Raw genomic sequence first — 72,089 nt, forward strand, 5'->3', positions numbered from 1 at the left:
AAAAGAGATTTTATTTAGGCATATTTCAGCTAGGGTTTGTGTTTATTTTTATGTCTGCTTAGGGAGGAGTGTTATTTATACATTTTTTGAATCTATTATTTATGTATTAGCTCTCTGTGACATGAATAGCATTTCAGGGAAGGGCTGATCCTGGTCTAAAGAAGATATGCAAAGCTAAATATCCATGTGTGCAGAAATCTGATTGTTGGGATTTATAGTCAAAGCATCTTTCCTTACCAAATGTTTTCTGAGAGGCTGTAATTCCATGTTATTGCACAGGACAGCAAGAGAAACCCTTTGAAGTACAGAAATCAACATAGAGCAACCGTGAAAAGCAGCAGCAATTACACCAAAATTGGTGGTTGGATAAAGCCAGACCATTTTTCTATGCCTTCACATTTAATCCAAGACTGAAATTCAGATCAATTATTTCTAGGTTTACAGAAACAAAGCAGAGAGTATGTTTTTTTTTTTTAAAAAAGAAAGACTACAATTTGCTTTCTATTGAATTATTTTATTTTTCTCCAGAGATGTACACTGACTACCCATGAGGCTACAGTATACATTGGAGAGGCTATTCCCTGATGTTACAGCTTACATAAAAGGAAAATGTTCTCGCCTTCCATTCTCCTTTTAGCTATCCAGGGCAGCCACATTTTGTATGGTACCAAGCAAGAATACTGAAAACATGATAAAAGCAGTGGCTTCTGACTTTCAAGAGAAAATTATTCCAGTCAGAAAAACCAGCTCCCAGCACCACTCTAAAAGATCGTAGTAAGAAAGTGCAACTCAACATGATCTTAAGACACAATATGTTCCTTTCAGTGGGAAAATGAAAAGCTATCGTTTTACATTGAATTCCCTAAATAACCTTGCTGATGGTATTTTTTCAGGTTTTTTTTTTTTTTTAAGTATTTCAGTTCTACATGCCAAAGGAGATGGGCTGCTGATTAAAGTTGTTTGATCATACACCAGCAGACTAGAGGCCTCCTACTGCTTACTTAAACTGCTCCCTCACTTTCTCAAATGCATGTCTTCATTATTTTGACTTCATCTGTAGCTTTGTGTAATCAAAAACAAAGTCATTTGTCTGGTATGTATTTATATCACTCTGATACCAGTCCTCTGTTTTCACAAATGGGTTTTCAGTGTGTCATTTCCGTGTATGTTACCATACTGCACATACCCAAGTTACTCCAAAATAATTATGATGACATGCTCATCCTAATATAGAGCTGGAACTGCATTCCTAATGTGGAGCTGCTTTTCAATATATTTTCTGTGGAACAACCTTCTTTGAAAACATTAATACAACAAATTATTTGGCTGGTACTTTATTAATGCTACTTACAATGTCTGTCCACCAGAAAAATTCATGTCAGAATAATTAACAATATGTGTCGCGACTCATTAGAATCAGCACATGAAACTATTGCTACTGGCAACACAAGTGACACACACAAGTCAGCCAGTGGCAAAGACATGCCACTTCTTCTAATCACAGGAGGGAGGGACATGATATCTCTTCTGATCAAAAAGTGCTTTCTCCATTTAAATTTAGTACTCATGTTGATTAAATGGTTTTCCACTTTAATCTGTTTTAATCAGATAAAAAGACTTTGTACCATGTACCATGTACATGAGGCAGTACCTATAACTGATGCTTAAGAGAATGCAGAATACAAGAAGAAATTATGTTTGAAAACCAGAAAGCTTTGTAATAAACAGCATAATGAAATAGTATATACATTTATCATAAATAATAAAAGCAGCATGAACATATGATACATTTTATTAAATGATCAGGGTGTTACTGAAGGCAGAGAAATACTACCCCTTTCTTGAGGAGGAAAAGTAAGATAGAAATAAGAAGGTAAATGTAGCTTCCTCCAAAAATGTCATAATATTATGTGCAAGAAAGCATGATTATACCTTTTCTAAGTTGATTATGGTTTCTGTACATACACAGTTCTTGGGATTGTAGGAACAGTCAGATCACATCTAACTGGTTATTTAGTCTCACATGCCTCCTGTACGGTTGCAGGAGAGGTTTTTGCATGCATAGTTCTGTTGCACAAATATTAGCCTGTGTTTCTTGCTGTAAAGGACTGAGGTCATGTCTACAACAGAAAGTTCTGGCAGAACTCTGAGCTGATTACAACTTGTACACATTGCACTGGAAGGAGAGAGGCATACTTGCTGAACTGCCTTTGCCAGTGCCAAATATCCTCTATTTAAAGGTCCATTTTGGAAAAAAACATGAGGTTTACACACTTTCTATTGACCCTAACCACTGTGCCAAGCCCAATTCCTCAGGGACATCCTGAAGCAGGTTCTGAGATATCAACAAGGAGTTCAGGTTCAAATTCTCATTAATTCCCTTTTTTCTAGCCCGCCATGGTTTTCCCATTCTTTGACATTCACATTTCTGTTGTAGATTTCCATGATACCTTTTCATGTTTCTGTTCAGTTGCTCAGCCAGAAATAGGGCCACAGAAATATAAATTGCATAGCAGAGCCTGCTTACATACAAAACCTTCCACAGGCTCTACTCCCAAGGCAGCCAGTGGAGCTGTGCTGGACACAGGGTGCAGCAGCTGATGATGGCACTGCATGGAAAGGGCACAATGTCCTAAACATCTGATGCTCAGCACGGCACAACAGAGCAGCAGGAAGCTAGTGTTAAAGAATGTGCCACGTTATTATACTGCACTACAAACCCAGGAAAATCACCAGTGATCCCAAATTTCACAAAGGTTGAAATGTCCTCTGGCACAGAGACACTGGTGACAGCAGATGGAGCTTGTTCATTTTGCAGCCCTCAGTCCAGATGTTGATTCACTTGGGGCAAGAAAGGCCAGGAAGTGAATATAATCCTCCCACAGCATTGCTACACAGGCTCAATCTGCTCTGGCACAGCACAGTATCCTCACAGACATATGGAGGCACAGCCTCCCCCTTCTTTCATACCCAAACTTTGGCTCTGTCTGTCCAAGACAGTTACCAAAGGCTGAGATGGGGTGGATAAGCCCAGCATGGGAACAGATTGTCAGTCAGGTGTGCCAGGACTGTCGCAGGAGGAACAACAGGGAGATTTGAAATCATTTTGGAAGAGGCAAAAGTGTGTGGCACAATCCAGCCCAGCTCACCACATTGTGCCTCTGAGCACATAGGGACAGAAGAACAGTTATGCTGGCCCAGATAAAAGCTCTAACAAGACTCATACTTTTCCGACAGTGATCAGCAACAGATGCTGAGAGAAGAGTAAAAAAGGAGAGGAGGCAAGTGTTGGCACTTCTTCTGAACATCCTCCCAGCCTCAGGACTTCCTAAGTCAAAGGTTTCCACATTGTATTTCATTGTCTTTGATTAATTGCTTTTCCAGTAATTTGTTTTTGCTGTTGTTTTTGAAACCCTGTAAAATTTTACTGTCCACAACAAGTTGTGGTAAGAAGTTCTACAAATTTTTGGGAAGTTTTCAAGGAACTAAATTAATGAGTTTTCTTTGAAGAGTTAAATAATTCAATCTGATGCTCATTATATTTCATACTGAAGGCAACAGCAAGAAATTGCTCAGTACTTCTTGTTTTGTAACCACATGGGACCTCATTGTCTTACAATCATAAAATCATAGAATTGTTAAGGTTGTACAAGACCTCTAAGATCATCAAGGCCAACCATTAATCCAGGACCACCATATTTACTTGTCCCCACGTGCCCCATCCACAGGACTTTCGAACACTTCCAGACGATTCCATCACTTCCTTGCGCAGTTGTTTCCATAACTGACTTGGCTTTGGATTTTTCATAACTCTGTTACGAACAGAGTAGAGAGGATGGTAAGAGCCTGTAAATATGTACAAACAGGAATGTCATACTCATTAGCTTGTTCATTATTTGAAAGTAAAGTTAAATTGGGACAAACAATGTGCAAGCAGCAATACTTTCAGACCTCATGAACTTGAATATTAATACTTCAGCTTATCGCTAACACGTGTGTGTTTTCCGACACAGCCTCTATTTTGTCCCATAGGCCAATGTATCTTACTTCTAGTTACTTGTCTTATTCATGAAAGGCCTGTTACACACCTCCTACAGCTTTCATCATTCTTCTAATATTTGTCTTGTACTTTCTGCTTCTTTTCAGCCCGTTGTGCATTAACCCTTTGTGCTTTTTCTTGGACTCAAGAACTCTCAGACATCATTTCACGCAGCCCCACTTCCTACTAATTGCACTTGAGAAGCATGGGGTAGTGTAAGCTACCCTGCTTCTTCTGATTTTCTAATCAAGGTCTATTAGTAGGGGACTCTGACTTTGAAAAATGCAAATATGCATATTGAATAAAATATCAAGGGAGGAAAAATAAAATTAACTTGGTGAAAATTTGAAAAGGGTTATATTTGCTTTGGGGCTGTTCCATAATTTGAGACATCACAAACATGAAGGCACTTGTGAGAGTCTCTGGAGAGGTGTTTGTGAGAAGAGAAAGGACTGTCAGAGTGGCACCAAACTACTGAAAGGAAGTAGGTGGAGATGAGCACTGGCTGCTAAATGTTGTTAGCCTGCCCGTGACTTGAATGTGGGTTCTTGCCATGGATTCTATGCACCAGCCCAGATATCTCTGATTTGAAGTCCTCCTGGTTATCTGAAGGGTCCTTTTCCCTCTCCTGAATAAATTCATCATTACTGGGTGCTGCCAGCATCCTTCTTTTCAGTCTGAAATGGTGTCCTCTCTTACTTTTGGCAGTGGCAATCCAAACAAGGCTGGAACTTTTTTGGTAGCCAGGACAGATATGTTTTGGAGAGAAGCACTAGATTACCCTTCGTTTTACTTCATTTAACGTCTTTAGCTGAAAGTGTTGTTGTTTCTTGTCATTGTTGAATTAAGAATTTTGTCATTTGCAGGGGCAGTTTTGCTTTGGAGACAGAAAGCTGGTTTAATCAACAAGAACTTTGGACAAAAACTTTACAATGCAAGCTAAGTTTGAGAAATTGCTATAAAAATTACTGAAAAAAAATCAATGTCCAAAAGTAAAAGCAGAAAAAGGAATTGTTTACTGTGCTGCAGATCATGACTGATCCTCTAATGCTGTGTTTTGTATTAAAAAGACATTTTTGTTATGAAGATACGAATAATACAAATGTTTATTTTTTTAGAAAACTAGAAATAATAGAAAAACAATCACATCACAATGGTCTTCCCTGCTTTAGAAACTGTGCCATAAATACTCCAAAAAATTAGGAAATCAACATTTTATTTGTTTTACATGATACTGCCCACAACAAAATGTGCCAGTTTGGGAATGTAGTTCAGAAAGTCACTTGAGGTAGGAATCCCGCCAATGATTGCTGTATCAACAAACAGAAACAATAATACATATGCTTGCACATAATTAGAATAATTAGCTTTATTTCTTAAAACACTGTTTCATTCTTATGGATTAATTGATGGGGCAAACATCCATTACATATAATTATTACTCGACCCTTATTAATCTGAATGTATCTCCTCATTCTTCACCAAATATATACATGTCTATCACAACCTCACTGAAGGAGCTGCTAAATTGAGCCTTTGATAACCTCAAAATAATGCTATTTTTAACTTCCCTTCTATAGCTCCTCCCTTCAGTTTTCTGGTGTACTCCACCACCATCTTCCCTCTTTGTAAAGCAAGTGTCCTCTGCTTGACCTTCTGCTTCTATTTTGCTTCCTGCTTGCTGGTGCAGTGATTCACCACCCAGTCTAATCTCGGATTTACAAATGGGTTGATAGCCCACAGTCAAGGAGATGAGGCAGTAAAAAGGACTGCCAGGGGAAATTAAATAAACTTGGAAATTATCCATCTTTAGAAAGTGGTGCAAAGCCCCTTAATCTCTATCACCCCAAAAGAGTTTTTATGGCAATAAAAACTCTATGTGCCTTCTATCTGCCCTCCTACCTTTCTTTAAAAAAAAAAACTAAAAATGAATACAAACAAAATAATGATGTCAATAAACTTACCAGAAGAAGAAGGACAGCCCCTGACATCAAGTAGAAATGGACACTCGAAGAAATAAGGGAAACTCATTAAACCCATTAAGGACTTTTGCAATTAAGAAGTGGTATGACACAGGAGGTACCCCCAGAATGTGATATTATGAGAAGCAAAGAAAGGAGAGGTAGAGAGAGGGAGATGCATGTACATGAGATTTTAAAACAAACCCAAGGCAACTAGTAGGAGAAAAATTATCAAACATTTCTATTAATATTCTAGGCCTGCTAAAGGTATTAGTGCAAATCAGTCATATACCCTTGAATTTAATTAATGGCATATTATTGACAACAGCTTATTGTGAGTCCATCTGCCCCTTCTGCTGTAATTGGATGGCCAAGAAAATAAGGAATTGTTTACCAATAAAATTGAACAAGACCCATATTTTCTAGAAAAAATTTATGGGAAATGCATGTGTCATTTCTGTAAGCCCTGTGTCCAATCTTTCTTTGGCCAGCAAGTGGTATCTCAGCCTTTGCTTCTGCCAATGCTTGATGATGTCATGATATTTTACCACAGGAAAAAGAAAGGCAAATTAGTGCCCTTTGGGAATTTCTGGTATGCACATACGTACAAGCCACTTTTGACAAAATGCTGTACAATCTGCTTTTGGAACATATCTAGCATCTTTGCTAATAAGGCTTTGACTTCAAAGGTACCTACACAGAATTTTCTTTCCTACCATACACTCATGCTGTACATTTCCCTCCTTGCTAAGATGTGGCAAGAAGGTATAGCATCTACAAGAACTTTGTTTTTTCCTCCTCCTTCTGAAATTCGTATTTGGAACTTTATTAAAAAGAGGGACTTGGTTTTACTTGTTAGCTTTCTAATTTTGACTGACTGGAGTGACTTAATGACCCTGGGCACCTGTGTGCATTTCCTGTTATGCTTCAGTGCACTTCAGTGATAGAAGTGCACATTAAAACTCAGTTATTTTGAATTCCTGCGTCTTCCCTGAACAACAAATATTACCTGTATTTATGCTCTCCCTCCCTCCCACAGAGAGATAAAGAGGCTTAATCTTCTCCTGGGCTCTGCATGACCTTCTTTTATCTCCTTAGCTGTGTTCCATATAATGAAAGTGACATCACAGGGTGGCTTTTTGCCTCTTCTCAAATTACTTTCAAATTAATTAATGCCCTAAGTTTAGAATGTTTAGAAGGATTTCAATTTTTACTTTTACTTTTACAATTTTAGATTGCATGCACACTTTTTTATCTTTTTCTTGGGATGTGTATTTTTAGATCCCTGACCTTTTGGATGTATGATTCATGCTGATTTAATTTTTTCCAGCTGGTCCATTTTCACTTAAATTGATACAGATGTTCTGAATCAGATACTTTTGCCATTAAACCAGTCATTGCACACCTGGGATCTCAATTTTTTATTGAAAATAAATTTATTTTCTTCTCTATTCTCTATATTTATTTCCCAAAATGTCTGTAGAAACCTCTCAGGACCAAAACCCAGTATAAAAAAAAAAAGCCCAAGCACCTGCACACTAACGCCACCTGTCACAGATCAAGAAGTAATTCCAAATCAGATGCTATTTAATTTAGCATGCAACTTTTAAGAATCACGCACATAGTCTATTTATTAATGCAAGTAACTAAGATTTAGTATTTTGTGCATACATCAGAGTACAATGAGCTTTGCCAAAAATGATTCTATGTTTCCTTGGGTTGTATTCTACACATATAGCTCTTAGATACACTCTCAAAAATATTAACAAGCACATCCATCAGTAGCTGAGCATTCAAAAATTAAATATCCCAGCATGCGATTTGTCCATTGAGGTGCTGATCTGAGCTTTCATTAGGTTTCTTTCATATGTAGAGCTTGGAAGCAAAGAGCATTTCCATGCTTTTACTACTGAGCATGTATCCTCTCGGTACTCTTATTCTGTCATGAGAAAAAAAGACCATCTCCAGCCCTGGTCCCCTCCCTGAATTTCTCCTCTTCCCCTCCAAAACCTACAAAAGCACATAGGCTCACTCACAGTTCATGAATTTGACTTACCCTTAACCTTGGGAGGAGCGATTCCATATTACTTCTGTACTCAGAGAGTCACCTGTTTACTCTTGTATTTTCTCCATTAAAAAGAGACTCATAAATAGTTCTTGTCCCTTCCCATAGAGGAGAGATTATATTTAATATTAGTCCCCAAATATTAACACTAAAAAAACCCCAAAGTTTGACTGCTGAATGTGTTCAAGAGGGCTGCAGTATGGACAAGGCCAAGCAGCTTAACAAAAGCATTGACTGATACAAGACAAGGCTTAAAAGCTTTGTGCAAACACAAGGGCAATGTCTAGGACTTTTAGCACTGAGCTTTCAGGCTCCATTTTTTGAAAAATCCTAGAGACTTGCCAGAACTTCAGCAGTAAAATGAAACTGAAATCTGGGAGTAGGATGAAAATAAAAAAAATGGAGATATTCCCTGTGCAAATGTAGCATCACAATAGTAATAGCAGCTGATACTGGTGTCAACTGGAGCTGTATTTCATGTATAGTTCATAAAAAAGATGGAATTCTAGAAAATAGGGAATTACAGTAAAACACATCAGCTAATAAAGAAGTGGTGATGGCATTAGCATAAATGACCCAGGATGATTGCTGGTGAAACAGCTAACATGAAAAACTTTCTAATACAGCATTTTAAAGATGATAATACAGAAACCACTTCATATTTGCAGTGATATCCTCAGTTTACATGTATTTTATTAACTGAGAGACTTGATGCTTTGTGAATCGTAAGAAAGATTATTCTGATTTCATCCATCAGAATCTTTGCCATAAAATCTTAGCTGGAGACTGAATTCTGCTGTGCCAGATCACTCCCAATTTATTAATCAGTAGCCCTACAATTAAGGATTCTAATTAACAGATTAGGCCACAAAGGGATTCCTGCCTTATCAGCCATTTATGCAATTGTTTGCTGCACATCGAGGAAAAGGGCTCTGCAGGTTTGCTGCAGGTCCCCAGCACAGGTGGACAGGAGGAGATGACACAGTTTGACACTGAGAGCATTTTCCTCCCCGCAGTCCCTCGAGGTAGAGTGATAACTCCTGGGAATTCCAGTGCAGCAGGTGGGCTTTCCTGAAGCAGCTGGGAGGCAGCAATAGTCTTTCCTAGCTGCTCTCAGGCTGGGACAGCAACACTCTCCTGATTTCCATTGCTTAACTGCAAATTGATGAAAAGCAGCCTGGGTGGCTGGTGTTAGTAAGTAATAGCATTTAGCTCTTAGAAGAGGACTTAGGGTAGGATGACAACTTCTCCTTCACCTGAAGCTTCAAAGGTTGTTACACCAGAATGAATGAGACAGCAAAGCTGAGTCATGCATCTTTAACTCTTTAGTGTTCAGAGTAGACAAAATGTTTGCATGTTTACAATGAGCAAAAAAGCCACCAACCAAACAAAACAAAACAAAACAAACCCACAAAAAACCAAACCACCAAAAAGCAAAAACCAAAACAAACCCCACAAACTAAAAGTACAAGAGTTTCCAGTGGGTGAAAATAAAATATCAGCATTTCTCACAAGCACAGTTCAGTGATTCACATCTGGGCAGGGATCAGAAATGCTCAGTTAAGGATCTCATTGCCATTACAGCTTTGTCTCACTGCATTCCATGTGAGAAGGTTTAGATGCTATAATTCGTGGATTAAAGCAAAATGTGTAAGGATAAATCACAACAGAGGAAGATAAATATGGAATTGTCTATATTTGGAATAAGTAGAGGAATTTATGTCTGGAAAAAAATTCATTTCTGTTTTTCATGCTCATTTTTGTGTCTTCCATTTCAATTCTGTTTGAGGTCACATTGAAATAAAAACCCTTTATAGTAAAAATTTCAAAACCATTTGAAAAAGAAAGATTTCTGTGTCCTGAGTTTTCAGTCCTATTTGGGATCTCTTCCTTCTGTTTGCAATACTTTGCTATATAGCTGCTGAAATTCAACCATGTATTTTTAACATTGAAATAGTAAAATGAAATTCCAGAGGTAGCAAAGAATTAATGGGAAATGTGCTTAAATCATAGTGTGTTTAATAATAGTTTTAAGGGCTAAACTTTCCCTAGTTTTCTGTGGGTAGTCAGCATGAAGTGTTTCTGTTTTCTTAAATTTCCACAGCAACTTGCTCCCTTCCTCGTGTAAGTGGACTTGGCGGGTAGAGCAACATCCAAAAGACTGGTGAGGAGTTGCAGGCAAAGAGTCACTCCACACACAGGTCAATAGCACAAGAATCCATTGAGGGCTATTAAAAATAAATAGAAAGCTCTTATTCGTAACTCAGGAACCTTCTCAGCAACACACAGCTACAGGATGAGAACACTGTCCATAGAAACACCACTATAGGCTTGCCATGTTCTTTTGGTGCTGACATGGGATGTTGAAGTAGACAGACCTTTGATATAGAAATGGATAATCCTAAAATTTTCTTACCTCATCTGTAATAAATGACATGGACAGTGGTGAAAAGTGTTCAACTAGTGAAATATTAAAATCACAGGAGTACATGGATCCCAATTTATGTCTGTAATCCGTTGTTATCTACATAAATCCACAATAAAGATCAAAATGGAAAATCAGACCAAGATCCCATATTAAGTTTTGCAATTATAAATGGAATGGAACTAAGCAAACCTTTTATTATTAAAGAGATAGAATAAGGGAGATTTCTAAATCCAGAAAGACAGTTGTTTCGCCTCTGAAGATGTTTTTAAAGAATAATGTATTCCTTCCTTCCAATTTCTTTCTGTGTGTATTTCTAAAGAAGGCCATTCTGCAAAGAAATACAGGTTATGAGTATACTGCACAGCAATCTTGTGTGACAGGTGGACAGAAAGTCAATCACCAAAAATTCACCTTTAGGATCTGAGAAGTGTTATTGTGTATGTGTGTGTGTGTGTGTGTGTGTGTGTGTGTGTGTTTCATTAATCAAAGAGTTGTAAAGTGTGTTGAGGGACTTGATTTTTAAAACAAAATACAAGTTAAAACTTGTCATAAATTTGGAAAGGCAGCAGCATCAAATTAAATGATCTGATTAATTCTACAAAGGCATGAGTTCTTTAATCTCTCTGAAGTTCATTTCCTCGGAGAAAAGCCAAGCTTAATAAGAAAAAAAGGAAGAACATTGGTGGTTGAAAGACCTAAAACCCTGCATGGAAGAAGAGGGCAAGACTGGAAACACCTGTCTGTAATGGTAAGTGATCTGTCCTTAAGCTCACATCATCTCAGTAATATGCTCTGACATCCTGTGGTGTAGGGGCAGATACCTAAATTTGCCAAAAGGCAGTAAGACTTTGGCAGATTTGGACTTTCTGAATCTTGCTGATTAGTAGAAACAGTGTTATTATTTAATACAGGTAAAGCTCTGGTGCAACAGCTGTACCTTGTCATCTGGAGGAAAAGCAGTTCTGGTCCATCATTTCAGTTCAGAACAAAAACACTGAAGCAGTTATGACTTGCATAAATTTGGTTTCTCTGTGGACCCTAGCCAATTACCAGTAAGGCCATGACAGCAAAAATGTACTTGTCAGAATATTCCTTTAATTACAGGTTATTTGAGAAATTGATTAAATAACTCCTCCATTTTGTTTTATATGCTAACCAGCTCCAACATGTTTGGTTTTATAAGAAAGTATTTCCTAAATCTCTCAGAAAAATTACTTAAGAGGCTTTCTGTAGTAACCGGGATCTCTGCTGTCTGGGGGTAACTTGGGAGACACTGTTGCCACAGTTAACGAAGAAAGGAATGTTTGCTTAGCCTCTGGCTATGTTTTTGTAGTAATTGTGCAAACCTAAGTGGTCCCTTTCACGTGCAGGACCAAGATTTTACAATTTAGTTCCTTTCTCAATTTGATTACCATCTCTAACCGAGAAAAGTATTATATTTTTTTCTAAGACTTTATCCCATGTTCTCACACGATATTTATCTAGGCATTTACTAAAAATGTTAAGGACAGCAGGGTCCACATAATTTAGACTTGATTCTCCTCAGCCTAAGACAGCACTTATATCTGTGAAAACCTGCAGCCTCCGAACTGCATGTTTATTCCACCAGTCCTCCTTAACAGGCTGTACATTTCACCATCACCTCCTTATAACTTAGAGACCGTGAACATCACAAGAACCTTTAGCCCATCACTGTATCTTTTCCCACACCATGAAAAGACAGGAGAAAGAATCTGTATATCTGAAACTTGGTTTCTAAATACACATCTCTACCCTTCAAAAATATATTCTACCTCGACAAATCTTTCTGAGTGAGATGCTAAGTAATAAAGGGTGTAGGAGAAAAATTAAATTAAATGGGGCTTAAGTACTAAATCTGACACACTTGGATGATTCCCCAAGGAACATGTTATGTTTTTTGTCCCATGTGAAAGGAAGCCAAAGTTAATTATAGAACATAGCACTGGGCAAGCAAATAAATCAAGCTTTGCCCTGCTGAATTCTCACATCTGCAAATTAACAGCTATGGGTCTGTTAGTGTAGACTCTTCTGTTACAACAAAATGATACGTGTAATAGTTGTTTATCTTAGGATAAGAAGATATAATAAAATTTTCAAAAAGTGCATTTCACAAGAATTCATAGCCAAGGGCATAAATCACCACCCACAGAATGTATTAGAATGAGAGCATTAGCTCAATATGTAATACTTCAAATGCCCACTCACAGTATCTGTGCAAAACCAGTGCATACAGCATGATACAGCAGCATAGCAGCGCTGCAAGTGTAATTTCTATTACAGAGGCTGGTGAATGCATTGTATCCTGTATCTTATATCTGTAAATGTAATGGGCATTTGGCAACCTACAGACATAGGAATCTTACAAAAAATAATATATAACTATACACATTATTATGTCTGTGTGTGTGTGAGACAGTGAAATAAAGGCAGAGGGAAAAACATGCAAATAATCTTCCGAAGAGAAACTTCTCCAGAAGGTAACACAAAAATTTCCATGAACAGAAGCTATGACAAAAGCCTACAGACCCTGTAGCATAGAAGTGGTTCAGTCACTTCCACATGTGCAAGCCAGGCTGACTGAACATTCACTTTGAAAGATTAGTTTCAACAATCACAATGATCACTAGCTTCTATGGTTCATGCACTTGGAAAAATGGGTGGCACATCAAATTTTTTTTTTCTGCTGGCCAGCAGTAAGCATGTTCAGGCAGAAAAAAAAAAAAAAAACAAAAAAAAAAACAAAACAAAAAAAAAAAAAAAAAAACAAACCACCACTACAAGAACAAAGAAACATCCAATCTCTGCGTGTGTTTCTGAGGCTAAGTACTGTACCAGACAGTTTATATTGAAATGTTCATCACAGGACTCTGGTGCGAGTTTCATTTTCCCTTATTTAAAAAGCAGGTACTATTTACTTTCTGCTATTTCACTTGGGGGGCTCTGTAAAAATCACTCATTAATGGCAACACTTTGAACAAGTGAAATTCTCTATAGTGACACCAGCACTATTATTAGGGGAGAGAAAGGCACCACCTGAAAATAAAATCAGGACCAGTTTTTCTTTCCCCCCTTTGAAGACTGGGAGCTCACATCTAATTTGCACTCTGTTTTGTTGTTTAGCTTTTTTTCTCTCTACTTGGCTATTATCTCTCCAGATCAAGTAGGGCGGCATCTTAACTTTCAGGGAGGATTCTCATTACAAGGCATTGCAGGATTACTCCAGCTTTATTCAAACTAATGCATTTAGCCCCAGTGCAAAAAAAAGAAAACACAACCACCCTATTCTCCCACTTGCAATCGTACTCAGGAGCTTTACTCCATTGATTTGGGGCTTTCTGGTTTTTCCTTTTTCCTATGTGTTTCCTTTGACTACAGCACAGAGTAGCCTTCTCTAGCCAGCCAGCATCTCCTTTAGCAGAGGTCAGCTGTTAATACATATGTAGTGTTATCAACAGGATTTGTACAACACGCAGGGAAAGTCTCTGCAGCCCAGATTCCATCAGTGTTTTTTTACCCGTATTAGGTAAGATTAAAGCCAGCCACGATAGCACGCAGAGGAGCTGTTGAATTGTGCAAGGGCACCGCTTGACTCTTTGCGGAGGCTCACTTAGCACCTTTCTGTTTCACTCAACAACTTGGCTGGGCTAAATCCAGACCTGGCTAAAGCCATTCATTACACAGCACTCAGGCACAGATAAAAGACAGCAGCTCAATGCCAGAAGAGTGCTCTCACTGAGATAATGCAGCAGTAAAGAATTAGAAAAACCCTCAGCGTTGCTCCTTCACAAATCATTCCAGTCCTGCTGCTAATACAGTGGTGCAGAATTAGGCCACCAGTGAACATCTCCAGTGAACAGCACACTGTGAATATCCACCGAATATCCTGAGTGCATGGATTAGCACACAGGAAAGCCACTGCCTGCTTTGGCACTGACTCCAGTTTGCTTAAGCATGTATAATGGACTAATGAACACTGTATTGCTGGAGATTTTCCTCTTTTTTTCTTTTTTCTTCTCCGACGAGCTGAACACTAACTGGATTGCATCAAAATGACTAAAAAACCAGGACTTTTATATCAGGGCATTCTTTCAGTAGCAGGTCACACAAATTAGAACACGAAGAATATAGATTGTTCTTGGTATATTCCCACTGATTTCCAAGGATTTCTTTGTGATTTTAAGGAGAAAATGAGAAACATAGCTAAGAAGGTAATCCTAGAGAAAATCCCACTAGATCAATACTAGGTACTCCTATGCAGTAAGCCATCAGCATCTGTCAGTGTGATCTGTGCTTCTTATTAGCAGTGGCTGAGCTGCATGCAGAAATCATCTGTTTCCCTAGATGATCTCGATATACAGTTGATATATTTAATGTGAATTATGAGGTAAATAGCTGTCTGTTTGAAAAAAAAAAAAAAACACAGGAAAGAAAAAGAGGCAAAAATCACAACTAAGAAAAGCACTGCACAATCCATTTATCAATTTGCTGTAATGTAATTGGGTCTCACATCATTAGCAAGAAGAGTTTCTGTGAAACATTTCAACTTTGAAACACTGCATAAAAAGATCAACATGTGATCACTCTCTTATCTGGTTTCCATTATTCATCTACACATTAAAAAAATGTTTTGATACAAGACAAAATGCAGTTCCCAGCTGTATTTTGTCATGAAATGGCTTTCATAGCTCACAGCTCTATTATCAGGAAAAGATTCTCAGCAGCTGGGTAAATACATTTTGCTTTGTTGATGCTGACTGTTAATTTTGCATCTAAAGCTTGCCAATGTTATAGAACTATAAAGCTTCAGAAAATGCCATTGATGGGAAGCGCAGTTGCTGTGCTATGGATAATTCATAGGCAATAGATGAAAAGGACCATGTTGGTTCCTCTCATGAAGTATTCCTGTTTTCAATATACACAGTCAATGACCAAGAAGACAGGTAGGCCCTCAGGTGCTCAGGTAGATTTTGCAATATAAACTGCAAACATGCATGGGCTGCTGGTGAGGCTGCAAGCAATTTTTAAACACCTTGATTTAAATAGTAAGTTTTAGCTTCAGAAAAGGATTGCCTGGAGAAGTTGTGGGTGCTCCATGCCCAGAAGTGTTTAAGGCTGAGTGGGATGGGGCTTTGAGTTGTCTGGTCCCATGGAAGATTTTCTTGCCCACAGAGAGGGTGTTGGATCAAGATGATCTTTCAGGTCCCTTCCACTCTAAACCACTCTGAGATTCTGTGATTCAGCATCAGCCACTCTCCCTTTGAAGTTTTAAACCCTGGTACTAAGAAAGAAATTAAATACATGATGAAAGTTCATTTACAAATGATTTTCCAGAATTGGTTTTAAAATAAAATTTTCATGTATTAGTCTTTCTCTGCGGTGCTTCAGTGGCTGGGCTTGTACCTAGAAATGTCTGTATGTACCTCAGACATTTAGAACATATCTCAATAGCATGAGGTATTGGTGGCAAGGGATACCAGCTCTATGGCTGAGTTTAGTTCAGGAATGGAAACAGCACAGCTCTTAGTGTGATCCTACAGTCCTGAAGTGGAACAGCTCTGCTTCCCACTTCCTCAAACAGCCTGGGCGGACCTATGTAACTGAAAGCACAATTTCACACTCTGTGTGCACAAAGCGTACTTAGAGGAGGCACCATTACTGAAGAGTACACAGTCAAAAATACTCTGACAAAAGCTCAGTTATCCCTTTTCCCCCCTCTGCACTGTCTCCTCCTCACCATGTCCAGCCCAGTGCTTTCTGCATTAGGATGATGTCTCTTTCTCTCTGACTCCCTCCCGCACTACACAAGAGTACCTCTTGACACTCAGACCTTCTCCCACCCTTCACATGTTTCTGGCATGCCCATTAGCTTTTGTTTAGGATTTTCCTCTGACAAAACAGGCTGAAGAGCCCTGGCACAGAGACCAGTCTTAGGGTAGCTTTGGATAATCGCCTAAACTGGCAACTAATCAATTTGAAAAGAAATAGGAAATGGAAAGAAAGATCACATAAAGCCCAGATTTGGATTGATGACATTGCTGTTAAACTGAAGCCAAATCATCTCAGCAGCTGCAAAATTTCAAATCAGTTGCAGTGGCTATAAACTAAGTCACAAGACGGAAGGAAGGAAACATGGAGAACCAGAAAAGATGAACTGTTAAGCTTCCTTTGCAAATACAGTTTGCTTTGATGTTCCAGATTACTAACTTGGATTATTTGTTCCCAAGTGCTGGGATTAATCAACGCTTTCCATTCACAAGTCTGAATGAAATGTTCTTTCCATAGCCCTTGCAGAGATGACATAAGAGTACGCAGAAATATTAATAATGGGAAAGTCAATATAGTCTTTAATCCACAATAAAAATATCCTAATGTATCATGGTCTCCATAGGAACTGCACAAAATCTGGAGTTTGTATTTTGCATAACACAGTTCTCTGTGTAACTGGTGTTACCAGTGTGGAGCTCAATCTGCAGCCCTGGCCCTGAGCAGTGGACATGTTGGACGGCCCAGAAAGGGGAAAGGGTATGCAAGTGTGCTCCCTTTCTACCACTCTCTTTAAAGGAGCAGCTGAGTAAGTGAATCTGAAGCTGAGAAAACCAGGGCTCCAATCTATGAGATAACAGTGACCTATCCATTTATGAGCTAAAGAAAAAATAGAAAACACCCAGCTAGATGCTACACTTGTCCATATATTTGTTCAGGTGTAGGTCTGATGTTATAGCTTTTTCTGCTATGTTATCTTAGAATCTTGCCTTGTCTCTAGGGTAAGCTGAAAGGAAAATGCTCTCCAACAGTTCTTTTACTAAAAAAAGGGAACCACAAAGGGCAGCTGTTAGCAAATGCCTAAACCTTTTATCAAGCACTGAAATACCACTGATGTTCTTGAGATTCTTCTGCGTCTTCTGCATCACTGCCTCTAATGGGTACAAGTCATCATGTGATGTCTGAGTTTTCTTCACTGGTTAAGAGTATAAGTTAGTGCAAAATAGGCATGATAGAAATCCTCCACAGTTACACCACCACAGAATTTTTGCATGCCTTTGTGTCACTAGCACAGCTTCTGAGTCTTCTCTCTACATATAAAAAATGGGAATAATAAGTCTGTCTCAGCAGCCTAGCAGGGAAAGCTGACAACTCCCTTCAAGACTAGGCAGTGCTCAGATACGGAAAGTGTACTGATAGATAAATCAATACATTCAAAAGATATAAAAAGATAATATCTTGTATGGTAAATTATAAATCTAAAAAGATTAAGTGATACATTCAGTGTGTTTCCAATGGGCCTTTATTTTGCTACACTGGAGTAAGCTAATCATTCATCTTCACTTGCTGAAGCTACTTGCACTGTAAAGCTTTATCTTCATTAGGATAATGGTAGAAAAATCAGACCTGGCACCGTTATTCTCCTTTAAATCTTCTGTCATACTGCAAGTAGAATAGCACCAAAAATTAAAAGGAGACAAGGGAGGAATATAGATGTAAAGAGCAGAAGAAGCCATTTTTATTGTCAGTGAGAATTAGCTAGCCAATCTTTCTAACCACAAGCAATTTAACTTAGCCTTTTGCTGCATCCATTTTCTCTGATTAATTTTTATGATGTCAGACTTCTCGTCCCTTGGGGCTGGAAGTTTGCAGGACATTATGCAAGTCTTTAACCCAAGGCCCTGTCTCTGGCTCTCTGGTGATCTTTCAGGTGCCAGAAGCTTGGAGTCCTGACACTTCTCAAATGTGCAGGTGATAATCTGACAAGCGTGGTTCCTCTCTCTATGAAATGTGCCATAGCATTAAAGTGAGTTACTGCTCAGCATTTAACAGCTGTTGGCTTCTCCTGACAGCATTAATACAACATCAGACACAGAGATATTTTGAGAGTGAGAGATGTTTTTAAGCAATTGCAGGTCTGCGAGGTTTCTCTCAAAGGTGTTTATTTAACCGGAGCTCACAGCTGCAAAACTTAAAAAGAATGTATCCATATACAAGCAACAGCAGTAGCTTGAGTCATTTGCACACAAAATGACTCCACTTGACGTGAAAAGGTTTGCATATTCTGACTCCCCTTACAGGAAGTCTAATCTGCTGCCACCAACACAAACAAGCTTTGTCTGTTTGAAAAGTTCATTGCCTTGTTACTATGACCAAGCACAACCGAGACAGCTGTTTCATTCCTCTGTGTTCCAATGCTTTTCCTTAAAATCACATCAAGTACTATTTACAAAAAAAGACAGCTTACAAAAATAAAGCTGAAAATAACTTTAAAAAGTCAAGGATACATTTTTTTTTTCTTTTGCAATATCTACCTCCATCTGCTACTTCTAAATCTAATGCTCAGGAATAAATTAACCAGTCCAGAACACATGTATTCATAAACTGCCATGTAAGTGATGTAGTTGTGAAATTATTCATCCTAGTTTATTCTTTTTTTGCTCCATTTTTACAGTCTGTTCCTACAATGTTTTCCTATGTTTTTGTATGTATGAATTTTATCCAATTCAACTTTCCTGGCTGAATGCCTGAGAACAATCTACTAAGTCAAGGTTGCATACCTTCTTACCCTGAAAGCATCTTCTCTATCTACTTACAAATCAGGTCAAGATGCAAAAGTGAGAGGTTGAATTTGATGACAATGGGGATTTCCGTCTGATGCTCAAAGTTGATTATACTTCTGGTTTTATTTCAAGACAAGCATAAGAAGAACAGTCTATTTTGGCAGGACAGGCATAGCCCAAAACATGGCGCGTTGTAATAGACTATTTCGTATGAACTGGGAGAAAAATGTGAGAATAATAATTTGTAATGTTTGTACTTAAGAAGGTCTGTGATGGTGACCCCTAGATAGAAGAGCTCTTTGATGTTCAGAATTGAAGCTACTTGTTACTGTGCTAAGACAATCCATGTGCAAGGGCCAAGAGCCAGATGCACTTGCAGATGATTCCCACTGATGTCAAGAACAGGAACAGTCCTTTATGAGCCGACAACATAAAAATCACTTTCTACAGGAATGTACACCAATTCAGAGATTTTGTCATGGCATTACATTTCCTTTCAAGTGTAACTTTTGACTTTGGGAGGGAAAACCTAAGCAAGCAGAACAACATTTCCCTCCAGTAAGGGGGTTTTATATATTTTGTCTTGATCTATGTGTCATGTTTCAGAAGGAAAAACCTGCCTTACAAACTCTAAACATATTGATAAAATAAACCATCTAAGCAAGTTGTTTATATGCATATAAACTAGCCATCCAAAAATCTTGTCATACTTGACTGCTTTCTGAATGTAACATCATTCCTGCAGATGGTAATCACACTGCATCATGATGCTTGTTTTTAAAAGTGCTTTTTTTAAGGCTCTGGGCACGGCAGAGACTCACACATATTTGATCAGCAGAATAAAATGTTACCTCTAAGTTTATTTTAATCCAAATTAATATAATTGGTGGGATCATTTACAGCCTTATTCTCAATGCTCCATGTCTACTCAAGAGAAGAAGTTTTACAGTTTACATTTGTGATATGTTAGTCAGTTATTAATTAAAAAGCAGATGTTAATGCTCATTTTCATACCATAAAATCTTCTGGGGTTTGTCCTCAATAAACCTCCATGGTTGGGGTTTTGGTTTTTTGGTTGGTCGGGGGTTGTGTTTTGTTCATTTGTCAGTTTTTATTGTTTTTGTTGTTGTGCAGGGTTTTTTTTTTTTAAATAAGTCTCTTATACCCAGAGCACTAGATTCATATTTAGGCTTAAGGCCCATCCACCTCACTGGGTCTCAATGGGATTTTTGCCTCAGGTAAGACTAGAAGATTCAGACCTGATGTTCATGTGTTTTGACAAAAACATCTTCACACATTTTGAGTTCTTCAGTGCTGACAGTATTGATATTTTTTTCCTGCATTCAACCAACTCAGTGCCTTGAATATTTAATAATACAGGTGACACGAGGACTCATTGTCTGACTCATGTAAATAACACAGTAATTTAAACCAAATCTTCCTTCTCTACAGTGTATGCAATGCTAAATGAATATAGTCTTTCTCAAAAAAACCCATAAACATTGCCAATAATATAAAAGAAACTAGAATAAACTGGACATTTGGGAAAAAAAGATCCAATTGTTCAAATTTAGAATATTTTGCTGCCACCTTTTGGAATTTAATAAAATGTGCATCTCAGTGGTTTGTAACAGGGATAAATAATTTAGCCCTCAACAGCAATCACATTATTAGAGAAAGTATATCTGCATTTCTTCTTCCTTCCTTTTAAAATTTTAAACAAGTATGTTGAGTTTCACCTTTCACCTTCACAGAGAGATGGAAGAGCATAGATTCAAATTTAAGGCTTTCACATGTGAAGAAAATATAGCAAAAAAATGGATTCATCAAGCATAACTCTCAATAAATGCCATGATTATACAGCAGATCAAGCATTATTTGGCCATAAACAAATATAGGCAAACAAAGAAAGCAGCTGCTTACAGATGATACCTAAATATAAATTAATCACTGACAAATAATTGTTAGTTTAAATGCAAGGTTACTTGTTAGAACTCAGGACCTCTTTCCCCCCAGGTGCATTGTGGCCTTTGCATAACTGCATTGCTTTTAAAATCTAACTCTACATAAATAAACAGGAGGAAAACAAGTCCTAAGGCTCTGGGCTCTGTCCCACATACCCTCTCCCTGTTTCTGTCAGAGAGATTTTCTTCTGCACAACTTACAAAAATGCAATGCATTTTGGGGAACGTTAATATAAATAAATATAACACCAGTATAGAGAACATGTCAGAAGTTCTTTGTTATCACTAAGACAACTGGAGCACTAGTCTTATTTTAGAAAGGCAAGATCAGAAGCATTTAAACAGGAGGAAGAACAGAAATGTCTGTGTCTGTAAATGGTCCTGAAGTGGACAGCTTTCCTTTGATACACGGGATTGGGAGCCCCCTGGGATTCGGGTGCCTTCATCGTGGCCCATACAGGGGAGAGGTGACCTCTAGGAAATTAAAATTGGAGTGTCAAGAGGTGTAAGCACCAGGAAATTTACTTCTGTGCCACTGTAACTTCTCCAGACCTAAAATCTGATTTAAACTAACACACAGGGGCTATAAGATCTGTAATCCAGAAAGCACTAAAGTGAGTATGTTTCATACGGAAAGCGCTCACATCCCAAGTAGGAAGGTTTTGTACAATTACCTGACAGCAAGAGTGGGGCTGACGAACGTGTGTCAGCCCTGGTACGAGTGCCATGGATGTATGGATGCGCTCCTTGTGGGAACGGGGTTATTTGCAGGATAGGGACATCGATAATAAATCCCGGCAGAGCACGGGCATCGATAATCCATCCTGGCAGCGCGGCTTTGGCCCGGCTGAGGAAGTGGCGCTGCCGCGACGTGAGGCGATTCCCGACTAAAGAAGGCGATCGCCGGCGCGGCCGTTGCCGGGCGACCGAGCGGGACCGAGCGGGCCCGGCCCGCGGCTCCTTCCCGGGGCTCCCTCCCGGGGCTCTTTCCCAGGGCTCCTTCCCGGGGCTCTCCGCCGGGGATTTTTCCCGAGGTTCTTTGCCAGGGCTCTCGGAGGACACGGCGGCGGCCGCGGGCGCTGCGAAGCGGCAGCGAGACGCGTCCGCCATGGCGAGGGGAGGCACCGCCGACTGCGGGCTGCAGGTGAGCGGCGGCGGCCGCGGCAGGGCAGGGGCAGGAACAGGGGCAGGGGAAAGCCGACGCTGGGGAGCGGGGCCTGCGAGCAGGTTTCTGCCATTGGGAACATGTTAATTCGCTGTTACAGGCAGCACACACACAAAAATCCGCGTTGCTTTGGAAATGGAAGCGGGCAGCAGGCTTCCCGCGGTGAGGACAGCGGGTGATGCGGCCCGTGCCTGGGCAGGGAGCAGCCCCGCTGCCCAGTCTCTGACAGCCGCGCTGTAGGAGCAGCCGGAGGTCCGGAATATCGAGTTACTGGTGCATTTCTTTATGGGTTTACAATCTGTAATTAAGACCAGTGCCCTTCAGAATCATGAGAATGTATTGTGTCCGTTATGTCCTGCAGCAGAGAGTCCAAAATATGTGGAGTTCTTCCATTGGTTTGGACCTGCCGCCTGCTTCAGGCTCCTGTCTTGCGGCACCTGTTCTCATAGATCCTCGTCTTGTGTTCTTCCCGATCAAAACATACAAAAGAGGAGAAGTGTCACATGATGATATATCATAAGTGCCCAAAAATGAAAGAGGGACTTGCAAGATAGATTTCTTATGATGAAGAAATATAAATAAATACATGGAGATTCGGGTCTTTTTTTTGATTCAGCTATGCTAAGGGAATGGAGATAGAATGGATGCACTATGCTTCAGCATAACTATCAATTAAATAGGCTTATCTCACTTTGGCTTACATATGTGTGGGAGGGGAGAATTAGTGCTGAACTTGAACAAGTGAATCCTCCCTTTTTTGTAAAAGTTATTTGCGAAGCCATTTCAGGATGAGCTACAGGAGGCAATTTCTGATCATGCAACAAGCAAGGAAAAAGATGAATATCCAGACGACTTTGAAAGTGATGAAGATGGCGTGTTAAATGGTAAAACAAAATCAAATATTTTTCCTTGTGTTTTTCCTTTCTTAACTCATTACTAGTTCCTAGACAGTCTTTATGTGGTGATTTAATTTAGTGTTCCGAGATTTCATATTTTAACAACTTCCTCCTCTGCGAAGTTACCAGCAGAATTCCCAATGAAATCAGCAGATGCCAGCCTGCTAGGCCACACACAGACTGTACTGGTCCCTACCATTGTGGTCCCCAGTTCTCCTCCACAGTCATCTTGTTTACTTGACACCTGGTTCAGACAGTAGTGCACAGTACTGTAAATGAAAGTGGACATGGACAGAGAAAAAGGCAGTGTTTTTTTCTTACTGGTTTCCCAGCCTGGACAATCAGTGAATAAGGGCTGCAGGACAGAATTCCCTGGCAGACTACGTAAACCAGAAATAAGTTTGATCTGTCTGTTTTTCTTGGAGCAGGATGCATTTGATGTTTGCTAATGTTTATGCTTAGTCTAACAAGATTGGCCAAAAGACTCTTCTTCCTGCTGGTATGGCACTAAATGGTAAGGGAAGTAGGAATATTAAATATGATCATGTATTTTTAAAAGGACTTCCTCTGCAGCCTGTTTTTCATTCTCACCTGAAGCATCTTTTAGCAGTTTGTGGGATGCTTTGATTTCCCGTTGTGGATAAGAATTAGGAAAACATCTCTCCAGCAGTTAATGCATTATCCCACTATCATGACATTCTTTTGTCAACTTGTTCAAGCATTCAAGCTCCAAAATTAGATCAATTAGCAATAACATGCTAGAAGAAGATAAATAAGTTTGGTAAACATGGGAATCTTGGCATTGTAGAAGATACTTCCTTTTGAGTATCTTCTAATTAACTTTAAATGGGGCAGAAGTGAAGAGAAGGGAAGGGAGGATGGGTTCCAATACAAAATGTGCCCAGCTTTGTTGTTGATGGCTTGCTTCCACTTTCTATAGCATTGACACATTTTTTTTCAGAAGGACTTTAAATTGCATGTCAGAAAATAATAAATGAGTGAATATTTTTCTTTGATTGGGTTCATGAAAATAGATGACAGGAAAGGAAGTAGAATAAGTCTATAGTTTGGTGGCTTTGCAGAGATCAGAGGCTCAGAAAGAGAAATGCTCAGAAACTTAAGTCAGGAGGGTGTTACATGAAAAATAGTGTTAAGTTATAGAAGATACAGGTTCAGTGTTGCATTTTTTTCCACTTGTATCAAATACAAGTTGATAATGCGCTCTTTGCAGATACTGGGGAAGAACGTGCTGAAAGTAATTCAGGTTCTACAAGCACTGAGAGATCTCTTGCTGGGAGTCCTCTCTTGAATGATGATGCTTTACAAAAAGTAGTAGATTTGGAAAATGAAGCTCCCGATGACTTGAATTTATCCTTTCATGAAAAGAAACTTCAGCAAATAATGGTTTTAGAAGGTGAGCCCATACAGAATGACAGAAAAGATGGCAAAGAAGGATGTTTGGAAGGTCAAAATGAGGATAACAGAAAAAATAATGAAGAGGTACTGCGTGATAATAGTGAAAGTGATGACTTGCCTATTAACAAACTACATGAAAAAAGAAATCAAGAGGAAAACCAACCAAAAGCAAAGCCTCAGATGCGCAAAAAACGAAATGCTTCAGCACCAGGTAAAAAGAAAATATTTTAATGTTGTTGCTGCTTAACCATTTTACAGTATTTTAAAGTGTTTTGATTTGGGTTATTTTCTATGTTAATGATCATCTTCTAAAGATACATGAAATCGTTAAGCCAGGGGGTAAACTGAACCAGTGTGGGCCAAAAGCAGGAGGCTCCTGTTTGCCTTTTCCTTTCAGAAGATGAAAAACAGCTGTTTAGGTCCCTAAAGTCCAGCTCTGCATTGGTGCATGTGCATGGAAGGCGTGAGGGGGCTGCCGAGATGCCCCCTCATTGTGTGCATGGCACAGAAAGCTGCGTTCACACAGTGTCCACTGACGCAGTTTGGATGTGCACTCAAACACATAAACCCCCCCAAACTTGAATGCTTCAGTATAAGAGTAGCTAATTAATTTTTAATGTGCAATGCAGAACGTGGAATTCTGCCAATCAACTATATGTGTCAAAAGACTATCTTTTATGGAATTCCTAATATGACAGGAATTTGTCCTGCTTGATGTTGAGATAAGTTTATGGCTGGTCATTACCTTTGGTGGAAGATTGGAACTTTGAAATTGGAAGAGCACGATTAAAGGTATCAGCTTCATTTTTCCTTTCCACATGATGGCACCAAAGTGCCATCAAAGGCTTTTGAATGTGCAGACACCTCTTCTTCCTGACTGGTGTGCCAGTGTAGTTTTAGACTGGCAGAAAAGAAGTTGAACTACTCCATTTCTTCATGTGAATTAAAGTAGCGCAGTGACACACTGCAATATTGGTTAAAATTCAGGAAATTCAGAATTCTTGTCACCTTGAATGTACCTTCATCACTTAAATTTAGAATAAATTTCTTCGATTATGGGCATTGATGTTCCTTTCTTCAGGTAATTTGGAGTTAATTTGTCATCCAAAAAATCAATTCTTCTAAAGAATTCCATCAGAAATTTGTAAACTATTTTTAATTTGATTTTACTTGGGCATTTTTTGGTTTTGTCTGATTTGTTTTACAGATTTAGATCTCTGCATTACTGGAAGTTGAAATCTGATGAAAATGGTTTTTCAGTCTTACTAATAATGTGTTTTGTAAACAACGGCTTCACCATTTAGGCATTTATGCAGATTGAGGTGATGTTTTCTTTAAATCCCCACTGTGGAATTTTTCAGTTATTCCTTCATGTGTCCCACACCCCTGAAGAACACTACACAATGAAAGCAGTATTTGTTACCTAGAGAGTTAGCTGGCATACTCCATTAGAAGTCGGCCAGATGTCAGAAGAGCTCTTGCTGTGACTGCATTGACTCTTGCTTTTGGTTTCTGCACTAGAGCCACATAAGGCAGATGGAAAGTTTTCCCATTGTCTTGCTCCTACATTCTCTAACATTCAAGCTTCAGTTGCTGCTCCAGTCTTACATGAAAATACAAGTGAATGCTGCTCTTATTCGTATATAGTTCTCAGAAGGAGGCATACAGAAAATACATTGTACTATATAAAATCTAGTAACAACTTTCATAGATGGATGGCTTTTCTACGACTACATTTTGTACAGAAAAAAACAATACTCAAAAACAATGACGTTCTTTTTAATGTGTCCTCTCAATCTTTTTTCTCCCTTTAGAGAAAGATCAGAAGACTGTCAACACCAGTGACTTGAAACTGGACGACAATGGTATGAAATCCCCTTCTGTTGACAGTTCAGATGGAATGATGAAAATAACAGAAGAGCAAAAAATAGCTGATGCAATGCAGGAGGTGTCAGTGAATGATCAATCTGAGCATGGGGAGGCAAAAAACACATCCAAGAACTCTGTCAAGGTATTGCTCATACGCAGTTTACCATTGTTTGGAACAATGTCCTGGAAGCACAGTGGAGTTTTGTAATGTTGCTGTTGGTATCTTAAGTGTGTAAAGCTGACAATTTAGATCTGGTTTCTAGAGACAAGGCTCTTGTAAATTCTGTATAGCTTAATGAAAGATGTAAGGAATACCTTTTCCACAAATTATTGAAGTCAGATAAAGGTATTGAAATGTGTTTTTCAGCCTTAAGAAAGTACCCTTTTCAAAGTGAAAATGTCAGATGTCTGTTGTGAGGGTAGCTGAATAGCAGTGAGCAATGTGTGTTGGCAGAGGATAGAATCCATGTGTGACCTGAATAATGGATAGGATGCCAAGCACTCTACACTTTCTCCTAAAAAGAAAATATGTAGCTGTATGTAATTATTGAAGCTAAGTAATCAAAAGACTTAAAAGAGTGTTTATAGAATTAACCAGCTGTGTGCTTTTCACTTTTTACTATTTCTAAACTATTGACTGTATTTTTACATAATACAAATGAACATTCCTAGCTGCCATTCCAAAGTGATACAGGCATTCTGAATGGTTGGTTGGTTGGTTGGTTGGTTGGTTGGTTGGTTGGTTGGTTTGGGGACTTTCTTTGGTTTGTTTTTTGGTTTTTTTTCTCTCCTTACTTCCTTACTCTGTACTATACCCTCTCTTTATTAGGGTGTCTTTCTTGCCTGTTTTTGTAACATCATGAGACCACGGAATATCTTGACTTTGAAGAGATTCGTAAGGGCTGAGTCCAATTCTCAGTGCCCTTGTTATCTTTTAAAAACCTGTTTCATCCTGATCTGTCGTTAAAGAGACTCTATAACTTTAATTTTCCTCTGTGTTTCTTAGAAACTAAGTGAAACAAAGGAGAGAGTTGAGAACCCAAAGGCTTCTTTATCTGACAGGTAAGAGGAGAATGCCAAATGTTGTTCTGAGCCATTTAATATACCTGTAAGCACCCCGACAATGCTGCTCTCCTCTCATTTTCTGTCAGCATTATCTTTGCTGCTGACAACCTCTGACCATCTGTGGAAAACAGCTGAGTGCCTGTGACATGTTGTTATGACCCTTGCTCAGGTTTATGTCAGATCAGACTCCCAGATCTTTTGCCAGTGTCCGTGGTGAGTGTGTTACTGGAGTCTTTACAGGCTCTAAGCTATTTCTTAGATGAAAGTGTAAGTAATTTGTAAATTTACAAGAGGTAATTTTTTTCTCCTTTTCCTTTCCCCAGTCCCCAGGCCTCAGTCAAGTGCATACAAAAAAATCACAGTAACTTTTGGTATGCACTGAAATAAAAGGAACACTACTCATACCCAGCTCATAATACAGTATGAGCTACAGTAAAAGGAAAGGTCATTAATGTGTTTGTGTTCTGGTATTTTCCTAGGTTTACAGCTTCTGTGCATTTAAAGAGAAAGGGGAAAGCTGTTCCATCAACTTCCCCTGTTTCATCTCAGTATCTGGGATCATTGAAGATGCTGGAGGATAAATGCATGCAGAACACAAGTCCAGAATTCAACAAAGTAGATAATTTAAGGGCAGCTGTTTATCAGGTAGATTTGAAAAAATGAACAACAAAAAAAATTGTGCACATAAAGGTCCTGATACAGGGCTCAAGACCTCATTTTTTCTTGCAATTAATATTTTTTACTATATTCCTTTTATTGGCTCACAGTATAGTAATCCTTTTATTCTGTTGGCTATGCCTTTTCCTCATATTATGAACAAAAAGCTCAATGAAAGGGACATGATGTTGTTATGTGGTTTATACTTTATTGTTTCAGACTATTTTCAGGCACATATTTTCCTTTATTTCTACTTCATCCTTAACATAAGTAAGTGCCTACTTACAGTTGTTTGGTTATTTCCCTGATACATTCTATTCAAACAGCATTCAGGAGAAGTGATAAAAAATCTTGTACTCTTTCCAGAAGAATAATATATGTAAATTCCTTGTAGAATTTCACAATTATTTTCTGGGTTTAAACAAATTTTTGCTGATCTGTTTGAGAACAACTCTCATTACCAGGCTCTGTTTATATTGGTATGTGGTTTTAATACTTTTTATGGTCCTAAAAGAAATGTTAGACCCTCAAATCCATATTTATATTGGATCCACAGTTTTTGAGAGTAGAATAGTTTTCATTTAGGACACTATTATCTTCGAGCTGCCTGTATATACCAAATATACAGTTAATTCTTGAAAATTTAAGCCTGATTCTGCAGATGGCTCATAACCTTTTATGGCTGCCTGAAGTTTCACTTCTCCCAGCAGGATTTTATTCTCTTTTATTGTGAGTATTTTCAAGAGAGACAACAAATGTAAATAATATTCCTATATACCAAATAATAAGAACCTTTATTACATTCTTCTGTTTAATTTTGATTAGTGCTGACATTTTTGTTGGCATTTCTAGGAAGATGCTTTTTAAAAGATCTTTGAGCTTTTTTAGATTTTTTAGCTGTGATTTTAGAACCTTAAATTTTTTTGATCACAATGTTCATATGATGACATCTTAGTTTTCCACATAGAATGCTTATTTAACTTGGAAAAACTGAGAGTAATTTTGGTGGTCATTATATTGGTGCTGTTCTTTACTTATACCTTAAAAGGACTTAAAAAATATTTTAATGATTCTTTCAGAACTGGTTGGAAAGGAAAAAGCTCCTTCTACTGGAATTAAAGAGAAGTGAAAAAGAAAAAGCTGAAATTCTAAGGAGCAATACTGAAAAGGTTTGTTTACATTGTTGTTTAAAAAGAAGTTGACAAACTATGACTCTTTGAAGTGTTCTTCCTGCCTGAGTGCATCCCTCTGCTGTTGAGAGGTATCTGGTTTTCTCCAAATAGCACAAGGTGATGTGAAATAATAAATGGCATGTCCTGCTTGTAAGGGTTGTGGTAAGCAGTGTCTGTCCAATGCTTCCCTACACATTTACAGAAGGTGTGTTAGAAATGTGCTTCCCAGATTAATTTCTGAGTTAGTTTACAAAGGCCTTGGGATGCTTAACTCTTAAGGTGCCAAGTTTTGTTTTATGCATGAGAACATGCATTCACTCCCTGCCTCGAGAGATGCTTACGTAGAGAGGGCTCTGGCTTGAATAGTATCATGCACATTCTTTGATTTGCCTTTTAACTATTTAATATGTTTCACTTCTAAGCATTTAGCATGCATTTCATATCCTTCTACACATATTTTGTGGGAGCAGTTAGTCTCATTCAAGTAAATTAAAAATGGGCATAGAAGAAACGCCCATATATGCTTAAAATTTAATTGTAATACTTGCAATGTTGTCAGCAAATCAATGTCTGTTTGTTTATTGCTCCATTTAGCAATAAGTTTACAGCTTACTATTTCACTTAAAATTTCATACTGAAATTGATTTAAATCTAGACTTTTATTTCCAATCTAGAAAGAAGCACTTAAAAGAGAAGAATCAATTGCATGTTATGAAGCCTGGAAAAAAAAGAAAGAGAAAGAAGCAAGGAAGTTAAGTGAAAGAAAAAAGCGTGAGGAACTTGAGGAAAAGAAACCAGCAGAACAGAATAAGGAAAAAACAGAAGCAGCACAAGCGGTGATGTGAAATATGTACCTGAGTGTATATTTGAATGTGGTTCAGGAGCTGGTAAAAATGATTTTGATTAATCCAGAATGAGATGAAAATGAACTAGAATCTTAAAATCTAGACATGCTTAGTTTTTGAAGGAAGCTTGTACTAGGCTTTGTTCTGTAAGAAGTGTGTAACATTTACACTTGCAGACAAACAGGTTTCTATATTTGGAGTCTATTAACTGAGCATAAAATAAACTTCATACAAATACATTAGCAATTAACTATTACCTACTGGAAAAATAAGATTCTTTTTAGATATAGTGATACCCACTTCTGAGCAATTCTGCAAGCGAATATTTTAAAATTAGAATGTGTAGAAATTACAAAAAATAATAATGCAGATTAGACTAGTGGAGTATTGACAGAAATGTGAGAGGTAAGATTTTTTATAGATCTGTGGTTGTCTTTAGGCATTCAAAAAATGGAAAGAAAGAAAAGTGGAATATTTAAGAGAGCAAAACAAGAAGGAAAAACAGTCTGAAAGAATGAGGAAGAAGATAGAAGAGGACCTAGTTGCAGAGAAGAGGAGAGTCAGTGTATCGGCAGTTGAAAAATGGTACTTCTCCACTGTGTTTTATATATCATAGCTTCCAAAATCCTTGCTTATAAATGTAATAGGTCTTCTGTGAATGCTTGATGTGCTTGTAATTGGTAGACAATGGATTGCTTGGGATCAGACTCTTAATTCCCAATGGAGACAAAGTCTAACAGTGCAAACCAGCTGTGCAGCTCCCTTCGGTTTATTAATTTAGTTACTTTCCTCCCCAAGAGGATATTAACTAAGCCCAGACAGAGATACTGCAAATGATAAAATTCACTGTGTAGTAGTATTGTGTCTTACATAGTTATTTTCATGCTTCGTTACTAAGCCAGAGGAAGGAAGGTAAATCTTTAAAGTTTCATGGAATACAGTATAGGAATGCAGATGTAGGAAGAAGGAAATGAGATGTATCTGCTGGAGATATTCTTTATTAGTTTTATAAGCCAAGAGTTTTCACAAAAAATGCACAACTTAAGGTTACGTACAGAAGTTCAGAATGGTTTTTTTTTATTATTCTAAAAAAGTACAGGAAAGGTGATGCCATAACAGATAGAGCAGTAGATTCATTTATACCTTGATGACGTATAAAAATGGACATGGAAGATTTTAAATACATATTCTCAATCTTTTATTTAAAGTGTATAATACCTATTTTGACTCAATTTACTTAATTGGTCACAGATGCAGCTTTTGGTCTGTACATTATGACCTTTTGCTCTTCCCTCTCACTACGCAGGAATGAAAAGAAGAAGGAATGTATCAAAAAGAAAAAAGTAGAAAAGTTCCTGGAGAAAAAAAAGCGAGAAATGCAACAGGCAAAGAAGGAAGAAAAAAGTGAAAAGGCTATGGAGGAATATGAAAGATGGCTGGTAGGTTTGGTTGGGTTTGGGGTTTTCTTTGCCTTTTGTCAAAGCCAAAACATTTGGTGTAGTGTGAGCATTTGAGTATTGTAATACTTATGGGGTGTTCTGCTGTTATAAGAGAGGCCAGATGATGGCAACATTACATTGCTTGTCCCCCTTGAATGTGTGAGCAAAATGTTGCTAAAGTACAGTGCACTTGATATCTGGCATACTTGGAAAATACATTCTCCCTACCTACATAGAATTTTCAGTTTTCCTAAGGCTTCATTTTTTGCCATTTCATGTCAGGAGCAACCGTCTCTGAAGGGCCATTTATCCTGAGCACAAAACCTGCAAAGTCAAAAAGCACTGCCAGCTGCAACAGTCAGTGCATGTACATTCAAGGAAGCATTTAAAATGGAGACTTGGAGACCTCACAATTGATAAAAGGACTTGTAATGGAGTTCATGATGATTTCCATTTGCAAGAAAGGGTGGAACTCTGATGCTCCCAGTTATATTTTTCTCACAGCAGCATCCCTGTTGTAAAGCAGTAAATTAATCCAGTGCTCTAGTACCAACAATAAGGCAGGTTATTTTTCCTTGCTGCAGAAAGACAAACTAGAAGTGAGATCAACAATATTCTTAACATGTTGTTTTCTTAAAGATGTGTGACTTGTCAGTTAAAGAAGAACCTGTTTTAATTCCCCACCCTGTGACAGTCTTCCTTCATATTGCCTGTCAAGTTTTTTTTTACTTAGAAAGTGTTTCTTCTGTTCTACCATGTGATTTCTGGCATGCCTTGTACATATGGTCTCTGTTGCCATTTTTAAGAATAAGATCTTGCAACCCAGCTGGATTATGGTCCTTACAGGAATTCTTCTTTAGTGTCAATAGCTTAATTTTTTTTCTTTTTTTTTTTTTTTTAGGAGGGAGAGGCAGATAGATGAAAACTGAGTCAGCTGTACAGGTGTGGGACAGGTTTAGAGAGGACAATCATTCTTTACTTGGCTAACTCAGAAATACACAGTTGCATAAAACAGCAAGAGCCTGCACATTTTCCCCTTTTCTCTGTTTCCAAACTTTTTTAATCTTAGGTTTATATCTTTTAAGATGTTTGACCTGTTGAAATACCTCTCATTTCTGTGATCACTGATAAGGTTGTTTTCTGGTCCCCATTGTCAAGAGATTATCAGCTCACTTTAGCAAATGATTAATGTCTGATCTTAAATGATTTCTTGCTTGAACAACACTCCTGATTGCCAAGGTAGGGAGTGAGCAGTAACTAATCCACTGCCCTGCTATGCTCTGCTCAGTGAGACTATCCTAATCAACTTAGTTGTACCTAAGCAAGAGTGTTACTTCTCATTGTATATTTGACTTCCTTCCTGTCCTGGATTCTGTATGAAGGTAAAAAAAAAAATCTGGTTTTTTTTTGAGAGTGAAGATTGCTGCCTAGCACAGGCTCTCCCATTCAAATTGTGTGTGAACTCCTGAAGTGATCACTTCAATGGGATCATTAATAAAAATTTTAGTAGTTGGAGGAATAACCAGATCTAACTAGATATATATGTGAAATAAGCAAGTATAGGATGGGATAAGTACTGAACTGGTTGGCAGAGGTGCCTCTAAAACAATCCCATTTTCAGTGTCAGTGTGCAAGTGTTGACTGATGTGTCTCGTGCCCAGTCTTCACATTTTTTACTTTCAGAATTTGTGCTGTTCTTTTTGCAACTTACAGATCTTTATTTGAGAAAGCACATTGGGAAATGGCTCTGTCATAATTTTAGGCCAGAATATTGCCTCACTTTGTACAGTTGCAGAAAAAAATACAAGCAGTAGTGAACTGCCTGAGAGAAACACTGTAAAGTTGTCATTGCATTACCAAGGGAACTCAGGTGACATCTGCCTGCAGGTGGATATACATCAGATCTGAGGGTAGAATTTGGAAGCCTTTTGAAAGTATTCTTTCAACTACAATTATTTTTTAAATGGAAATAAAATAGTAGTGATATAGTGGAAAGTCTAATATGTTTTCATTGACATTCATCAGAAAGAAATGTGTACATTCATCCTCAGCTTTCCTGAAGCAGGTGTTGACCATAATGCATGGATAAAACAGACATAAAAATCTCATTGTAGTTCTTCTAAAATAGAAGAAATGTTCTGCTTTTATGTTAATGGCAATGCTGAATTACTTCTGCTTTTAGAGGTCATTGTGTGAATGTTTGATAGCATAAGAGCACAGAGAAGATTACTTTTTAAGCCTGGAAATAAATGCCCTGGAAAAGGCTATTAACACTTGTAAAATACTGGCATAAATAGGATAATCTTGAGATGAGATGCTTTAGAAGCTGGAAATTCAAGCTTCTGATTATTTTGTTTCTTCTGATCATTTGCTTCTTGCTACTCACCAAGAACTCTTCAAGCCAATCTATCTTGATAAATGATCATTTTTTACTTACTGTATAATGCCAGTGTCTGACACTTGTCATTGCTATGCACCTATTCTGAGGAGTGGAATGTGGAGAAGAATCACATAGAAAGTTGATAATGACTGATCACTTTAGTTTCCATTATTTCTGACATACTAATCTTGATACTTGTTTACTGTGGATAGAAGTGAGTATCATCTCTAGATAAGTTAATGTTGTCCATTTTGTGATAAAAATCAACCCACCATGAACTTCTGAGAAGTAAGGCTGCTCTCAAATAGTTCTCAAGGGCCAGCACAGTAATGTTGAAAGCCTTAGAAGAAGTTTGACATTTTACCTTGAATTTGAGCATGTGCAATATCTATTTTTGGCATTCTAAAGCTGTTTAAAAACATCAAGAAAGGATAGGATATACTGGATAAGTCCCAGGATTTGTTGCTTGTCAGGGTTAGAAATAGCTGAAGTGGGTTGTTAATTTCATGTATTCATTAATTTCATATGATCTCTGAAAATTCTTTCTAAATTGCAATTTTCATGGCCTGTCATTGCAATAGGTTGGAAATAAGACTGCTATTGTTACTCCTCTCAAATGTTGTCAGTCTTCTGTAATATCTAAAATTCAATTTCTATGTGGCAGTCATAATGCTAAAGAATGTGCTCTTCCCAGAATTTCATAAGTGAAAAATATATTCATCTTACTAGGATATTGAGTAGGAAACTTCCACAGAAATCAAGCCACACAGTTGACTTGATCTAGTGCAAGACAAGCTACAGTTTATTGATTTAACCTTTCACTGTTTCTGTTACTCTATTTCAATAAGTGCAAATGAAATCTTGTTTATTATTCTATGGAATATTTATATCAGTTATGTCTTGTGAGAATTTGCAGTTTGCGACAAGAGTTACAAGAACATAAAACTTTGTGTGTGTTGAAGACAGGGAGGAGGCAAGTAGATCTTCACTTTGAATTTAATCTTTTAAAAACAGTTAAATTAGCTTAAGACTCTTTCCTTGCCACTCGGATTCATTAATGCAAACTGGATCTCAAACCCAAACACTCAAAACTGAAGCACAGTTAAAAAATCCGGAGCAACTTTTGTTCCTTTCCTGGGTGGGTTTATGCTTTATTTTTGGTTGTGGTTTTTCATACTTGAGTCTGTTGTGTAACATCTAGTCAGTAGAGAGTGCTTGATAAACATAAAGTATGCACATTTCTTTGTAGCATGCAGTTTCTCTAATGCATGCAATACTGCTACAATAAGTGTTACTTTTAATGTTTTAAGGAGTTTGCACTTACCTGTCCTGATGGTATACATATCTTTGTACAATATAATTCTATGATTATAGATCCATGAGCATGTATCGTATATGTATTCCTTTAGTGCATGTTCTTCCCTAGCTCATCTGTACTGCTTCACATATCTTTTTTTGAAAAATATCACTTGTAATGAAGACTACTTTTCTCTTAGGGTACCAAACAGTTCCCTTGAACAATTTTAGGATATCTTGACTTTTTTCTGAAGACCCAAAGCCATTAGTTGTGTTCATCTGACAAAATCTCTGTGTGTTAGCATTCAAAACCACATAATCACGGGGCGATTATATGCGGTGCTTTTTATTAAGAGCTCTGGGAATCGGGGTATATTCAACCCAAATCTGACTCCGACCATACATCCGAAATGATCATGTTTTATACTCTATTGTTACATAACTTTCATGTTAATTATTAAACTTATATTGTTCTATTGTATACATAAATTTAGCCCCTCTGAATTTCCAACATAGTTTCTCACTATTCTTCTTATGGTTATATAATAATTACATTTAATTACTAAACAATCATCACATCTAACAATTATATAATTTATCATACTGCTTACGCAGGTGCAGTTGATCTGGGAAAACACAAAGCCTAACATTTTAGATTCTATCTTTAACTTTTTCCAGGGTTCCACTATCATGTGGAGGGAGAGAGAAGGCAAAAATGAGGGATGAGAAGAGTCAGAATGTCACAATACCGCAAGCCTAGTTTGTCTCAATTGCTCCATGTTATCAGAAAAATATAGTTTTTACAGAGAGATAATATTTTTATTAGACTGTGATAAACTTTTGTATTGCTTATTTTAGCAAAGGGCATTCCTTTTCTGTGCAAACTTTGCCTTGCTTTTAATCAGCCTTACTAGTAACGAAATGAAATTATTGCATGTTTGTTTAGCCAGACCAGATGTTCCTGACTGAATTGGATCTTCAGGTTTATGTTTACAAAGAGCTGAAGGGCACAGATTAAAATCATATTGATAGGGTTGATATTTCTGTGTGTTGCTTTGCATTCTACAATTTTTGGACACATATGTGTAAAACAGGAGAAAACTTCACTCAGGCACTCTTTCTCACAGTAATGCTTCCACACCCCTTTTTCAGTCTACTCCCTCAGCCACAGTTACCTCACTATTGCCCTGCTCACATATGAGTAACAGACAAACACTGCCAGCATTTTGGGAATTTGTGGATATATGGCATCCATCAGAGAAGAGGATCATAGGTTATATGAGAGTACCAGTTATCTTACAGCTGTCCTCAAAGAGCAGCACTTCCACTGCAGTGCAGTTCATACATGTGAAAATACAAAACTTCTATGGATGCTTAAAAATGCTGGCTTATGGTCTGCAAACAATGAAAGAACCAGGGCTGGATTTGGCACAGCTGATGATGGTTTTAAGTGGGCATATCCACATTGCATCTTTACTACCAGGGATGTGTTTGCCAGTTGTTGGACTTGGGAGTGAATGTGCTGTTCATGTGTGAGAAAGGCAGCTGCTCAAGGACCTCTTATCCACCCACCACAGGAGGCACTGTAAATTGTGCTGTGGTCTATATGGCCAACCTTAGTTCCACCAAGAAAGAAACTACTTTTAAGTCAGTAAGAAATCTGCACCCATATGCACCACAAACCTGCAAGGAAAACTTGCACCCATAGAGAGCTTGCCAGTGTACTAAACTGCTAATGCTGATGCACCTTTAGATGCTGGTTCTCTTGAGGGAGAAATGGCAGTCATCTTTGCAAAGAAGAATGCTTATGAAGAATAGAACTGATTAGAAATTCAAAAATGATTATTAATAATTGCAACTTAATTTTTGAATGACAAGTCTCTTGAAAATCATTACTTAATGAGACACAAAAAGAGTGTAGCAAGTATCTTGTAATCCTCATCATCCTAATTGCCCCATTGCTGTTTGAAACAACAGAAAATAGAATTGGAACCTTGCAGTGCTTATAACATGAATTAAATAGGTCTTTGTTTAAAATTAAATTGTTTAATTATCAGTTTGTTCTAATACATGGCAAGTGTGATTTAATAAGTACAGAAAGTTACAATGATGCATCAGTGTTCTCATTATATGAGAACAACATATTTTGCATTGTGATTTAGGTATCCTCCTAAAGACAAGAAGTAATTAATATGAGACTAATTACATACAAGACCAATACCTAGTCCAGTAGGCTTTCTGTTGGGCTTTTTGTTTAGACAGTGCACAAACCCAGCCCATCCTTGAGACAGACGCCCTAATTGTAAGTGACATTCAGTGTGAGTCTCTTTTGTTGGTTGCATTGTGCAAAGTCCGTGACTGAACCTGCAAAAGGGATGTGCTGAGCTCCAAAAGGCAAATTTCCATTGCATGTGTTCATGTTACACAAGAAGGGCATAACAATAATGTAACTTTTCTGTTTGTATAATTGTTGTTGAGGGGCAGTGGGTTGGTTTTGGTTTGGGCTTTTTTTCACACATCTTTTTATTCTCAGGAAAACAAAATGAGGAGAGAACAGCTTGAGAAGAGCCAAAAGAAGTTTCAGGCTGTCCATGGGAATGAAATGAGTCCTCCCTGGAGACCACCTGGCAAAGTCACATATTCTAGTAATTACTAAGGAGTTTATTGCCTTCCCAAAGAACAGAGAGTTTACAAAGTTCTGTCAATAGCCGGTAGCTCTTTTGTTATCAGCTGATTTTCACTGAATCTATTATAGGTGTTAAATTATTTCTTTTGAGTTTAATTGATATCTGCAGTTTAAATAAACCTGTTACTCATTTGCATTGCTTTAGAAAATGTAATAATTTTTCTAATTCCACATTTAAATTACTTTTGCTAAATGCCATGGTATGTCATACCTTTTTGGTGAAAATTTTTATCTAGCATACATAAAGCTGGACTCAGGCATTTTTTTTTCTCCCAATAAGTAGCAGAATGGTTATTTTTAAGTTACTAGACCACACTCCTAAGGAGGTAATTCTTGAAGAAATGATATGAGGAGGCTGTGGAGTAATGATGATGATAAGTAGATATTGTCTCTCTTGTGGTGGTATATGACAAAACTCTAGGAGTATGGAAGCAGAATGCCATTTTCATACAGTAGTATATAAGATACAGAGAAAATATATATTGCAGATAGGTGAATACAGGGCTTTCATAAGCTCCAGGTCTGGCTCTGGCTGTTCCCTCATGGCAGGCCAGGCATTTTTTCCAGCAGTAGTGGGGAAAAGAGAAAGAAGCTACTGCCCGCAGAAACTTTCAAGTAGCTGAGAAGATGCCCAGCCAGAGCAGCTTCAGTGGCCCATGTAAGAGGCAGAGTAAACTTACAGACTGCAGCAGGAGAGATGAGAACTTCAGCCCTGGCAGATTGCAAGAGAATTGCCAATTCAAAAGTGGCACACCTGGATTTTTTGAGAAAATACTAAATTACTTCAGGCCTTCAGAGTGGGGTGGTGATGTCCATCATTGATGCTCTGGCCTTTTAGCACTTGGAGTCTTGAATTTGAATTTAGTCTGTTAAGAAACTCCAACTGTAGTATAATGGGAGGGTGAAATTTGTAGCAGGCACCAGAGTTTATTGTGCAACAGACCTGAAGAGTCTGAGACAAGGCAGCCTGTGAGAAAGGGATAATCTGGATCTTTATTTTTGCAGTGTCCACCTAGAGGAAACAAGGAAGGTCCCTATGCTGACTTGAGGGATGGAAATGAAAAGTGTGGTAGTGTTAGTGGCAGAGATAAAGAGAGTTTGTCAGGTGCGTGTTCCTGAGCTGAATGCTGCATCCTCACTGACTTTAAGCCTTTCTATAACTGGATAAAAGGTTTTGACAGAAGACAGAAGTGAGAATATGTGGGTGACATCTTTCAGAGGAATGAGGAGAAGCTCACAAATTGACAACTTCTCAATTAGGAAAAGATGCTGAAGTCTGTAGACAAGGGACACCAACTAGTTGATATGTTTAACTGTTATAATAAAATTTGGGGAGCTTCATTTAATGTTATATTGTAAAAATTTGTGCATGTGACAGCATAACACAAATGTGATAGGAGAATTAGAGCTGAGAAATATATAAATATATAAATATGTACATTAATGTATAAGAATATACATATATCTGTATAGATCCTATCTATATGTTTATTGATGACAGAAAATATTTTGTATTAATAAAGTATATTTTAGTACAATGAGCCTCAATATTTTAATTGGATTTTGGAATACAAATCTTTATTTAAAGCTTTAATATATAGAAATTAACTAGGCAGTGACTCTAAGCACAAGGTATCATTGTTAACGTGACGAGTAGATAGGGAACTGTATCCCACTGAAGGCAAGCTTCTACAGCATTCCAGCTGTCTCCTCCAGCTCCCTGACACTTGCTGACACACCAATGCAAACATTCATTTCAGGAACATGGTTTCTAAACAGTAACTTAGAAGATGGTTCGTATCTCTAATTTTTTTCCAAAGTATTTAATTTAGGCATTAAGTTGCTCCTTTGGTGCTAAAGGCACAGGCTGATGATAAATGATTTTCTGTTTCAAGTCTCATTCTGGGTAAGAAAAATTGCATGCTGTTTTCCATTGTATCTTTTTTTCTTTTATGTTCACAAAATGGGAGTTCATCTTACGTGGTCTGCATATCATGGACTGCTGATTTTCACTTGGTTAATTGTGTGTTTAACTGAGTTACTTGACTCAGACTAACAGAGATAAACTTTTCTTGGATGTGAACACCGATGGCAGCCTTGGCTGCACATCAAAACCTGGACTTGCTCCACTGTGTCTATATCTTTCTTGCACTGGGGAGCCCAAAACTGAACATGATGCTCCAGATGCTGTCTCACTCCCAGCTGCAGTGTCACACATGCCAAACAGAGGGGAACAATCCCTTCCATCCACCTGCTGAGCACACTCATACTAATACAGCCCACAGTGTCCTTGGCATTCCCTGCTGTGAGAGCCCATGCCTGGCTTATGCTCTGCTGCTTTTGCTCTGGCACCCCTGGGTATTTTCCTGCAAAGTTGCTTTTTGACTACTGGAGCTCAGGCTGTACTGTTGAAATGAGGTAACTTCACCCCAGATGCAGGACTTAGTTTGTCTTTGTTGACCTTAAAGTTTCCCACCATCCCCTTCTCCCACTTCCTGGCAAACCCCCTGCTTGGCTCCATGGATTTAACTGTGTCCAAGCAACTGAAGTGCTCCCTGTTCTTTTTCTTCAGTGCTTCAGTGTCTGAGGCTAGACCTCGTCCATTAAAAAAAAAAAAAAAAAAAGGCAAAAAAGAACCTGAAGCATCTCAACTTTTTCCATGTCCTGTGTCACTAAGTCACCTGGCCCCTGAGGAGCAGGATCCCATTTTTCTTTCTGCCCATGTACTTCCAGAAGCACCTTTGAGTCCCATATGAGCTTTAACTCTTGCTGAGCTTTGTCTTTAGTAAATGCTTCCATGTTTTAGTCAGTGTAGAGTAATGTCTCTGTTTTGGTCCATGGTGCAAATACTCTCCACCATCTCTGTGCTTGCCTACTCTGAACTCCAGCAGGAGAGCCTGTGCCTGCCTGCTGGCTGCCTGCCCCACTTGTCTGACTACACACATGGCAGAATGGACTTGTTATTTGATGGGGATGTCAATGAAGCTCAACTAGCATCCCTGGGTCCCTTTGCTTCCCAGGGCAGCCTCCTGTGAGATCCTGCCAAACAGATCCCTAAATAAGCCATCATCTTCCCTCCTCAAGCCAAGGCTGTGGTTCTGTTTCCTTTACTGCTTCTTACCTGATTAGAAGTTTCACAGTCTCAGGCTTAGGGCAGTCAGGAGATCATCAGCTTTCCCAACCCAGACTAGTTCATCCCTGTAACCATCCATTAGCTAAGGTCAAGTTCCAGGCTCCTCTTAGAGCATCAGCACTTCCACCTTCAGATCTCTACTGACCTGTTGGCTTTTAAAGAGCAATTTCTGAGATTTTAATAGCTTTTATTAGTTAGATTTTCCCCTAATGGGTAATAAAGTAATTGCAAAATTCTTACCTGATTATTTCAACCTGGGGCATGGGGAAGTCTGCTCTTATTAGCACATTGCATTCAGGCAGTTGAGCTGTTTTCGACATAGAACATTAATTTAGCACCTACACTCAGGAAAAGTTCTAAGAAAAGTCTTTAGTACTGCAAGGTATGTTTCTCTTTTACTACTGTTTCCTAAATTTATGAATTCTCTTTCTCTGGGATGCTTTTATTTCTGGATAGCTTCAGACTAGAACAATTGAAAGTTTTGTCATATTATTTTTCGTTTAAGGAAGCAGCAAGAACTCCCATTTTATGTTAATAATTTTTCATGAATAGGAATACATAATTAGTATATATTCATGTTCATTGATTATAAAATGGCTTGGCTGGTCCTTGATGACAGTAAATGATAGAAGGATAACATCAGTAACTTTCAGCTTTTAACTGTTGTAATGCCCAGGTGGAGCATCATATTAAAAATACCCTGGTTAACTTTTATTTTCCTTTGTGCCTTTCAACATGCTGTAATACATTGAGCACCCATTCCCATATGCTGATTTCTAACCAAACCATTGCCATATGCTGATTTCTAACCAAACCATGTTTTCCATGAGGGAAAAAACCAGGAAAAATAATATAGACAAAGGGGGAATATTTTAGCTGTCCTCTATCTATTTCCTCTATTTCTTGAAGAACCATCTAGAGAATCATTGCAAATAAATGATGCTTTGGGAAAAAACTTTCTTAGCTACCCTGAATTCCCCTATGCTTCTTAGCACTTCTAATACTGAAGTATAATGAGGATCTGCAGAGGTGATTTAGCACTGAGCCTAACTGCTGGACTACGTTCTTTGTTGAAATGGGAGCCAGAAAGATTTTTTGCAAAAGATCAGCAAGCCAAATGAATAGCAGTGAGAAAATAAAGGCAAACAGTACTGTCATTATTCAATTTATCATTTGTAGAAGCATTAGTGGTTATGAACGTGATGCTGGATACTGCAAAAGCAAAATATAAAGATGACTTGCCACAGAAGGCTCCCCATCCCAGAAAATATGCAAAGAGATTTAGTCAAAAGCACAAGGAGAGTGAGGAAGGCAGCATCCCTTCCTGCACAGCAGCTGTTGTACAACTCTCACAGCTCCTGGCACTTTGGTTTCACAGTCCACCAGCTACTGTCCTTGCTTGCTATCTTGCCTTCAGCAGGAAAGCCAATGTGCTGATTTTCCCTTGACTCTTCTGCTGACTATGTGGTTAAGCAGCCTCTCTCTGGCTACCTTTCTTCTCATGTACCAAGTTTCCTTTCTTTCCTGCTTAAGAGTTCAAATAATTCTGTCCATTCTTGCTGTTATACAGCATCTCCAAAAGAGATCAATCTGCTCAAAGGATGAATCTGCCGTCAGTATTGCTGTACAATTTAAAGAATTATTATAGCATTAAACCCTAACATCAGCTTGATTCTTATTTTCCCTTAAACAGATGGTAGTGCATCGAGCTGTTAAATTTCACTGCAACAAAATTGACATTCTGTCTAAAGTTTCTATTCCTCACGTGAATCAATAAAATGTAGGAATGCTGCACTGGAGGAAAATTCTTTGCAAATGGCTATGCATTTGAAACCTATCCAAAGCAAGGGCTCTTGATAATGACCCCCAATTTTCAAGGGTTTGGATCATGAAGTATCACTAGAAAGAGAGGTTATGTGCAAATAATTCAGGACAATTACAAGAGGAAACAAACAAGATTAATTAACAGCAAGTGCACATTAAGTGTTTCACAAAGACTTTCTGCTGATTTGCAGCTTAAATATCCTTTACACTTTCCTCTTTGTGATTCACTTTCACAATTTCTCACACAGATATTTTTTAATTAATCCTGTGCAGCATTTAGAACACTCATAAGAGAAAGAGTGGAGAGAATTATATAAAATTCTTGCTGCCAGTCAGAGGTACATGTAGAAGTACAATTATGAAATGGGAATGGATGCAAAACATAAGTTGCTTAATAAAATTGAACTAGCAAGACTGTACCGCTCAAAAGTACTGCCACGAAGGAAGGAAGTGCAGTCTGCTAGCCTGCAGTCCAGTCTCAGAGCCCCTGCACTGGATGCCACTGGGCCTGGTTCCCAGCTGCCCCTTTCTGCACATCTTTGCCATCAGGTTTGTGCCAAAAACCCATCAGGTTTGTGGGGCCCCGCCACAGGGCTGCAATGACATCCCAGGCTCTTGCACTATCTCACCACTGATGGCTAAAACAGAGCAAGGACAAGACTGGCTAGTGGGGTTTTGTACAGATTTCAGTCTTTCAGAGAGGCTGAATGTCCCTGTTCTGACCTGACAATGTTTGGGAAGATGCCCTGAACAAGCTTCTGCCCACACATGCCAGAGCAGGATTTACTATGAGTAGAATGTATTATAGTCATAGCTGGCAAGGCTTTGTTTTCATCAGTTTAAATATATAATTCCTTTAAAAAATTAATAAGCTGTTGCCACAATAAAATACTCAATGGGCAATAAGTGAGTCTTACTCATCTTTAGCAAATTTGGCAGCTAAGGATAAGCACACACATATTTGTGGCTTTTCTATGAGGCCTAGATTGCACTGGAATAGAGAGAAGAATATTTAAGGGGAAAAGCAAGGGTTGCTGTTTTAACCTCACATAAAATCTTAGTAGCTGAAGGACAGATCTATTTTGCCACATGAATACTGAATTCTAGCTCTGTACAACAAAGTAAGATTTTCAGGGGCTAAGCATCTGAACTTCCCAGAGATTTTGCTTGTGTTCAGGTCCAGCCATACCTGGAATAAATTAGAGCACACAGCTGGTGTGGCAGGGTAATCATTAAAGAGACGCTCCCAATGTCCCATGAGAAGAGGTAAGACTTGTGCTAGACAAATGTGGCTTGTCAACCCCGAGTCACAACCAAATCAGGGGTCAGAGCACACACTTCCTTAACTCCCAGATCTGTATTGTTCCCTGGAGATGTTGCTGCTTTTCCTACAAAGTTTTAGCTGAGCAAAGGTCCTCGTAAAGGCTTCAGCTTCTGCCACATTAAACTTCTTCTCCATCCATCACACATACTCTTTGGTTGTTGAGGAGAATTGAGACTTATATTTTAGATAATTATAGTGCAATACATTGAAGAGCTACATGTAGTCATTGAACAAAGCTCAGCAACCATCCCAATGTGCCTTGAAAGATGCCCCAAGCCCCAAATTCTAGTAGTGTTGCCAGTAGCCTCTATCACCCATGTTTAGGAGAAAATTCAGTGCCTGAACATTAGCACTCAGTGTGTTGCAGATCCACCAGGCAAGCTGAAGGTGACACAGTGTCATGCTCTACTACAGCTCACAACACCAGCTCATGGGAGTTTTCATGGAAAAGATGTGTGGAGACAAACCTCAAGCATTTCAAGTACAGAAATCCCAAAAGTGTGAATTCCAATGGACTGTTGCTAGTGTGACTGGCTAGACAGACCCACACTGAGATTTGAGGGAAAAGCTGAGAAATAGAAAGTACCTGGACATGAGTAGAGGAGACTGTTGAAGCACCATGAATACATTCATTCTGTGTTGAAGTATGTATTAAAGTGGTTGAGGGGAAGAGGCAACAAGCTGTAGCCATGAAGTCATAGCCTGAAGCTCCCCCCCACCTACTCACATGAGAGCACACAGCCTTTTACAGACAGTGCTTCATGAAGCCAGCAAGTACAATCCCTTACCACAGTTGTAGGATGGACACCAGGGTGCCTCCTGTGATCAGCGCCTGACCTGCCCCTAACGCTGCATGTGGGCAAAAGCTTTAGCAAAAAACATTACATCTTCACCTTTTCTGTAGCCTTTAAGCTCCAGGTGGAGTAGGAACTTTTGTCTGCTGCTTTTGGAGTTCAGGCTGCTGGATGCCCTGCCGCAGCTGTGCCACCTGCTGTGTTCCTGCCTGGCCCTGCTCCTACATCTCCCCACTGCCACTCTCCATAGCCCTTTTGTCTCTCCCACAGCCTAGCAGCCACCTAAGATCACAGCATGGACTCACAAGCTGCACACCTGCTGGGGAGCCTTAAAAGCATTCATTACACATTTATAACTCTGCCCTGCTGCAGCTGCTGGTGTGGCTGTACCTCTGGGATGGATGGGGATAGAGCAAACAATACTGCAGCAGGGAGAGGTGGCACGGGGCTTCGTGGAGCCTGCTGCCAACAGAGAGGCTTTTGCTGATAAGCATTACTTCTGCTCAGTTACTTTTTTTTATGACTCTCATCAGACATGTTCGAGTATTTCTTGTGGCACTGACCCCAGCAAACCAGGCTTTTTGTCTGACTCCAAACTTTTTGAATGCAATTGATAAACAGAAGCCCCAACAAACAGCACTACATGTTATTTCACTTCTGCTGTGGTATTCAGGCCTTCAGTCCCTCCTGGGAGGCAAGCCTCTTGTAAATATGATTATGATAAATATTTCAGCTGTATGGCATGCAGTCCATTACACAGAACCTTACGTGACCAGGGAGCAGGGCTGCCAGGGCAGATAGGGCCAGCAGCTGTCCCAGGTGGCGGCTCAGACAGGGCTGAGTGCTGCTGCCGGCTGCTGCTCACACAGTGAGCAACAAAGCACTTTGGGCAGCTCAGCAAACCCAAATCCCATGTTCAATTATGGGTAGAGAATGTCTGTTTTGACTGAAACTCTCAAAATAGCTTAGTTTACTTTTCTAAGTGAGAAAGCTTTGGAAATGTGTTATTTTTGTTGCCTTACAACCTGGGATAAATGCTGCTCTCCTCCATTTACTGCCCTTGGGAAGCTGATTTTCAGCTGAGATTCACTTTGCCAGCTAATGAAGGAGGCTGCATTAAATGGCAGTAGCAACAACAGGACACAGATGATGCATTACCACACCCCTGGAGAGCAGCCAGGAGGGATCCCACTCAGCCTCATCTGCACCCAGCGAGCAGAGAGTCCCTCTTTGCCCTGAGGGTCTTCTTTTACCAGCCTGATCCCACAGGGACACCCTGCTCACTTATGTTCAGCTCTCTTCTTGACAGCAGTAACACACAGAGAAGTTGGCATGAATGTTTTACCAAAGGAGCTTTGGCATGGGTAGACCTTGGAAATCTGATGTCCCTTGAGCACAAGAGCACACATGTATTTGTCACTGAGTTTGTGTAGGGCATCAGGAACTCCTTATTTTTCTTCATTCCCGCTTTATATTGATTTGTTGAAAATATAGGTGTTGCTGTAGTCTTACAGCAAAGAAATTTGCTGAAAACAGTAGGGAAACTAGAGACAGATCTTTTGTTACTGCACTGAAAATATTCTAGACATGTGTCCAAAATGCTGACTCCTACACCTAACTGGCTTGTGGTGTAGTAGTTGTACTATAACTCATCTCTTGTATTCATGTGCCCTGTGTCCTTGCTAAAATGCTAGCGAGCACCAAGCTGGCTGAAAGTGCTTATCTGAGAGGGAGGGAGGGGTTGTCAGGCAGGCCCATGTGTGATTTACAGCAGCAGCACTTGGGAGGTCTGGAGCTGCCTTCAGGGTGCTGCTGACAGGGCCTGGTGAAGCAGTGGGCACGCTGATGCTCAGCATCACCCCGTGAATCCCTCACACCAAGCCCCCCGTGCTCTGCCTCTCCCGTGGGACCCTCACAGCCTGGCAGCAGCACAGGTAGGGGAGCTCACCCAGATGTGCCTTATGGGGCCATGGCCCTCAAATTTGGCTGGAGGACTCACATATGTAAAGGAGGAGCAGGAACTTGGGAAGGAGGGTGTTGCTAGAAAGGAAATTCAGAAGATGGGGAACCTGTGGCAGCTTCCTGACCAATATTTCAGCTGTGGGAACTGTGGAATAACAGGACCTTTTCAAGTGTATTTCCAGGTGCACTCTAAGCCTGAGTTCCACTCCTCATGCTTGGGGTTTTGTGGTGCAGATCCTGATCACTCCTGACTTGCCTCTGGGATGTTGCCTGATATGGGAGAGGAGGAAATCAGAGTGGACAAAACCCAGGGAGTGTGGGTGATGCCATGCTGCACACAGGGAATGACAAATGGAGGCCAACAGGAGAGGCTCCTAAGGAGTGGGCTAGGCAGCATCAGTGGAGAGAGTGGAATGGCAGTCACAAGTCCTTTCTATCCACTCCCATCTGTTTTCTTTTCTCCTGGACACTTTTGCCAGCATTAGGGCTGTGTATTCGGCCGTTGTAATTAGCAACAGCCTTGTATTTCTACATAGCTTTCCCTGATGGGAAGTGATTTTTTATACATTATTGCAGAAAGGCAGTGAGACTCAGATTCCCCCTGAATAAATATAATCATTAGTATTACTGTTGTTATTATTATTTATTATCTATTATCTATTCAGTGCACTTTCATTGTAATTCCTATATTTCAAAAAGGAAGCACACAGATGGGAAAGGGACAAACAATCCATGGTAAATACCTGGCAAGTGCTGGGAAAGAAATATGGTGCAGTAACTCTTGCAGTAAGCCTTGCCAGAGGGAGTACTTGCCATGAAAATACAAAAGTTAGAAACAAATATGTAGCAACAAAGGAAGATTTAATTAAATGAAAATACAGAGCAAGTGAGAGAAAAGCTGAATTCTGGCACCTAAACAAAAGCATGAAGAAAAATTTAAGATAAAAACATTACTGTAATTAAAAGGGGACAGAAAAGGGACTAAACACAGCTAAGAAAAGGTTGGTTGGAGTTATCCACTCAAGAACAAAAAGTCTTGGGGAAAATTTGGCTTGCTTATTCTTTCTGGAGGAGCTGAAGATAATGACTCTGAATGTTTATGTCTGCTTTCCAGAAACAGTATTATTGTAAGATTATTTTGCTAATTATATGACATTCCATAATCTGTTTTTGTTAGACATGGTACAGCAACTATGATGCTATCAGGCAGTCATGATTTGATTGTGATGTTTAAATGTTCTCAAAAGCATGGCTCTTCAACTGTGTAACAGCAAACTCAGAGCATCTGTGCTGAAAGAGTTTTGTGGAAAATGCAGTTCAAACTGCTAAAAGCATGCTTTAAAATTCAAGCCAGTACTTGGCACTGTTAAATTAAAACATGGCACCCTGGAAACTGGCACTGTCCCTTGAAAATAGATTCTCACTCACTGAAGTGTTGTTTAATAGAAATCTTTAATATCAGAAAGGTTAAAGAATTTTCAGTCAGCGGAAGTTATGGGCATCTGTGTGAAGTATTTTGTAAAACATGGCCCAAGAGACATTTTCCTGCTTTGAAGTGTTTTATTTTTTACTCCAGTGGATACCTTAACAAACAGGGATATCCTGTGAAGAAATGGTAAGCTTCAAGATCTTTGCTGGAGATGTGCCCTAGACCTCAGTTCTAAAATGAACTTTCATATTGAGGGGTAAGTTCTGGCTGCATCAGTGAAGAGGCCTGAGCAGAGCCCTGTGGAAACAAGCATCTCTGCTCTCCTTTTTTCTTCAGCTCTTCAAAGCACCTTGGAAGCTGCACACTGATCTTTTAATGTGTGATCACGTCAGTCATAATTGCATCTCCTGCTGTGTGACTCCTGTGTGTATGCACACTTTGGTATGGAAGCAAGATTAGGAATGGTGCTGTGTAGGCACGGGGATGCAAACTGAGAATCTGCCCTTTTCAAGGTGCTCCTCTCCCTCCTGCCCTGTATCTTCTTGGAGATACTCAGCACAGGATGGGCAGGATGGTTTTCAGGCGGGAATTGCTAAGGCTCAGTGCACCTAAGCACATTCCTTCCTGATGTTGAAGGTGTTGATTTGAGTCATGCTTTTCATTTAGAGCAGTTCAAGTAAATTTCCTGCCAGTCTCTGCCAGCATCTTCAGTCAGCTATATTAGTGTTGTTCTTGACTTTGTTATCCTCTTCCCTGCCCATCACCCTCCTGGCTGAGCACAGGTACAGGCTGGTAAGGTCACTGGTCCTGATGCTTAGCATGAAATAACGTGTACCTCTTTGAATATTGCTGCACAACAACTTCTTGGTGCTTGCATTTTCTGTGTTAAAGCAGCAGGAAGTGAAATTAATGCAAGTGTCAGTTCTCAGTGCACCACAGGTGGGTGTGATGTCACCCTGCAAGGGCACCAAGGCATGTTCCTCACACCTTCCTACTTGTTACACTGCTTGTTTGATATTAAAGGCACCAGGAGCGTGCAAGTAAAATACTAAAAGAATTTTCAATCTAGGTGAACTGGAAGTAATGCCAAGGGATGCCCCATCCCTAGAAATGTTCAAGATCAGGTTGGATGGGGCCCTGAGCAACCTGATCTAGTGGTTGGTGTCCCAGGTAAGGGTCTGGGGGGTGGAACTAGATGATCTTCTTTAAGGTCCCTTCCAATGCAATTGCAAGCAGTTTTGTGATTCTGTGATTTAAAAAATGCAAGAGGGGTAATTGTGTCCATTTTCCTGATACAAAAGATATTGCCCAAGTATTTCTATACGGTGTAGCCAAATAATTGTATTCCTGCCTCAATTTAATGATTAAATGGTCCAGAACAGGAATTTTGTCCAAACATGTTTCTTCCCCTCAGTTCTCTTTTAGGGAGGCTTAGATGTAGCTGACTGACTGTCTGGAAGTTATTTATAAACCAGTAGGTTCATATTTGGGAGTTTGAGAGTAACTTGCCTTCTGTCAGCTGAAGAAGAAAAGTACTTCCTTTGTAACTCATGCTCTATTTGTTTCTAATCAGTCAAAAAAAGACAAGATTAAAGGCTTGGAGTACAGTCATTAATTTTATGGAAAGCTGTTCAAACTGCAGTAGTGGAAATTATAAAGAATGTGAGTCTAGACAAAGGAGTCAGTATATGAAAAAATTGGAAAGCTCTTTCTACAGGGCAACTTTAAATTTTTTTACCTCTGAAAATAGTATCTGTATTATTAGGATGATTTGAAGAGGAGAAGTATAAATCAGAAGCTCAGATGCTTAAAAGTATGTTTTGTTCAAATGCAAATGCCATTGTACCACAAAGCTGTCTATTTCTGCAGGGTGTTTAAGGCTACCCAGGATCTTCTGACTGACAGAAGGTTACAGTGAGCTTGTGCTTACTGCAAGGAATATTCCCTAACTCCTCTGCCTTGATGTGTCTTACTAGCGAATGTCTGAAGCTGGAGAGATTCTTGAATTCCCTTTTAAGTCAGCAGGGAATTGGGGTCTTTAAATTTATCTGCAGATTAGAGCCCATTGCTCTTAGGTTCAGGTCATTTGATATCCCTGGCACCTGCAGATAAGCACTCAGCAGTGCTGATCAGCACTGACAAGCAATCCATAGAGCAGGCAGGCAGCTTCCCAGAGCTTCCACAGGCTTTGCACATGGCACAGAATTGTGGAGCTATGCAGATATTCAGGCTGCCCTCACAGTTGTTGGTGCTGTGGTTGGGAAGAGCCACAATGGCTTCTGTCCTGGTTTTGGTGCTCCCATTTCAATTTTTATTCATCTTCATTGTCTCTTTTCCAAATACTTTTTTATAGTCAGAAGTTCGTATTTCACCAGTTTTGGGTTTGTTTTTTTTTTTTTTTTTTCAGTTATCAGCCACTGAAATTCCAGGAATCTGAATGGTTAAAGCTTACATTCATGTTTATCTTAGGCTTCAGAATATATTTTATTTTTAGCTAAGCAAGGAAAGTCTTAACTGCAGTCATTTTTCAATCTATTTGTAGGAAAGTAGAGATATAGTAAGTTATACCCTATCTACATCTATAATTCTGACTTTAGAAAGACTTGCATTTACACTAGTGTGTGTTAAGCAGGTCATAAATGTTTCCTGGGAGATGGGAAGATTTAAAACATGTTCCAAGCCAAAGAATCTTTGTCTGTGACAGCCTTTTAGAACACCACAGCTCTGAATTTGGCTGCTGAATGGACTGAAATCATTATTATTGCATCTTTTAGTTATAGAGAGAGACACGATAAGTGAGTCATGGCATTAAAATCAATGCCTGCCAGTTATACAAAGGAGGCCTTTGGGCAGACCTTGCCCTCTGTAAGGTGTCAGCTGTAGCAGAGTGTGATTTTCTCCCGCAGCCCATGCTGGGCCATGCCACCTCTCCCCCTCTGCCTTCTCTGCCTGGCAGGGAGCTTCATGTGTTCCTGGGGCTTTGCAGAGCTGTAGCAGGGAAGTGAGAGGAGAAGGAGGAGGTGGGACAGGATCTCAGGGGTTTCCCTGTGGCTCTGGTGCTGCTCCCTGGCTGTGCAGCCCTTACTGGAGTGACTGGATGCTCTGTGCTGGTGGGCCCTGAGTCTGGGGCTGCTCCCCAGCACGGTGAGAACACAGCTGTCCTTCCTGCATGGCACACCTGCATGGAGGGGCAGGGCAAAGAGCTCCACCTCACTTCTCTCCTTCACATGGAAACACCTCTGCCCTTGTAAATAGAACCATTCTAAATTGGCTGGAGTAAAATGCTGAAAATGAGATTCTCTTTATGTACAGGGTAATTGCGTGAATCTTCCTGAATGTCCAAAATTTAATGTGGCTTGTTTTCATTTCTCATGTTTAGGGGGAGGCACATTATGTACATTTCAATAAAATGTAGCCATACAAAAGTAATCAAATTCTGAGTGTCAGGATAGGTGAAAAATATTCTTATTCACAGTCCTAGGATAATTGCATAAAATGATGTTTGGTACTAGATTAAATATGAAAGAAAATACTAGATCACAAACACTTTAAATGAGAATTTATTCTTTCTGTGGAAAAAAAAAACCAGCCCATTATCAGAAAAGTAATAAAACCTGGTGCAAGTCTGAAAATTACTATGTACTGCTTTACTGTATGTAAAACTGACAGAGGAGCAATTTCTAAGCCTCTGATGAATAATCCTTTCTGACCTTCTGAAATGTTTCTCTTCTGAATAAACATTAGAAACTGTAGATAATTTATGAGAATTAGGATATATTGCCCAAGGTGCACTCATGAGTGATTAAATGATCTCGGTAAACTGATTTGCCATGCATCTGACTTGTGTGTGGGAGTAAGTAAATGGCTTGGTGCACTGATAATGGGACTACATTTTTATTACAAATTCTGCTGAAATTGAAACAGGCTGCATTCAGCCAGATACCAAAGGACTTTAAACAAATTCCAGACAGAAACCAGGTCTTACCCTAGTACGTGTCCCAACTACTAAGCATCAACATTTTTCTGTTATGCTGCCTAAAACTTTCTTTCTAGTTAATGAGTGTTTTGGCTCCTTTGGGTAGTTAAATTCTGTTCTAAAGGCAGGCAGCTCCAGAAGAACCTCACAGGTCTAAGTGAGGGAATAAAAAAAAAGGCACACAGTCATCAATATAGATTACTCTGTTAAAGTGAAATGCCTCTAGAGAAAAATATCTGTGCCTGTGTGTGGGAACTCAGCACATCACTCCGGATGTCCAGAGTTGCCGAGAACCCTCTTGGGGGGCTTGGAAGACCTGGAATGTTGCCAGAAGCGCCTGGTGGCTTGACTTTGATCCATCTAGAGGTGTGCCACCTATGTATGAGGACATGAGAGGCATTCGGGTTTGAATGGTGCAGGAATGATAAATTTACAGAGTGAAATATGGATTTTAGGGTGTTGGTACAGAGGGGTCATGGAGACAAGATGGAGGAATCAGAGTGTGTCTCGTCCTTCTTCTTCATGCCATCCATTTTCTGTGATGATGTTGGCACCTGGGGATTGGTTTAAAGTAAAAGTGCACTTTCTAATATGGGTGATAGGTATTGGGACATAAAAGTAAATATGTTATACGTAGTTTGTAGTATATAAAGATGCCACCACCTCTAGCGCGGTCAGAGTGCCCTTGGCTGCCTTGCTGGTCAGACCTCGGCTGGGCAGAAGAAAAATCTTTGTAGATAAGAAATAATAAACCACTTGAAGATTGAAAACTGAAGAGCCCAGTCTTCAAAGCTCGGCTTGCTCAGAACCATCCCACGCACCTTGGGGCAGAGACGGAGAACGGCCTCCCGACACCTGTGGGATGCTGAGCTCCAAACTGGCACTTGCAACTCCAGGAGGTGATGCTGAAGTTGCTGGTTCTGTGGAGCCATGGGCAGTGAAGTGCCATCAGAGTGCTGAGTGTTGGGAATATGGTGGGAGTAGGTTAAATACTGGCCAGGTTTTCTCTCTCAGCATCCCATACTTCAGCTGTGTTTCCTTACTGTCAAATAAGCAGATACAACCTTCCAGCACTGTTGTTGAACATTAGGATACACTAGAGTGGTTGCAAGATCTGTATTTCCTATAACCTGTAGATTTCCCTGTATCCAGATGACAATTTGTTCAGCATGATGTCTGTATAAAATTCCTGGGTGAGACACCAGCTTGCCATCATGTGTTGACCTAGGCTTCCAGTACAGCTTGCAAACCCCACAGTATTAATTGTCATCCTAAACATTAGATGTTATAGTGACTGACTCCTAGGTGTCCCTATTCTTTCTCTCTATATTTCTTAATGTTGGCAACATTCACTGGTGTATATATATGCAAGATCAGTTTTGTTTTCCTCAGTCTCATGTCTTGCAGAGAGGTTTCCAGATGAAAACCTTATTGGGGTGTTTACTGTGATGGCTGGATGGTTTTACTGAGTTTTGGTAAAGGGCTGAAGTCCTGACTGTGCATGGAGACTGAACTTTTCCCATCCAGCCAAATTCTCTTCTGTACTACCATAGCTGGACATGAGTTTCTAAAATTCCATGTTCACATAAAATGTAATGCTTCTGGGGTATAGATTAGAGTGAACAGGAGAAGTGGTTTAAAATATATACTCCTCTGTGTTTTCTGTAGCAATGTGAACAATCAGTTTGTCATATGCCATGTTTGGCATATTTCACAGTCACAAATATAAAAAGATTGAACTATACATTAATAAAAAATCAAATTCTTTGAAGTTTTAAGATAGAAATCTGGAAAGATAACATTTATTCTCAAGAAATTAGGATTGAAAACATATGCATCATTTAAAGCTACTGTCAAGTGATTTCTTGCTTAATTGGCTGTAAAACATTAACTGAGTGTTCCACATTCAGCCTTCAGTAACAAAGCAGAACATACATGGTCTGTATTATGCATAATATGTCATAAATAGTTATTTATGATCTATATTATGCATAATTGATTATGCATAACATGCATAATCTATATTGAGGCAATCCATTATAACTGCATATCCAGATTATAGATACATCTTCTTTCATTCAATAGAAAACAGTTTTGTATACTTAACCACATCTTCTTATTTCAGCAGCATAGCAACACATTCCCTAGGTTTACAGAAGGATAGAAAAATATCAGCATGTCTAATCTGTGTATATTTCATATCAGTTCCAAGAAACATCTATCCTCATTTATCCAGATACGTAGAGATCTGCAGAACATTAGGTACTTAGGCAACACTCCCATTCTGGTTAGAGCTTTATCTGATGAATCATAAAATTATGGAATATCCTGAGTCAGAAAGGGACCCACAAGTATCATCAGGTCCACCTTTTGGCCTCGCACAGGACAGCCTCAATAATCACCCTGTGTGCTGAATTTGACCAATGGCTGTGCTGTCTTCCAGGTGTTTTTCAATACCTCCCAATCTTCTCCCTGGTTTTACAAGACACTGAAATGAGACTGACAGGCTGCAGTTAGCAGGCTCAGCTTTCTCACCATTCTTGAAAATTGTGACAATATTTACCAGCTTCCAGTCAACAGGGACCTTTCCAGATTCCCAAAACTGTTAAAAAATCATTGAGAGAGGACTTGCAATGACTCAGCCAGGACTTTGAGTAACCTGGGATGAAACCAGTCAGGCCCCATAAACCCACAGAGATCCAGCTGGAGCAGCAAATCCCACAAGTTCAGGGCTGACTGTGTGTTTATCATTCTTGCAGTCATGGTCCTGCTGCTGAGGTCCTCCTGAGCCTATCATCAATGTCGACAGCTGAGGCAGAGAAAGAATTTGATATCTCTGCTCTGTGTCCCTGTTTGTGAGATGCCCATCTTCATCAAGTAAAAGGCCAATGGTTTTTCTGGTCTTCCCTTTGCCATTAAAATATTTTGAAAACACTAAGTTACATTCTGACCTCTCAAACTCTTCTTTTTCCTTGCCTTCTTTTTGTTCACCACATAGCCTGAATTCTCATAATTTAAGCACCTGTGATTTTAATTCCTAAATCAGAAACAGTGATTTAAAAGGCCTTAGGAAATACACTATTTGACATATGTAAACATAACCACATTCTTTTGAGATGGAAAACAGAACTTTCTTATGCCTTGATACCTAATAGTTTATAAACACATTATTACCTTAATGTAAGGAAAATAATCTCCTTCAGATGGTTCAGCTGGCACTCAACCATCAATCCATTTTTTGTTTACACTAATTCTTTATACTTGCCTGACACCTTTGTTTCATTTAAATACAAATCTAGCACCACACTTCCTAAAAGCAGAAAGGATGATGCAGGGGAGGCATCACTAGCTGTTGGTAAGCATATGTTCTGTGACAAGAATGCAGTTGTATTATGTGGTTGCTCGGATCTGTTCTGAGGGATAATCCTAAACAAAGGATCTTTCATGGTCCATTGAGTCTAAGGACCTGTACTGCACTTGCCCTGGTGGCTAGTACCTGGTGTGACACAGAAAGATGAAAGGGGACAGATTATGGCAGCTAAATGAAGTGTACCTTCCAAATTATTTGCTTGATTTGTAATAGCAATCAGGTTTATTGCATCCTGAAGCATGATCTGAAAAAAGTTCTAGAGGGGTCTTACTAGAGAGGAATTTTAGGATTAAATAGAACACAAATCTACTGTCAGATGTAGCTTTTTCACCTTTAAAAAAAAAGTTAATCAGAACTGTTTAGAAGACTGCAAATTTCATTTTTGTCATGTGTGCTCTTTCTCTGACACTATGCAGAGCTGCGCTCTGTGTTGCTGTAACATCCAACATATGTAGGAAGTTGAATCATTAACATTTATTACTGCTGAGTTCTAACATGGTGGAGTGTTTTCATTGCTTGAGAAGTTATTTTAGTGGTATCATATCACACAGCTGTGTGATCATAGGAGGTATTAAATTAAATAGGATGTATTCCTTAATTTATCCAACAGAGCTTTTAAAGCTTTGATGGAGCAGATGACATAATGTTATCTTTTGATGTCTGGAATAACATTTAAAATTCCAATTTTACATTAATTTCTAGAGACATACATTGACTGTTGCTCCATCAAATGGATATTCAGCATAACTGTCAGATGTTTGGAACAGTCCAGATTTGTTTTTTGACACTCAACCACAGTTAGGAAAGTAAGTCAGAGATTGTATATATTTCTGCCTCATTCCTATATTACACAACACACTAATAAAAATGCAAATAGCATGACAAGATCTCTGCAGCCTATAAGTAAGGTTGAACTTGGTGTGAAGTAAGGTATTTTGTTGGTTTTGAGACCAGTTGCTTCAAGCAGGAGGGTAACAAGAAGATTTTTTTTGTAAATAATAAAGTGAAGTTGATTCCATCTTTGCAGACTTGGAAAGACTGCAGGGTGTTCTGCAATTTGATTTGGAGTTTCAAAAGACTTGCTAAAGAAATAACAAATTTGGAAGAGTCAGTGAAAGATGAAGTTTGTTATCTGTCAAGTTTGTCTGTGCATCTGTGATAGAATCTTCTGCTGCAGCATCTTTCTAAGCTAAATTCTTATGTTTTACTTTTGCAGGCAAAATGTAGTTAAATCAGTTGTTGGCAACATTAATAAATATAAATCGGGTAAATGTGGCTTCTAGGAAAGAAGTAGTAAATCTGTCTGTCTAAGAGGATGTTTGTGGTTACCTGCATACTAATTACTTTCTTACCACAGAAGTTTATGTGCCTCAGAGAAAGGTGAAATAGAGAATTGATTATTTTCTTCAGATCTACTCCTTAATCACTCCTTAATTGTTGTATTCTGTAAGTCTTATAGAATTGCTGAATTCTGTAAGTCTGAGAACCTTTCTGCTGGCTTTCACAAAGGGGGATGAAATGTGACAAGCTCTGCCCTCAAGACCAGGATCAGCATCCATCAGGATTGCTGGTTTGGAGGTGAGCTTTGCCAGAGCTGGGCTGTGCCTCGCCGTGTCCAGTCCCTGGTTCCTCCCCCTCCCCTCTGCCAAGAGGCTCTCCCCTCAGCCCCGTTTTGGAGGCAGATTACCCTCACACACCAGCCTGCCCTGTGACAAACCTCACTGCCACCTGGGTCTGTGGTGACTCAGGGAGTCCAGGGCAGTCGTGGCCAGCGCTGCTGTGGTGGCACCTCTGCTGAGACAGCAAAAAATATCAGCCACAGAATTCAGCGGATGCCATTGCAACTTAGAGCCTGAAAAAAGGGACCAGAATATACTCAAAAAAAGCAATTTATAGGCACCTAGAAAATGATAAGGAGATGAGTAAGAACCAGCATGGATGTACAAGGAACAAGTCATATCAAACTGATTTAATTTTTTTCTCTGACAGAGTGAATGAGGGAGAAGCAATAGAAGTCAAATAATTTGAGTTTTACAGATTTTTATGCTCCTTGACTGTATCTAAGAACTAGAAAAATATGTAGTGGGTGAGACTATCAGGAAGTGCAGAATTGGTAAGAAAAATCTACTCTAGAATAGAAAATTAGTGCTTTAATATCAAATCAAAAGGCAAAAAAATATATATCAAACATTATTCAAAGACCTTTCTTGAGTCTAACACTATTCATTACTTTCATCAGTGATTTCAATGCAGGAATAATGTTCTACCTACGCAGAACATATTTATTCAAAAGGCTGTAAACATGATCAGACATGATCAGGTTATCAGACTCTTGAGGAATTAGCTAACAGTTCATTTGAAATGAATGCCAACTTTAGAGGGGCAAGATTGCCTGAACAGCAGAATTGCAGGAAAGGATTTAAGCATTATAGAGGATTGCAAACTAAATATGACTCAATATGTCATGCTGCTGGAGTGACACACACCAGAGTGGATGCATCATCAAAAACAGAGTCTTGAAATAGGAGTATCCAACCCTATTTAGCACAGAATTCTGCAGACCAGGAGGGATGTACATCAAATGTCAGGACCCAGAATGGTGAGTAGTAACTTCAAATTTAGTGATGAGAATACTGAGGAGGTCAAAGTCTTTACTTACATCAAACAGTGTCATAAACAGAATTAAATTCCCTGCCACGTGCTGCAGTTAGGGCAAGTAGTAATGGACTTAAATGATAGCAAGCAGACTTCACTAGGAAAAATAAGAAAAGCACTCTAACCCTGATATTGGATGGGTAATGGTGAGATTAGAGCATTTCAGTCTGGGAAGTTTGTTTAAAAACAGACTCAAGGAATAGGCACAGAGTGTGATTCTTGGGACTCCCCTGTGCAGGGCCAAGAGCTGGGCTTTGATGATGCTAATGGATCCCTTCCAACTCAGAATATTTTGTGAGTCTATGAGTAATTTTAGGGATGACAATTCTCCCTCTGGGCCAGAAGATAGGTTAACTAATATTGTGGTGTCCATTTCTGCCATTACAATTTCTGTGAAGCCTTTTCCATAGTAAAAGATGCAAAAATGCTATTGAATTATGCAGGCAAGTTGTGTGCTAGGTCCACTAATTTTTCCCCTAGGGAAATTGAACAAACCTGAAGCAAATCGAAAACAATGGACCTAAATATAGGTAAAACACTTTAAGAACCAGTACAAAAAGGGAGTTAGTGCTGGAAAGGGATATAATTGTGGCACAATATTTCTGACAATGCCTGCTTGAAAGCTTAAATTCCAACAGTTATACATGAATCGCTTTAAATATTTAAGCAAATTTTTTCTCCTTTCGAAATATACATGTATTGTATCAAGATCAAACACTTTGCTTAAGGTGATTGTGTTTCTCAGTCCTCACTAATACTAAATCTGTATGCTCTACTTTTGTGGAAAAACTGGGTCATTATAAAAACTTGAAGAAATCTCTGTAGATGTCTAAATACCTTCTCATCCAGAGGTGCCACATTCCTGCATCCTAACCTGTGTCCAATGACTAATGCAGTGAAATACTAACTCACTCTTTAGGTAATAAATACTTTTTCAAAGCATAGAATCTGCTGTTTTGGAGAGAGAGGGTCAGGGAGCTGGTGACTTACTAACATTTTTTCTGCAGTTATCATTGTCTGTATCTAATACTGATCCTTTTATTTTGGGGGAACTGAAAACAATTTCTAAGGGATGAAGGAAGGCCTGAAAAAGGCAGCCCAAAGTGGTAGGAAGACTTCTACTTAGTAAGGAGTGGCACCAGTAATATAATGTCATACATTCAAGTTCTATAGCATCAATAACTACTCAGGTCAAAGAGGGTTAATAAAGTAGCTTATTCAGTAGGAAATTAGGAATATTATCTCTAAACCATATCAATATAATAAGCTGCTTAAATTGCTCTTTCCCTTAACATAATGTGAGGAATGGAAAGAAACGTACTCTTGCTCAGATTTATCTGATAAAGTCTTTTGGAGGTATATATTTGTTAAGTGAACTATTTTTTACCTATGAACACAGACAAGCAGTAGCCATAAAGGCCAAGACAAAGCAATCATCCTAGCCTGAGATTTCCATAGGTAAGTGAATAGAACAAAATTGTGAGGAATGTCTTTTGCAGCAATCTGCAGTGTACTTGTTCTCAGGTAGTCTGAGAGTAACCACCAGTTTAAGGGGCGTACACAGAAAAGTATGTGCAGCTATTTTAGCCTTTTGGCTTGTTGATCACTCTCTTTGTATTCTCACTGTGTTTATGTGGGTGCTAAGAATCAGTGGCCTGTCTGATCCTGCTCTTTGAATGCTGGGCTTTGGCTACCCAGTGCCATTTGTCATCCTTTGCCATCTATTTGCACTCAATTCCTCCTGTGGAAGAGCAGAAAGCAAACCTTGGTTTTGTCATAAACAAGTTTAGCTAGAAATGAGGCTTCCATAGAGAATGCTGATGAAAATATTTTCAGCAATGTACCACAATGGTAGACAGACTGGGAAAACTATTTCTGAGGAATTTGTTTTCTTGATGAAATCATCAACAGTGAGTGATAGCAGAACTCTTATTGCAAAGCCAGCACTGGCTCATCAGATTCCTTTCCTTTTTAAGACTAGCACACACCAAATCTTGACCTTTAACAAAGGCCCAATCACTATGGCATGACAATTCTAACTAGAAGTGTAGGTATTGACTAAAGCTGGTTAGATTCCCAGCTCATGTAACCAAGTGCAACACTTTGCTGGACTTCATCTGAACAGGTGATTCAAACATTTTTAATGCTACCACAACTGGAAAAATTGGCCACAGACTGCTTTTAGGAAACGTTATAGAATTACAGAATCAAAATGCACAGGCATTGAGCTATTGGCGATGTGGCAGGTGAGCAGTTGTTTAAATAACTGTGGCATCACTGTGCTATCTTCCAGAGCCACTAAGGGTGTGTAAGTAGCTGCTCTGAATTTAAATATCTTCATGGATTGCATTACAGTTGAAAGGTTCATTGACTGTGCTTTGAAAATTAACAGAAGAATTTTTTTGCTTTCCAGTAGAGGTGCCTCTATAGAAACACCTAGATATCTGGTGGTACTAATGAGTTACCCTAATATTAGGGTAATATTTCTAATATTAGTAAAATACATAATCACAAACACTATTGTAACCTCTGAAGCTTTCAAAGGGGAAAGTTACATGGCTATCTCCTGTCCTCTTCTACAGTGTTTAACAAGAACAATTAGAAGTTCCAAAAGTGAAACATTTTTTTTCTAGCAGGATAATGGATATTTCTAGTTGTTTTTTGGGGGCTTTATTAACAATGTTTTTCTTAAATGTTCTCTGGGAAATGTCTAAGTGATTATGAAGCAACTGAGTAAGTGTTCTATCATAATCACATTATTTCTCCATGCTTCATTTCTAAGTTCACGTGGGGTAAAGTATTTTACTGAGAGAAGTTTCTTGCTTGCAAGTAGCGACTTCTGTGATTTTCATTATTCCTTCTATAGTCAGGATTTATGTTTGAGAAGAGAAACCAGGGTCACCTGCTATTAGGTATTGCAGTAATTAAGTACTTGAAGCTAATATAAATCTTGTCTTTTTGAAGAGAGTAACTGGTCAAAACCTGGGATTAATGACTCAAGAAAGTGAACTGTGCTTTTTCTCTCTTGAGAGAATATAATGTTTAATGTTGCAATTATGGACATAAATTGGTGGATAAGGTGCATGAATACAGCAGTAGCAGAGTAGTAAAATATGTTTCTTAAAATGGATGTAAGACAGCCCTTTTTACCATTGGAACACGTTTTCATAAAAGAGTAGTGACATTAGTGAATTCACATATAATAATTTAATTTTATTTTTCTTAAAAAACAGGCTGAAGGCTGGGAGGTTCAAAACATCAAATTCTTGTGGGTCTTATCCTCCAAGATGTCATGCTATAGAAATACCTCTAGTATTTTTTAGGTTTTAGTTAAAAACTCAAGAACTGGTTCTCCTTGCCCCTTCATTTTAAAAGTAATTATTTGAATTCTGTATTTTTCCTTCCTTTCGTTCTAAGTATTAATATTTTGATTTAAATGGAAAATATTAAAACCCTTTATTGCAGATAAATCTGCTCAGACCTATCGATAATTTATCTGTCAGAGCTGACAGTTAGTGAGATTTTTATTAGATAAGCAAGTGTGGGTTGCTGTGTTACTGAGGAAAAGCTTGTGGTTTCCAACAACAGCTACTTGGCTGCCTTTACTCCCACAGGTACTGGGCATCTTTCCTGGTATATTGCCAAGGAACAAAGTGGCATAATACAGATTTCAAGGGAAATTAATATGAAATGGGAACAAGTTTTCGCCTAAATTATTTGTGAGCTGAATTTAGGCTGGATTGGTGCACCAACAGTTCATTGCTACCAGAAAGCTACTTTTTAAACCCATGAGCAAGTCAAAGTGGGCCAGCAAGGTGTGAGTGGAGCAAGAGAGCTCTGGGTCTGAAGTCAGAGCAAGCTGCTTTGTGGCATGCAGGGAGGGGAGCTAGAAATGCAGGCAGTGACAGAGCACAGAGGGGTTTCTGGCCACCCAGAGGGGAGTGAGCAGCCTGTGAAAAGCCATTGTTCTGACTGGTCACATCAGGAGAACCCCCAAAATCAGGAGAACTCCCAAAATGGGAGCAATGTGCTCTGCCTGGAGACACGTTGGTTTCTGTGGTAAGGGCTACTGGGGTCATTTGTGTGACGAGGTGAAGTTGGGCTTTTTTCTTGAGGGTTTTCTGGTTCTCCAAAGGCTCTTACAGGCAAGCTTTTGGCTTGAGGAGCCCTATTCATCCATGAATTTAAAGTGGAGTGAAATTCCTTAATGGACATCTAGTAACAGCTGTCATGTTTTTAACAGCTGTCATGTTTTAACCTCACCCCTATAGCAAATTTGCATGAATTCCACCAGTTCAGCATTCAGGACTAGAGCATGACCAAATTAATGTGACTGCAGGCTACTTGGTATCATGTCCTTAAATGGGGTTGGAGGCAAATAAAAAGAGAGCAGGAGTTATACACAGAGCCTAAGCTGTGTTGGCTGAAACTTTATCATAATGATTGTGCATCTGTACAAGCTCATCTTTTCCAGCGTGAAGAATCTGACTGTACAGAAAGTATTGTCAAGCATACTGAGTAAATAAGCTGAAAAAAGAAACACTCTCTCTGATCATTTTCCCTCTCAGTCATCTTGGATTTCATTTATAACAATAGCAGATAAAGCTCTTACAGTTTTATATCTTAGGGTCTGATATCATGCTTTAAATAATACAGAACCTGCGTCAACTCTATTAACATCACAGGCTGGGTCAAAGCATGTTTGGCACCCTGTTTATAGTATTTGAACTTGTGTCTATTTATTTGTATCATCTGGTCAAATGTTTAGCAGTGGTAATATTTCAGAAGCATGTAATCTTTACTGGGCTATTATAGTTTTTGTTCTAATAGGCAAGAGAGCAGGAAACTATTTGTGTGGGAATGACAGAGGATAACAGAGGGTGGTTCTTGATCTTCAGTGAGATGCTTTTAGTCTTTCCAAAAAACGTCCTGTATTGAGACTAAAATCAGACACTGTAGCAGTGTTGAGACAGTGTTTTCCACTCAGTACATGTGCATAGCTGAACTGCTGTGTGCTCTGCTTCTGTCTAGACAGACACACACCTTGCACAAGAGTAGGTCCAATGCTGCTGCCGGAGCTCTGTCAGTACAATCTGCTTTGTACTTTCAGGCAAAGCCAGTGGCACAATGGTCTCAGGCACAAATTTGTAACTAGAATGACAAGGTACTTATTGTGAGCTAACCCATCTGGAGCTGTTTGAGAATGAGTTCACTAAGTTTTAGTGGCTTGTGAACACCCATGCACATCTTTTGAGGAATGTGAACTTCTACTTAGTGTTAACAGCTGACTCTGATATCTTTTTCTGCCCAAGACTACTGATGGGCTGTAGATCATAATGAATTTTACTTTGGCCTTTATCAAGGCAAGTCAAAGAAATAATCCCAAAGATGTTAAAGTCAAGGAAGGTCAGGTCAATCGTTGAAGTGATTCTAGAAAATAAAAATTAAATGCATCGTTTCAGTTACTCACAGATACTCAATAGCACCAACAGACTCACTGGAGTGTTTACAGCTCACATGTGTTCTGTGGAAGAAATGTGCTACAATGACTGTCAAGAAAACATGAAGATAAAGGTCTTGCTACATAGCAAGACACCTACAATCTATATAAGTGCAGCCAAGTTTCAGTCAGAGCTACAGTTTTCATACTGCTCTCTCTCACTTGTGTTTCCATTCTTAAAATATAAAGGAAACAAACATTTCAGGGTCTTGACAATAAATTGCAGTGGAAAAAAGCCCACATATTCCTCCATTTCAGCATTTTAAAATACAGACATGGTATGTGATGTCTGTATTTTACATCATATGTAAAATAAAAATGCTCATTTGTGCCTACAGATTCAAAAGGGACACAGGAAGAAGTCTGAAGTAATCTGTGGTCCTGTGGATATAAAGTAATTCCTTCAGCACAAACTGGTGTGGAATTGGTGAGGCTGCTGGCACCCTCAGGGATGCATCCTGTGCATCATGGTCACGTGTGGAATGGTCAGTGCCAGGCTCTAGTGACAATAGGGAGCAGGCAGATGGGAATGTGCCAATGTGGGCATTTATTCCCTGAGCACACAGGCACTCTGCACATCAGTGATCTGTTTTTCACATCTGAAGATGTATTCCTTTGTAACTGAAAAATAAATGTTTTCTTCTGCCCAGTAAGTACTGAAGATATAATCAGCTCAGTGCTTAGAGACAGCCAGACTGCAAGTATCTTTAAATGGGATTTAACTGGAGCTGCATATACAAGACCATTTTTTTGTTATACAGACATTCTGGTCTCTTCTATGGCTTGACATTTTGTCTAGTGAGAAGAAATTTTTCCAGCTTGTTACCTCCAGCTAGATTTGGTTTTATGAAATACTTATTGTCTGGAAGAGTTTTCCTGTATGTCTCTACATGGCTTATAAAACCAGGCTCATTCTATTCTTTATTTTTCCAGGAGAAATGTAGCTAAGAAATTTGCAGAGTTTTGAGTGATGAGAAGATATGTAGGTCACTGAAGGTGAGATGAAAATGAGATGGTTCTGATTTTTAAAATAGAGCATGAAACTGAAAATTTGCATTCCTCTGTAGACACTTCAGAGGTGTCTAAACTTTCACTGAAAGCACTTAATCTGTGTTTTTTCAGAGCAAGGAGACACTCCACTGCTCTCAGCATGCCAGCTAACCTCGTGCTAGGGAACACAGTGTCATGGGAGAGAGTGGGAGCTTCAGACAAAGTTTATTAGAGAAGCCTTCCCTCTGAGTCACAAGGTGCAGAAAGGACCCCCTTGCTTTCTAAACTCCTTCTCAGAGAGGAGCCTAGGAGGGGCTGGATCCCGTCTTAACTTCAGACTCTCAACAGTTCAAGTCTAAGAAATTATAGATTGTGATTGAACCTTTGTACAGCTTCTGGATTAATGATGGCAAATCAGATATATTCAAATAAAAAATAATAATTTATTATGGTCAATGATTAGACAAAAAGATCTTAATCAGAGTTATTTACTAGACAGTACAGAAAAGTAAAGTATGACAGGAAGTGCACATTATCAAAGTAATTATATTAAAGCAATTGTATTTGAGCTAGCAAAAAGCCACTTACTACAGTAGGGATTGATGTAACTCATCCATGCCAACATCTAGGGCCACCAAAAGACATTTATTTTGCTCAGCCTTGAGGAGAAATTTTGAGGGGCATCCCCACCCAAAGGAGGAATCTTCATACACACTCCAAGAAAGGATGTGTTAGAAGAACCTGACCATATGAAAGTGGACTGGACTTCTATAGTCATATGCCAGTCATATGTTTCCAGATCAGCTTAGCAGTTTATCTGCCAAATCCTTGCCCAAATGTTAATTTGGGGTTGATGTGCCAGACTGCCTTTAGCATAATTCAACACCAGAACCAGCATGATGCCCCTGTCAGTCCACCTCTGACAGCCTTGTAAATAGAGCATTGACCAACCTGCTTGCTCACAACCCAGGGCAGAGCATCCTGCTACACATACCTGACAATAAGGATCCTCTAATAAATTAGGATTATTGCTGAAATGTTCCTAATACTGGCCTTCATCTAAATTCATTTGAATACAGAAGCTAGAAGCCTCAAAAAAATGTATGAATTATGAATACCAATTGGTTCTTCATGTTTGGAAATCCAACCTGTTTATAGCATTTTCATAGATATGAGCACAGTACCGTGAAAATCAAAATCTGAGTGTCCTTTTTCAGGGATTTTAATTCAATATAAAACCCTAGCACTACACACTTATTTTTAATAGCCTGCTCTTTGTCACGGCCTTCCAAGTTAAAGATGAGAACAATGTGTGGAATTTCAAATGTCTTCCTGTGCAATGAAATGCTGTGTTTCTGTTTCATGTTCTTTGTTGTTACTTGGTCAGTCTGTTCTGAACTATTTTCTGACTAGGGAGTGAATGTCAATTGACTTTTCATTTGGTGCAGCAGAATGCTCTGTAATATCATAACCCCCTATTGTGTACAACAGTCCTAGAGTTTTGGAAGTAGACCTCCTTACCTTCTGACCCTGCCTCAGAAAGTGAAAGAATCTTTCTGAACTGTTTCAAGCAAGTGGCTGCAAGGTTTGCTGCTAGCATTTATAATGTGAAGCTTAAAAACATAGATTTACATTCACTGCTTCTCTAGGGGGTATTCTGCATTTCATATAGTAATCAATTTTTCTCAATTCTAAGTTTAATTCACCTCCAGATTCACCAAATTACTTTTCTTTCAAACTGCTCTTACAACTGCTCAAGAGCAAAAAGGGAATACAGAAACAATGAACAATTGTAGGTATTTATTTTATATTACTATCTCTCAAAACATACTACAGATAAATTGCACAATTTTGGGCAATTTCTTCACATGAGTGTGTTCTTGAAAATTCCTGATCCAGTCTCAGCCACGAGCTCAGAGCTCAGGGCTCTGGATTTTTTTGAACAAAATTCTGTACTTAGAAAAGTAACTATTTCCTTATTAAAAGCAGCTGATACTGCTTATGAATAGGAACAAAAAAAAAAAAAATGTAGCTATGTTCACCAATGTAGAACGGAAAATTCAGTGGGGCTGAGAGGGTAGTTTAGATGAAGTCCTGCAGCCTAAATATCTGACCAGAACTGAGTCTGTGTAAAAGTGGAATTGTTGGAGCAGCAGGGAAAGGCAGAAATAGAAACACACAGGTCACCCATGCCAGCTGTGACATGGTAGCACAGACCAGCTGAAATGGAGAGCAACTTTGAGGGACTGTTCAAGCAAGTGAGCAAGTCTTTTTTTGACCCATTATTCCTCTATAAAAGTTCTCAACATACAATCTGAAATTATATTAACAAAAAATACCCTGTGCTAGCCATTAATTCTAAATACTCATTGTTGATCAGTCCTGCAAAAAAACAGTGTCTTTTTCTTTTAGAATAAATGTCAGTCACTACTCTTAAACTTTAGATATTCTGCTAAAGTGTTTTCTTTCTCTGCTGTTGCCCATCTTCTCTTTATCTGCCCTGGATTGGTATAAATAAACATGCCTACAGTAATGAGTGGATATTGAAACTTTTCCCATGGAGATCTTATGGAGAGAGACAACATTTCTCTAGATATAGTACAACAAAAATGCTTCTTTCCCCTGCCAGACCTTAACAAAAAATATTTAATGATTTGAGATTCACTAAAGGGTTTTGTTATTGATCAAAAGAGCTGCAGTGGTAACTTCACTTAATGCTTCATCACATTCACAGGCAGCTTCACAATGTGGCCAGGTTTTGGACACATTTTATATCATTATCACTAGAAAAAGTTGGTGAAACTTAGTCTGTGCTTATGTGCCACAGTTGTTCTCATTCAAAAAGGAGAAAAGAAATTAAAAACATAAAATAGTTGCAACTGCCTGATACTGGAAGTTAGGATGAATAAGTTCTCTACACTTCACTAAGGAGTTGGCTTATAAAAATCATCCTCATGCCAGCATTTGCAGGTATAGAAGGAATTGCTATTCCTGCAGTTGTTCCAATTTGTTTACAGATAAAACCCACAAATGTTGTCACATGGGGAGACGTAGCCTCCATTATTAGAAAAGCTGCTGTTTGGAGCCTAGACACTGAAAAAAATCCTTGTAAAAATGAGATGGTCCTAATTTGTGCTCCTCTCTGATGCCTCAGGCAATCCTTGTCATTGGCAGCTAAACTACCTGGACTGCCTGTATAAGCATCTAACAAATCAGGGAAGAAGCAGCCCATAAAGCTTTTTTCTCACTCCCTAAGGTCTGCTATGCAGTCCTCTTGACAGACCCTATGATTAAGCCAGTAACCCAGTCTGGCATCTGGTGATAAGAGGAGAGAGTTTCATTTTGTATACTGCAGTAATAATTACAGTTAATATAACTTTCCCAAAGGTCCTCAGCTGATGTCAGTTCTTCCCACACTGCTGCAAGTGACTGGAAGCTGATATATGATCAAGACGACCAAGACAGCTGAAAGGTCATAGCAGCATTGCAAATATGCTCCTTTTCATGCTGCTGCTGTCAAATGTGGCCAAGCTTAAAGATTCAGGGGTGTGATTTGCATTTTTAGTACATGTGCAGTACTTGTTCTTAATGCCCCACTTCACATAAATAACGTTTTTTTCCCTCCAAGATTCAGGGGCTCACCTATGGGAAATGAATGAGACTTGCCAGTGGCAACCCTCAGGGAACTATTTTACACCTCATGCTAATCATTCATAGGTGCAGAACAGAGTGCAGAACAAGAGAGTGGATAAAAGACAAGATTTATTGATCTGTTTTCCCGGTCTTCTTGAAGTGAATTATAAAGTCACTCAGTTATTAATCCCTCTAAATTAACTAGTGGGGAACCTGTTTGTAGTTGGATTTCGAGACAGAGGTGGAAGCATAAGAGCAGGTCTTTAGTCTTTAAGGAGATACTTGTATTTGGTTGCCTGGATTAATTTACGGATTAATCTCCTGTTCAGCTTCCTTTTTCAGTGGTGCCTAGGAAGGCAACTCACAGCTCAGCAACGCTGACAAGTGTCAGTGATGTAGAGCATTGGACTGCAGTGCTAGTAATTGTTTAGAGTTCTATGGAATGAATACAGTAAATATATCCATATGAAACAAATCTAGTCCTAAATTGTTCAGGAATTGTCCGATGTATGTTATGGGTCCCCTAATTCAAGCACCGTTGGTTTTTCAGTTTGAAGAGACTCTTTGGTGTGAAGTGTGAATTGTCCCTTCAGCAAGAGACAAAAACTTTGAGAGGATAACTTCAGAAGGCATAAAAATCACGTATGAATTACAATGCCAGCAGACTTCAGAGTTATTTCAGTTTGTCAAAGGCAAATTTATTTAACGGCAGTATAAAGGCAGAGTTCAAGCAATGCGTTTCCCTTAAGGGTTAGAGACCTGCTAATTTAAGATAAGGCTTTAGTGGTGTGTGTATAATGCAAAAAAGTTGTAAGGTAAAATTTCATATCTATAATTTTCAGTCCATGCAAATGATACGAGTTTGAGCAGAGACCAAACATATAGGCACAAGCTATGTCTGCTTTGACTAGTAACTAATTGACATTGATAGACTGATCCATAATGGCATGAACTCTCCTGAACTTATGCTGTCTAATGCATGAATCAAACACAACAATCCCAGAATATTCCCTTTTTCTGCTCCAGTCACCTTAATGGTGTCTTTTAAAGGCACATTTTGATGAGGTTCTTATAAACATTTGTAAAGAGTGTGCAGTGGGTGCACTTGCACTCTACTTGTCCTTTCTGTTTCTGCTGTCAGAAATCTAAGGAAAAAAGGAAAGCAGATGAGCATACTACCTAACACTTTCATCTTGTTCACATCATCACTGATGGGGTTGTTGAGATCATTTGTTCCCATACTGTTTGTTGCTGACTGAGCAGCACTGTCACTTGGGCCATCAGTGATGCCATCTCGTACCCACAGTGGACCAGCACTTCTCCAGAAAAATGGCTTATACCTTGGGGAACAGATGGAGAGGAAATAGTCATGGCCAAAATGAAAGAAATCAGGGTTTCTCTCTACAGCTTCTGTAAGTGCAGACACTGTCTCTTCATGCAATGGGCATTCATTTTTCTGGTGGCTGTGGCATCCAGCAAGGTGAGTTTGAATGGACATGCCATTTAGTGCTGCCTCCCACACCCCCCAAGGGCCAGCTCTGTTTTCCTGCAGGCAGCTCTGGTCTGCTGCCCTTGGCTGGCTGTGTCCCATGCAGAGCTGTTGCTGCTGACAGGCCCAGGGAAGCTGCTGCCATGATAGCCTGTTCTGGGATGACATTTCTTCTTCATCTGGAGCCTGCACATTGATGAGCCTGCTGCTGATTGTTTGTTACTGCTTATCGCAGCCTCAACATTTCCAGTGGGATTCTCCTCTTTCAGTGACACTGGAGCTTCCTTCTGAAGTGGCTTTGTAGTGTAGAGATACCCAGCTGCGTTGCAGTGGTCCCTAACTGACCTCTGCCAAAACAAGACAAATGCATGAGGAATGTAATTAGTTTTCTGCCCAGAAAAGTGAGTCTCAAAGCCAGAATCACCTCTGCAGGCTCACAAGAAATGCTGCCTTGTTAGCAGTCTTCCACCTTCCCCACGCACACATTTGCCACCTTGCTTTGCTCGCATCCTTCACTTTGTCCTCTCAAATTTTTTCTCAACTTAGTCAAAAATTCACTCAAACTTTACTCAAAAATTTTGTATTCAGTAATTATGACTAATGTTGTCTTCTTTCACTCACCTTCCTTTTTTTCTCATGGACTAAAGGGGATTTTTTCCCTATGCTCTGCAGTCTCCTCTAACATCATTCCCTGAGCAGTGCTGTGTATAGATACAGGGGCAATCTCAATATCTGTTTGTCATGAAAACAATAAGCACCAATCTCTTTTGGTGGTGGCATTATATTTTGAGAATGTAAATTTGTCAACCTTATTTTTCCATCATAGACAGGATGTTTTTACCTTGCGCTCTATTTGCTGCATACTTCACTGCACCGAATTTTTCCAAAGCTAATTAGATGTTGGAATGGAAAAGCCTTCATAACTTTTCTGTGAAAATGATTTAGTGGCTCCCTCCTGTTTCTGGCCAGTAAGACACTGAAGGAAGTTTTGCCAGGAGAAAATGTAGTAGCCCTTCTGTGCATCACAACATCTTTTACTAAAAGACATAGGATTGTAGCATTTTTTCGGGTTAGACTATATTTGTTTTTCCGAGGGAAAGAAAATAAATACATTCCTAGACCCTAATTCTAGACATGGGTTTTCCAAAGCTGTGTAGAAGTGCTGAGTGCTCTGAGTGCTTTCTCCCATCAGACACTGAGTTCCTGTCAAAGCTACCTCGAAAATGCTGTGTGTTCAGCTTGTCTGCACTGAACAGATTAGCCCAAAATACCTCCCTTTGCCCTGGAGGTTAGAAGAGACCAAAAAGAGTTTGGTCTCAAAAACAAGTTGATTTCAATAATTACTACAATAGTACTCTGGAGCAGATAAAAACAAGGTACTTCTGAAAGAGTTCCTTTTTATTTTGGAAAAAAAATTTGAGGCAGATAAGTTTATCCCAACTTGGAGTGCTTTTTGATATATTTGACTTCAGGCATTTGATATATTTACAATGAGCACTGAAATATGTTGTGGAGCCATGGTATTCAAAAGAATTCCTTTCCTGAGGAGCAGTGCCTTCCTTATTTCTTTTGTAGAAAAATGAAATGTACCCTTACTAGGGGAGACCATTGATTTTTCAGTGAGGAAACTCAAACTGACTGTAGTTCATCTAAGGTCACTTTGTGAAAAGTACTGATAATGACCAAGAAGAAAAATCTTTGAACAAGGATCATTGGCTAATGGTTTCACAGTGCGCTTAAAAGAAGTGTTGCTTCTGTACCTGCTGACAGGAGGTTTCCCACTCTCAAGTGTGAGACACAACTCTGGGTATGGCAATCACCCTGTGGCTGCCTAAGAACCTGCTTTTTATTTCACTTGTAACCTCCCAGTTAATAAAATGGGCATTGAAAAAGGAGGAAAAATAGCATGCCAAAGCTAAGTTTTGTGCACATTTGTTGAGTGTTAATGTAGCTGGGACCACCACAATTGTCCTGCAAGTACATTATTTATTTGCACTTGAGCTGGCACTCTGGCTTTCTTCCCTCCCAGAATCTGCAGGCTGGTTTGACAAGTGTGCAGAGCTGTGAACGCAGCTTGTTGAAATCCCATTTTTCTTGCAT

General features: G+C 39.1%; 1 protein-coding gene across 1 annotated transcript; it reads left to right on the top strand.

The window, feature by feature from the left end:
- Positions 1-21,721: 21,721 nt before the first annotated feature.
- On the top strand, positions 21,722-39,406 carry MAP9 (microtubule associated protein 9). The gene is made up of 11 exons (XM_058024296.1): positions 21,722-22,168; positions 22,956-23,073; positions 24,317-24,712; positions 26,316-26,512; positions 27,377-27,432; positions 27,915-28,080; positions 29,172-29,261; positions 29,939-30,100; positions 30,549-30,694; positions 31,416-31,548; positions 37,758-39,406. The coding sequence occupies exons 1-11, from the start codon at positions 21,755-21,757 to the stop codon at positions 37,878-37,880; spliced, it is 2,001 nt and encodes a 666-aa protein (XP_057880279.1). The 5' UTR covers positions 21,722-21,754; the 3' UTR covers positions 37,881-39,406.
- The last annotated feature ends 32,683 nt before the right edge of the window (positions 39,407-72,089 follow it).

This window comes from Melospiza georgiana, chromosome 5 (genome assembly GCF_028018845.1).
Source record: "Melospiza georgiana isolate bMelGeo1 chromosome 5, bMelGeo1.pri, whole genome shotgun sequence".
NCBI lineage: Eukaryota > Metazoa > Chordata > Aves > Passeriformes > Passerellidae > Melospiza > Melospiza georgiana.

Coding starts and splice junctions, on each gene's coding strand:
- MAP9 (XM_058024296.1), top strand. CDS start 21,755: ATGTATGGATGCGCTCCTTGTGGGAACGGGGTTATTTGCAGGATAGGG. Junction 23,074..24,316: donor TGAAGATGGCGTGTTAAATG/GTAAAACAAAAT, acceptor CGCTCTTTGCAG/ATACTGGGGAAGAACGTGCT. Junction 27,433..27,914: donor AAGGCTTCTTTATCTGACAG/GTAAGAGGAGAA, acceptor GTATTTTCCTAG/GTTTACAGCTTCTGTGCATT.